The sequence below is a fragment of the Cupressus sempervirens genome, chromosome 10, assembly GCF_028749045.1.
Source record: "Cupressus sempervirens isolate cs-2001-9-10 chromosome 10, ASM2874904v1, whole genome shotgun sequence".
NCBI lineage: Eukaryota > Viridiplantae > Streptophyta > Pinopsida > Cupressales > Cupressaceae > Cupressus > Cupressus sempervirens.
In genome coordinates, this window is record NC_143127.1 from 479,979,189 (window position 1) to 480,051,277 (window position 72,089).

A 72,089-nucleotide genomic window follows, 5' to 3' on the forward strand; every position below is an offset into this window, starting at 1 on the left:
GATAATCAAATGCAAGAACTCTTAATTCAGCCTTAGGCCACAGATTTTCGCCCTTATGAGATGGTTGTGATGCCACCTCTTGCTTGCAATAATTTAGGTGATATCTCACACCCTCACAATTGCATATCAGTGGGAGTTTTCGTTCCCAAAGATAGATTGAGAATTTGCAGACCAAACGACTACAAATTGCTCCAACTGAAGAAGAAGAAGAATCCACAAAATCGCTTGCCTCTCAAATGGGAACCTTATGCCCTCTATTTAATCACTTTGTTGAGAAGTTTCTGGAAGTTTTCTGGAATCATCTTTTATGATGTACTTCAATTATTAACTTTATAAAATTAAATAAATAACTTTATAAAGTTAAAGTACAACCTTAATTTAATATTAGAACGAGTAGGCCCCACTTACTTAATTATTATTCTTCGAGAGCAAAATTGTAATTATCGAAAGAAAAAAATGACCCTCTTCCCATAATCATTTGCCTACGAGAGTCGATGATAGGCAAATCTTCGGTTAAAGTTATGTTGCTAAAAAGGGGACATGACAGTCCGCCCTTCCTGAAATTGCTTGCCCTCAAGCAATCTCAAAGCAGGATGCTGCAAAATTGTCTCATTTTCCCAAGTAGCATCTTCGACTGGTAGATCCTTCCACTTAACCAAATATTCTCTGATTACTCTTCTATGAAGCTGTTTTTCTCTGCTTTCTAAAATGAATTTCGGCACTAGGACCAATTTCCCTTCATCATCCAAGGGAGGTAATACTGCAGAAGGTATCACATTTTGTCCCAACGCCTTTTTAAGGCGTGATACATGAAACACATTATATACTTTACTGTCTGCTGGAAGCTCAAGCTCATAAGCTAATTCTCCTATTCGCCTGATGATCTTGAAAGGTCCATAATACCTAGGCTTAAGCTTTTCTGACCCACTCTTTTTGAGAGTAGATTGTCGAAATGGCTGAAGCATTAAGTAAACCATGTCACCTACCACAAAGCTCCTTTCCGTCCTTTTTTGATTTGCATATTGCTTATACTGATTTTGTGCCCGAGCTATGTTATCCCGTAGAGAGCTAATAATGTCTTTACTTTCTTGCATTAAATCCCCGGCATGTGGAACTCGAACATCACCCATTAACAAATCGATGAAACTTGGTGTATCATAGCCATATAATGCTCGAAAAGGTGTCATCTGGATAGACATGTGGAAAGTTGTGTTATAGCAATATTCACACAAATAAACCCATCTTACCCAAGCCTTCTGCTGATCAGCCACATAATTCCTCAAGTAGCCTTCCACCCATTTGTTTACTATCTCTGTCTGTCCATCAGTTTGCGGGTGATAACTGGTACTAGGTGTGAGCTCAGTGCCACATAATCGTAACACCTCTTGCCAAAAATGACTCAAGAATCTACTTTCCCTATCACTGACAATACTGCGGGGTATCCCATGTAACCTAAAAACCTCTCTGAAGAATACCTTAGCTACTTGTACTGCAGTATAAGTAGTGGTGATGGGAAAGAAATGAGCATATTTCATTAGTCTATCTACCACTACATAAATGCAATCTCGACCCTGAGCCTTGGGCAACCCGGTGATGAAATCCATGGATATGCATTCCCACTTCTAATGTGGAATGGGAAGTGGCTGTAGAAGTCCCACTGGAAAGGTGTGCTCCTGTTTATTCTGTTGACAAACAGAGCACTCACAAACATATTGCAAAAAATCCTTCTTGAGTCCCTTCCATGTAAACCTTTCTTGCACCTGTCTATAAGTTTTAAAGTATCCGAGGTGACCGGCTATAGGGGAATCGTGAAGAGCTCGCATAATAAACTGCTTCACCTTCGATCCTGGGACTAAAAATATCCAACTCATCCACAAGTGTATACCTGGTATCAACAATTGTCCTGTCAACTATTCCAAATGCCCATGAGTCTCTGGCATATTCTGCAATAATCAGATGCTTCCAGTCCTCAGAGATCTCAATCATTGAACTAAGATGTGGTCTGTGTCAAAGCATCTGCTACCACATTCTGCGTGCCCTTAACATAGGATATATCAAAGTCATAAGCCTACAACTTCCTTACCCATTTCTGCTGCCTATCATTGAGGTCCCTCTACCCAAGGAAATGTCTTAAACTTTTGTGGTCAATTTTTATGCAAAACTTGCCACCTACTAAGTACTACCTGAATTTAGCTAATGCATGCATGATAGCCAACATCTCCTTGTCGTATATGCTGAATGTTTTTTTTGGCCCACGGAGTTTTTTGCTTTCATATGCAATTGGGTGTTTATCCTGCATCAAAACAGCCCCAATACCATCTCCTGAAGCATCACACTGGAGTTCAAATGGCTTTGAGAAATCAGGCAATGCTAGTACCGGACATGAAGTCATGATCTCCTTAAATCTGTCAAAACAAGCCTGTGCCTTTACTGTCCAAACGAAAGCTCCCTTTTTAAGAAAATCTGTCATAGGAGCCGCGTGACGCGAATATCCGCAAACGAATCTGCGGTAGAAACCACATAAACCAAGGAACCCTCTTAGCTGCATCAGGTTCTCAGGAGTAGGCCACTCCATAATAGCACTAATCTTATCAGGGTCCATCCGTACCCCTTCTTTACTGATAATATGTCCCAAGTATAATAATTCGTTCATGCCTAAGTCACATTTAGACTCTTTTGCATACAAAGACTCTGCTTGCAAGGTCTTCAGTACTGTCTCTAGATGCTCCATATGCTCATGCCATGTTCGGTTGTATATCAGGATATCATTGAAGAATACCAACACAAATTTTCTCAGCTGATAATGGAAGACCTTATTCATGGTAGACTGGAAAGTAGCTGGTGCATTGGTCAACCCGAATGGCATTACTACAAATTCAAAATGCCCATAATGACATCTGAATGCAGTCTTCTCTATGTCCTGTTCTCTGACTCTAATCTGGTGGTAACCTGATCTCAAATCAATCTTACTGAAGTAACATGCCCCATGTAGTTCATCTATTAGCTCATCAATCTGTGGAATAGGGTATCTATTCTTAATGGTTTTCTTATTCAGCATCCTGTAATCTATACACATCTGTAACGAACCATCTTTCTTCTTAACCAAAACCACTGAAGAAGCAAAAGGAGACTTACTAGGTCTGATGTGTCCCATCACGAGAAGCTCCTGGATGGTTTTCTCTATTTCATCTTTGAGCCTCTTTGGATGCCTATATGGAGTGATCATGACTGGTTTAGCACCTTCTTCTAATTCGATGATGTGCTCGATCCCTCTATCAGGTGGTGTACCAGGTGGAATATCGCTGAATACCTTACTATACTTCTCTCTCAATATCTGTATGTCAGGATGATATTCTGTCTTCCGTTGTTCCTCCTGTGTAGGTATGAGAGTACACATGGCTGCCCATTCAATATCCTCATGTCTCACCAATCTTTCCAATCGTCTAAGAGAAATCGTTTGGATGTCACTACTTCGGATAGCTCTCAACACATGTTGCTTCCCATCTACTTTGAACTTGATCTCCATGTCCTTAAGTCGAAACGTGACCTCCCCCAATAAACGTAACCATGTCATACCCAAAACGATATCCAAGTCACCCATATTGACCACATGGTAATCCGCTTTGAACTCATAATTATTCAGGCGTAAAGGCATGTCTCTAACCATCCTGTTACACTTAAGAGTGTATCCATCAGCAACCTATACTCGAAGACCTTCAAATTCTTCTATCTTAATACCATGATGCTCAACCAATCGTGCATCAATGAAGTTATGTGTAGCTTCGGTATCAACCAATGTGATCACCTTCTGTCCTGCTAGGACACCACATAATCTAAAAGATCCTTCCTGCTGAATGCTAGACAAATGCCCCTGCTGTAGATGCAATTCAGGTTCCTCTTGTTGCTCTGAATTCCCTGTTTCTCCCTCATCTCTAGGCTACTGTGACCATCTTCTTTTGCTGTACTGTCAGAATCTGACCCCTCGTAATATGCCCACATAACCCTATTGGCTTTTCCTTTAGGTCTCAGAGGGCAAACATGATCCCTATCATATGGACCTTTGCAATAGAAACATAACTTCTTCCTGCGCAAATCGTTTAATGCTTCTGCATCCAGTGGTGTAGTAGATTTTTCTTTGGTTTCTATGCTCTTCCCTTTATTCTTATCAAACTTCCTATTGTCTCTGAATGAGGTAGTACTCCTGGAAGTGAACCTGCTAGAAGGTGCTGTAAGCTCCATACTTCGTGCTTTCCTCATGGCTTCCTGCAGTGTTGATGGATCAAATGCCTTAATCCATCCCTTAAGAGGTTCAAACAATCCCTCTGTAAATAAGATAACTAACCTCCTTTCGGATACATTTGGTACCATGACTGACAACCTTTGAAATTCACTAATATAAACCTCCAAATTGCCAGTCTGTCTTAACTGTGCAAGGTCGCCAAAATAAATTTCTGGATCCTTCTTATCAAAATGTTCAATCAATCTATCCACGAAATCCTGATATGATGTTACCTGATTGTGCTGCAACGTAACCATTCCATGGGACCACCAATCATGAGCTGCGCCTTCCAGATGTAAGGTGGCATACCTAATGGCATCTATTTCAGACATAGGTCTTAATGCTAGGAAAGTGTCCAACTTATGAATCCAAGCTTGTGCTGTCATCTGACCACTACCATTGAAAAATGGTAAAGTGAGTTTGCTAACAGCTCGCTGTAACTCACTATCATATCCTCCTCTAGGCCTCCTATTCTGGCGGTTGCTCCTCATATGTTCCCTTCTTTGGTTTAAATAATGATCGAATTTCAATAGTTCACGCACATGCGGGGGTAATACCTGCCATTCTGCAGTAGCAGCCCTGAGATCATCCTGGAAATCTTCCAGTACATCATCTTCTCCCATCTCCTGAGCCTCTTCCCTTAGGAAGGTGGGACGAGTAGGCCTATTTGCTATCCATGATCTGCGCCTAGGAGCACCTTGTGATCCTGCCACACTCCTATCATCGTGATCAGATGTGCCTCTTCCTTGTTCCTGAATCCTGGGCTGAACAACTCTTTCCATTATGGTAGTCAAAGCCTGTAGTGATTGAGCTATTTCTTGTTGTCCGGTAGTCATGATTCTATAAAACTCTCTGGTTTCATCATCATCGACTCTGGAAAATCTCGGTGGACTCTGTGATTGTCTTTCACCCATATCTCTGTCCTTAAATATTGTTCTCCTGCGAATATAATACTAGGAATATGGTTGCATAAAATATTTCTACCCAATCAGGATGGCAGGACTACTGCTCTGATACCACTATTATAACCCTGACAGGTTATTGCTTATTTTAACACCAAAAAAAATCTTAAAACTTCCAAGGTTTAGACGTTTCGTCAAACCCTTTGCTGACAAGCTCTGATATGAAATGACCTTCTCTAATAAAGCCACTAAAAATCAATACTGAATTGATTGTACTTTGGCATTAAAATTTCAAATGATGCTTCCAATAATTTTACCAAATGTCCAAATACAAATTGGTAGCAGTAATTCAAAAAAAAGATTTTATTGCAATTGCTTCAAAATTAACAATATCAGAACAAGCCCAATGGAACCTAGATATTGTTCGCTTTATTGGATTTTTCAGACCTGATTCCTGTTGTCGGGTTATTATGACTGCTACCTGCGGTTTATTTCTTGCCTTGCGTCAATTCTATCAACTCCTGTCGCGATTTATCACCCATAAGATATTGGTTCGATGCCAACTCCAAAGTTTTGACCTGCTACGCTGTCACTAAATGAAGCCCTTATCGTTCGCGATTTGAATACTGGTGAATACCCGAGACCAATTTCCTCCGCCCGCTACTGGATAATGATATCGCTGTAAACTTGCTAACGATTTTGCCCAAGGTCTGGACGCAGACGTCTGAATAATGGGTATGCTGCTCGCATGGAAAGAGCTTGCAGGAGGTTAAGGTGCCCTTTCCACTATCGGCCCCTTGCAGAAGAACAGTTTCTTGGCAGAGGCGGGAATGGAATCCGGAGGATAGCTGCCAGCCTATACAAAATGGCACTCTGATCTTCAATGTAGCAAATAACCCTCGCTCCTAGCCCGAGATTTACCTATTTCTGCAATGTTCCATGGATAGATAATCAAATGCAAGAACTCCTAATTCAGCCTTAGGCCACAGATTTTCGCCCTTATGAGATGGCTGTGATGCCACCTCCTGCTTGCAATAATTTAGGTGATATCTCACACCCTCACAATTGCATATCAGTGGGAGTTTTCGTTCCCAAAGATAGATTGAGAATTTGCAGACCAAACGACTACAAATTGCTCCAACTGAAGAAGAAGAAGAATCCACAAAATCGCTTGCCTCTCAAATGGGAACCTTATGCCCTCTATTTAATCACTTCGCTGAGAAGTTTCTGGAAGTTTTCTAGAATCATCTTTTATGATGTACTTCAATTATTAACTTTATAAAATTAAATAAATAACTTTATAAAGTTAAAGTACAACCTTAATTTAATATTAGAACGAGTAGGCCCCACTTACTTAATTATTATTCTTTGAGAGCAAAATTGTAATTATCGGAAGACAAAAATGACCCTCTTCCCATAATCATTTGCCTACGAGAGTTGATGATAGGCAAATCTTCGGTTAAAGTTATGTTGCTAAAAAGGGGACATGACATGACCCTTCAAAACCCTAGTCAGGTCTAATTTCGAATTTCCTTTGATAATGACCCATCCTAGCCCTTATCAAGCGGGTTTACTTGATCATTAACAAGGTGATTAATTTTAGGGTAAAATGCCACCATGACCAAAACCCTAAATGATATGTCATTAACACACAAAATCCACAAGTGTCAAGTGACACATAAAAGAACATTCCACATCATCATGACATGTCCCTAATGCATCTTTATGATTAAAATTTTCACACACAAGCAAGCTCACATTTACAAAATAAAATACATCATAATGAGGCTTTTGAATCTTCCAAAGATTTGCCTTGGCTAAATTGTGTTCACATAGGTTTGGACCTTGTTTCCCCCCAAAAATTTCCATGGTCCTACTTCCTACACACTAAACTTGAGCATCAGTAGTCCAAGGAGGTCATATAAAATACATATCATATATGCATATAAATCAAATGTTATGTAATCCATATTAACATAATTCAATTAAATTTCTTTTCCTAATCATTTCAAATAACTCTAAAATTTTAAAATATCAAAATCTACATATCACATTAAATCATAATTATCATAATCGAAATAATATTTCGCATCACATCATAATCTAATTTCTATCTTGCCATGTGTAAAGTTGCATCCATGTTTGTTTGATCATCCCATTCACAATATTAGGTTCTATTGCATAACAAAATCTATCCTTTAACACTAACATTATAATTTGGCATTTCAAGCATTTCTACAAATTCAATTTCTATTAAAGCAATTGAAATAATTTAGAGCATGAAATGGAATCATTAATTATATCAATTAGGTCCTAATGTGCAGATCATCAAAATGTAGATATTAAAATGACATAACCTTATAGTCTCAAAAGTGTATCAAAATGTTGAATTAGAAGTATCATAATGCAAATATGTAATCTATATCATGACAGTCTAAGTGAGACCTCACATCGGATGTCGGCTTAGAGCTCTATATCCATGGAGTGCAAGAAATTATGTTTCAAGTATACGAGGGCTCTCAGCTGAGCCTTAGAGATACTTTTCTTGCTAGTAAATAATGCAAGAGGGGGTTTCTTAAGACAAGATGCAAAATTGCAAGTTTCCACAAAGGGATTCCTCCAATATGCAATACAAGAAAGAACTAAAGTAATATGAAATGAAAAATGCAACTATAGTAACCAAGATGAGAGTATTACAAATCCAACTATTTAAGCTATGTGATCTAGATTATTGCAAAAGAGAGCTAAGCTACATGCAACTACACTAGAATGTCATGGATGATAGAAAGTAGACAAGAAGTAGAAGTTCTCCACAAAGCTCTTCAAAGATTCAAATGAGAAACCTGCAGCATAACAATACTCAAGAGTGTGGATCCTTTGATAAGGGGAGAGCTCTTTCTTTTAAAGACATAAGGATGGTGGAGATCAAGATCAAATGATGGATGATCAAGGGTGAAGTTTGAAAATGGGCTCAATCCATGTGCACACACAAGTCAACCAATAAATAAAGAGTTGACTTTGCATGTGAGACAAAAAGAGTCTTTTCCTTTAATTTTCAAAATAGAAATAATACTTTATGTGTGCACATTAAGTGGGTTAGAAGAATGGGGTATTTTATTTAATTAAAAGAGGACATGTTCTTTTAATCAAATAATGAACTTAGGATAGAATAGTCAAAACTATAGGTTATAATCAATTAAATAGATTTTTAGCAATTTGGCCTAAGAAAATGATTATTTAATTTAGCCAAAATGCTAAGAAGGGGGCTAATAGTCTAAACAACCATTTTTAGGTGATTACATGATGTAATCCCAATCTCGTCTAAGAATAATAAAAAAATTGACTCAAGACAGATGTTTCAGAATGCCATAATTCTTTATTAAAACTTCTGCAACTCTACTCTGCCACTACAATGAAAACCAACCCCTACTTAATACAATTCTGAAATTACCATATTTGGCAATTTTTTGGAAAAAACCAAAAATTTTCATTTTTAGTAATTTTAAAAACTCATCCTAAGAATCCCAATTTTTCTCAAGAAAAGCCCCCAACTAAGGCAAGATGAATTGCCAACTAATCAACGAAATCAAAGATATGATTTCAGATTTGTTACAAAAACAAGTTTCTAAAAAAATTGGAAAAAACACAAAAAGCCAATTTCAGAGGTCAAGATGAGATTTTAGGTTCCCGGAAAAATGCCAAAATGGCCACCTATTGAGCTGAGCTCATTGGCAATCCAAATAACTCCTTCTAGTGCAAGTACTTGTAAAATTTTAGCCAAAAACCACATCCAAGTCAAAACTTATGACCCTCAGAAGTAAATCTCAACCAAAACCCACATCTGAGTCAACAACCTTGACCCCTAGATGCCCCTACATCATTACATAACTATGCTCCTTGTATAATCTATTATTTCTTATTACAATGTCTTCATGAAAACTTCTCTAATCTGAAAAAGTGTCAAATATCATAACAAAACTTAATCTGTGAATACCCTTGTCTCATCTAGTATGATAATTGGTTATGGATTAGCCCATCAAGCTCAAAAGTAAGGACAATAGGTCCAAGGGAATCTTCATCACATCTAAATAGGCAATGTATTTCCTTGTTCATTGGTTGTGGTTAGCTTCAAGGAATTCCTTAAGTGGTCAATACCTTGAAACAAGAGAAAATGACATAAGAAAGAATAATTTTAGGAAGATTTTGTGGGCTTCCATCTGATTATTTGGGTACAGAGAGTTCTCTCAATTTTGCTAGCAAGTCAAATTATAGGTAAGAATGAGGGTTTTGAATCCTCATACATATATAAATGTAATCAAGATGAATCTTTTCTTTTGAATCTTCTTCAAACAACTAGCCCAACCATAATACGTATTCTTGAAGAAACCCATAAATCTATTCACAAAATAAGGGCCCATATGCTTGACTAACATTAACCTATTATTCTGACCTGTATTCATAAAATGTGAAATTTTTGTGGGCCTCAACTTCATCATCCTTTCATAATCAATCTTGAACTAGTCCCTGCCAATTTTAGTTATGGCCTAAGCACTTAAACCAAAATATTCTTTTATGTATGCCCTAGTGATGACTAGCAAGAGTATTCTATCTGGTTTTCTAACTTTCCTAGTTATTAGTTCACTATGCTCAGCTAAAATATTGATATGTTCAATATCTATAAACACATTTGGAATAATGATCTTGGCTAGGTCTAGTTTCCAAGGGTTATTCATAGGTTCCTTCTCATCTTTATTTATATAGAAGTACCAAACTAAAGAACTAAAATAAATTAGAAGACTTGCATCCTTAAACCCATTATACTCATTAGGAAAGATGGATATAGTTGCAGTAGTAGAGGAATCAAGGAACAATTCTAAGAGTATTTTCTAAATAGTATTTTTAAAATAGTTTTTTTCTATGTTTTCTACCTTATCCTTTCTAGCAGTCACTTCTTTCTTAATATTGATTTCTTTCTAAGGTGATATTTGAAAAGAAGCTCAAATATTTTTGAAATTCTGAAATACAACCACATAGATCTCTTGCTCATTCTCCAAACTCTTCCTCATCTCGAGATGGTGCTTCACATAGAATGATTTCTTTTCTTTAATAACTTGTTGTCTTTATTTATGATTTAACTCACATTCATGACTATAGGCATTTTGCACAATTGACAACTTTTGTACTTTGCTCATTTGTCATGTCAAACATTCTTTCAATTAATGTCTTGTACTTTGGGGTAGTTGAAACAACTTATTTCACCTTTTAAGATATACATAGGTTATTTTTGCATTTTTACTAGGTAATCTGGCTATACCTTGCAAAACAACAAAAATTACCACTTTACAATGCATACTTAGTAGTATTCTGAGACAACATGAATTTGCCACTTCAGGGTCACCTTATGTTAGTACATGCAATTTCACCAAAAAATGGTATTTATCAAGCCTACCATCTTAGCACATCCAAAATAATGACAATCACCATTTTGCAAGGTACTCTCTTTTTCTTCTCTAAAGTAACATTTTTTTCTATTTCATGGGTACCTTTGGTCTCTTCTTTCGAAATTGAAAAAACATGTTTTCTAGGGTATTTTTCCAAGTAGAAACTCAAAGTTCATGGTGCATTTTAGATGGAAATTTATAGGGTTTACTAGAACCTCTGGGGATTATATTGTCATTTTGATCCCTAGAGTTCCTTTTATGGTCATCATGTTTTTGGTTATGTTCATACCTCTTTTCAGTTGGTTTTTATAGTATATTAGTGTTTGTTGTTATCAGTGTAGGCATTTTGCTCTTGGTGATAAACTTAGGTTTAGGAGATGAATTGTCAAAGATTTTGTCTATATATTTTTATTAGAATAATGGGTTAACCTTTCTTATAGTTTCTATAGATTGTTCATTTTACATAAGGTCATTTAACTGGTGATGGAGACCATAATAACTCCTCACTGGATGAAGAAAAGGCCAAAATCTAGGTAGGACTTACCATTTCTAGATCTCTTAGCGGGTATTTTATACTGCTTCTATTCTCAATAGGCATTAAGATGTATGACAACAATAGTATGATAAGGTTAGATCAAGGTCACATTTGAGTTTCTCTTAGTTTAGATTATGATGATAATTAGCAGGGTGAAGCACAACAAGGTATGAGTCATCAAAGTAATAGCTAAATAGTGTAGATGGTAACTCTTGTAGAAACAAGTGTGAAAACATAGTAGTTATTAGTAGATGGATCAAAGATGTGAGACTAGTTTTCACACAAATCAAGATTTTGACCAAGTTATAGTTGATAGTTTCAATTTTCAATATGATTGTTCAAGATTTTAGATAGCACAAATAGTACCCATAAAGCCATTAGATCAGACATAGGATAAAATTGGATAAATTTCACTCTCTATTTTGTAATTTGTCCATAAGCTTGTGCAAGTATGTGCTAGACTCGATGATAAAGTGCTAGCCTCATATGATAGAATGCAAGACCATATGACATAATACATATATCATATGATAGATTGTAGATTTTGACAGATTTTAGGAAATTAAATGTTTTTTCTTCTCATATGATAGTTAAGGGGTCCTTAGGTGACAACTAGGGGGTTACCAGATGATAATCTAGAGACAATAGGTCCTGAATTCCTGACTCATACACGTTTTCTCAGTAGACCAAATGATGATTTAGTATATATTTTAGTTTTCTAAGTTTTCTTGGCAAATTTTCACATTGTCAATTTGAAAAATAGGTTTTCAAATATTTTGGATAGAGGTTCAACAATAGATTGTGACAAAATAGTAATTTCAAGCAATTCCAACAAGAGACAAAGCAATCTCAAGGAATGAAAAATATGGAGAAGTTTGACTCGAGGATTAAAATAATGTAATGTGGATTGAAATAATATGTTAGCAATCTTTGTATATATTCTTCATCAAACATCCTACAAACATGTGTTAAGCTACTCAAAAATCAAGTCACAATAAAGAACCAAGCTACGGTTAGTGTTAGTAATAATCCAAAATTCAAAATAGAAATCCTAGAAGATGCTCTATCTATGAAATAACAAAATAGAACTAATGCTAAATCTCGTATGACAAATCAATGTTACCATATGACAATTTAGTAACCCGTACGCTTGAGAATTAGACCATGTACAATAAACCAAAAAATGTCAATTACTTGTACAACTCAAGATCAATAATAGAATGACAAATAAGAGTTTGTAAATACTCATATGACAAAATATTAAAGGCTAGAAAATGAACTGGGAGAATGTACAAAAAATTAATAAAAAATCTGAAATTAAATGCAAAAGAGACCAGACTTTGATTTTTTGAGCCCCATGATGGGTGCTAGAAATGTATGTAAGAAATGTGGCATGTGTAACTACAATACAACATTTTATTAAGTCATTAGATTCATGGAATATGTAAAATCATGATAAACCAAACTTTTGCCTTCTATTCAATCTAAGTATAAATTGCTTCCAAAATTTTAAGTTACCAGTAACTATAGATGCTATTCAAATCAAGGATTTAATATGAATATAATTTAATCTATTTTTATGTATTTGTATATGCAACAATAAGATTATAATCTAGATGAACAATAATGATGCAAGATTAATATAAATGGACTAAATAAAACAATAATCTTCAAAAGTGATGCACAATGTCTCTAATTTTTTTTAGCATAACTTTACTCTTCAATTGCACATAAGAAATAAGGGTTTGGAGACCAAGATTTATAGGTCAAAAGGTTGAGTAAAGTTGAGTTCAAACAATGCACCTCCTATTGAGAGGTGGAAGCATAGTTCACTTTCTTGATTTTAGAATGATTTTAGAGAGTTAACTTATCCATCTAATTTGGAAATCTTAGTTAACAACTTCTCTTTTTAAGAATTGGTGCATGATTCACTTAATTTGATTTTCTAATTTATGCATAGTTAATTGTTTTATTTATCTTTTTTACATCTTTTTTAAGATTTAAACTCAACTTTTCATTCAATCTCTATTTTTGTCAATTTTAGAAGATAATTTCGTATTTATCTCATTTAATTAAATTTTCTCAATTTATGAATATTTAATTCAATAATTGATATTTTTAGAGATTTAATTCAATTTAATTCCCTTTTCATGTGCAATTGACAAATGAGTTTAATTTAATTATTAAGCGAGGAAAATTAAATTAATGGACTTAGGAAGATTTAATTATCAATTAATTTTGATATTTACGAATTTATTGATTTTCTATGATTATTGCAAATATGACAATTTATGCAATTTGATACTCAAATCAGATGATTGGTAGGTATTGATTGCCTTTTGGTTAGGACTTTCATGATTTTGATTGATGATTAAGATCAGGGGCACATGGTTTAGAAGACCATTTTTAGGTGATTACATCACTAGGAAACATACAATAAACCAAAGAAGAACTAATCTAAAGCAATATCATCGAGTACATAAAACAACATGGTATTGGAGTGATTGACAACAACATATAAGAAAATGCCATATATTTTTTGGTGTAGATGGCATTGATAGAATATAATGAAGAAGTGGTGTTTACCATAAAATTGTCAAGTTCTCAATTCTTAGAATTTACATTTTTCATGAAGAATTTTATGTAGAGTTACTTCTTAGTGTACAATGATTCATACTTAACTATTGTTGGGTGTTATGATAAAATTGTATGTTGCAAAAGGCTTGAAGATGTTTATATACGCATTTGGGTAGAATCCCAAAGACAAGCTATGAAAGTGTTGGGAACAATAATCATCAAGCTTTAGTATTTGGAGCACCTAGGCTATATGACTAAGTGTGACATTCCAACTATATGTCTTCCTCTACCATCAAAGTTTTCTTATAGAGAATAAATAAGTTTGAGATATGAATGAAGTGAAAATTTATTATTGTGAATGAATTAAAACTATTGCGGGCCAATACGTATAATAACACATGTGATTCGATTGTGACAAAGTAATCAAGAAAGATGGCTAAAGCCAAAAATTAGCATTACATTTTTATTTACCATAAGCACTCAGATTGGATATGTAAATTGAAGAAAAATGATAATAACAAAGAGGTGATTATCTCTCATTGGACTCGATAGTGACTAGAAACTCTATTAATAATGGAATAAGTGGTAATTTTACATTGTGGGAGAGAATAATAAACAATTTTCTATTCTCATTTGAACCATCTTTAGAGGAAGATGTTAGTGAAGAAGCACTATTAGAGTTCCAATTTAAACCATCCTTAGAGGGGAGATGATTCAAAAGATCAAACAATCCATGAGTATGTTTACTTCATAAATAAAGTCTTTTAGAAACCTTCATAATGACAAATGAGAGCATAGATGACATACTCAAATTGCTTTACAAACACTTCAATGGAGGTATTTTCTGATTTGATGCATATGGACCTTTATTGGAGAAACTAGTATCAAGGATGTTGATGTGCAAGGATGTTCTTCTAGAAAGAGAAGAATGGTGCATTAGGAATGTTTTTGAGGCATCTTTGTGGATGATAACATCTAAGGTTATGAAATAAATTCAAGCCAAGGGGATCTTCCAGTGAGAGGGAGAAGATTGCAATTAGATTTTGTTCAAATATCAAGTTGGCATAGAACTATTTTCTCTAGTAGTTGGTCTTATGATAGTAACTCCAAAGTGATATTTTATTTAGCACCTTCAACTACATATGAATCATGATGGATAATAAGAGACTCTTGAAGTGAGATATCTTTGATGATTGAGATTTATGAGTATCCTTCTATATCAAGAGGGAGATTGACATTTCATTATAGGCAACCTTAGACAAAGATGTTAGGAGGTTGATGCATATACTTAAGAGAAGCACATTATCTTAATATCTAAAGTTGTCAAGCCTGAGCATAAATCCATAGATTAGTACATTCACTCATGTTACTATGAATCAAGGTATGTTTTTGAATAGGGGGAGTAGATAGAGGATATGCTACAGTTGACTTTTAAGGATCTTGGTCATAATGATTCAAAGGGAGTAGACCATGTTGGGATGAATTCTCTAGTGACCAAGAAACTATAGCAATCAAAGGACTATGATTTATGAGACAAAGTTCCATACGTATAAACAAAAAGAGCTTTATGTGAATGCCTAAACTTTAAATGAATACATAGAATGTTATTCATTAAGAGAAAATTATCACTAAAGATCTAACAACCAATATTTTCTCCAAATCCTTCAGCTAAAGTGAAGTTTGCACATTGTTGTGGATAAGCTCGGAGTTATGGATCAAAGCCCTTACTTAGAAGAAACTAAGCATGAGAAAAGATAGATTAAGCACAAATGCTTTGATGGTCCTTAAAATCACTAAAAGATGAGAGCTAAAAGGTCTTAAATAATGGATGCTTCCATTTTAAGATGATATATAACCAAATAACTAATGTGATCCTTAGGGTCACAAAACTATTCCTCATCTGATGGAAAATGATAATATTCCTTCAAGAAATTTGACCTTTTTTTTCTAATATATCAAATCCAACTGAGTAACCCACAAATTTGAAAACATCAAGCAAAAATGTCCCCTTATTTCCCATCCCATCGATTCCCTCTCAAGTAAGAGCATCTTCCACTTGAACTCTAAAAATGAAAGTTTCTTAGGTACAAATTAGGGCAATTTTTGAGGGGTTTGTGGGCATCCATAGACTCTAATGGTATTATTTGGGCCTCTATGAAACCAATAAGAAAAATTATGTGTATGTCCCTTTATAGATTAAAATTCAATGGTCTTAATACTTTTCTTATTGATAGTGGAGGACACTCATAATATACCCTAAGCCTCTCAGAATTGGAGGAACAAAATAATCTCAATAATCACACTTTTTAGTATTTTTGTCCCAAATAACATGTCAATTTTGCACTAGAACTATACTCCTTGTATCATCTATTATTGCTTATTACAAAATCTTTGTGAAAACTTCCCTAATTTGAAAAAGTATCAAATATCATAACAAAACTTAATTTGTGAATACCCTTGTCTCATCTAGTATGATAATTGGTTATGGATTAGCCTATCAAGCTCAAAAGTAAGGACAATAGGTCTAAGGGAATCTTCACCACATCTAAATAGGAAATATGTTTCCTTGTTCATTGGTTGTGGTTAGCTTCAAGAAATTCCTAAAGTGATCAGTACCTTGAAACAAGAGAAAATGACATAACAAAGAATAATTCTTGAAATATTTTGTGGGCTTCCATCTGGTTATTTGGGTACAGAGTGTTCTCTCAATTTTTCTAGCAAGTCAAATTCTAGGTAAGAATGAGGGTTTTGAAAGCTCATACACATATACATGTAATCAAGATGAATCTTTTCTTTTTAACCTTCTCCAAACAACTGAGCCCAACCATAATAGGTATTCTTGAAGAAACCCATTAAATCTATCTACAAAATGAGGGCCCATATGCTCAACTAAAGTTAACCTATTATTCTAACCTGTATTCATAAAATATAAAATTTCTATGAGCCTAAACTTAATCATCCTTTCATAATCAGTCTTGAACTAGTCCTGTTAGTTTTGGTTAGGGCATGAGCACTTAAACCAAAACATTCTTCTATGCATGACCTAGTGATGACTAGTAGGGGCATTCTATCTAGTTTTCTAACTTTCCTTGTTGTTGGCTAAAATGTTGATGAGTTCAATATCTAGAAACACATTTGGAACAATGATCTTGGCTAGGTCTAGTTTCCAAGGGTTATTCATAGGTTCATTCTCATCTTTATTTGCATAGAAGTACCAAAATGAAGACCTACCATAAATTGGAAGACTTGCATCCTTACATCCATTATATTCATCAAAAAAGATGGACATAGTTCTAGTAGTAGAGGAGTTAGGGAACAATTCTAAGAGTATTTTATGAATAGTTTTTTTCTATGTTTTCTCCCTTATCCTTTTTAATAGACACTTCTTTCTTAATATTGATTTCTTTCTAAGGTGACATTTGAAAAGAAGCTCAAATTCAAATAGAAGATCTAACTTATGATTTTTGAAATATCCAGATGCAACCACGTAGATATCCTACTTGTTTTCCAAACTCTTCCTCATCTAGAAATGGTACTTCACATAGAATGATATCTTTCCTTTAATAACTTGTCATCTATATTTATCATTTAACATTTCACACAAGAGATAGCTTCTCTACTTTCCTCATTCGTCAATTGAAACATTCTTGCAATTAATGTCTTATACTTTGGGGTACTTGAAATGAGTTATTTCACCTTTTAAGATATCCATAAGTTATTTTCACATTTCACTAAGTAGTCTAGCTATTCCTTCTGAAATAACAAAAATTGCCACTTTGCAATCCATACTCAGTAGTATTCCTGAGACAACATGAATTACCACTTCACGATGACCTTATGTTGTACATACAATTTCACTATAAATTGCTATTTCACAAGCCTACCATCTTAGCCCATCCAAAATAACAACAATCACCATTTTGCGAGGTACTCTCTTTGTCTTCTTTGAAATAACTTTTTTTTCTATTTCACATGTACCTCTAGTCCCTTCTTCCGAAATCGAAAAAACATGTTTTCTAGGGTGTTTTCCCAAGGAGAAACTCCAAATTCATGGTGCATTTTTATATGGGAATTTTTAGGGTCTACTAGAACCTCTGGGGATCATCTTTTCATTTTGATTCCTATAGTTTCTTTGATGGTCCTCATGTTCTTGGTTATTTCATATATATTTTTAGTTGGTTTTTGTATTGGTATATTAGTGTAGGTATTTTGCTCCTAGTGATAAACTCAGGTTTAGGAGATGAACTGTCAAAGATTTTATCCATAGATTTTTCTTGGAATAATGGATTAACCTTTCTTATAGTTTCTATAGAGTGTTCATTTTACATAAGGACATTTAACTAGTGATGGAGATCATGATAACTCATCACTAAATGAAGAAAATGAAAAAATCTTGGTAGGACACTTACCATTTCTAGATCTCTTAGTAGGTAGTTTTCTACTAGTTCTAATCTTAATAGGCATTAAGATATATGACAACAATAGTATGATGAGGCTAGATCAAGTTCACATTTGATTTTTTCTTAGTCTAGATTATGATGATAATTAGTAGGGTGAAGCACAACAAGGTAAAAGTCATCAAAGTAATAGCTAAATAGCCTAGATGGTGACTCTTGCAAAAATAAGTGTGACAACATAGTAGATCATAATAGATGGATTAAAGATGCGAGACTAGTTTTCACACAAATCAAGATTTTGACTAGGTTGTAGTTGATAGTCTTAGTTTTAGTGACGATTGTGCAAGATGTTTGATATCACAAATTGTACCCATAAAACCATTAGATCAGAGATAGGATCAAATTGGATAAATTTCACTCTTAATTTTGCAACTTTTCTATAGTCTTGTATGAATAAGTGCTAGACTAGAAGACAAAATTCTAGTCTCAGATGATAGAATGCAATACCATATGACATAATGCAAATCTCATATGATAGATTGTAGATTTTGACAACTTTTAGAAAATAAAATGGTTTTTTCCTAGTATGACAGTTAAGGGGTCCTTAGATGACAACTAAGGGGTTAACAAACAATAATCCAGAGACATTAGGTCTTAAATTCCTTACTCATATAGGTATTCTCAGTAGACTAGGTGATGATTCAATAGAATTTTTAGTTTTCTTAGTTTTCTTGGAAAATTTTGACAGCGTCAGTTTGTAAATTAGATTTTCAAATATTTTGGATAGAGGTTCAACAATAGATTGTGACAAAATAGTAATTGCAAGCAATTCCAACAAGAGACAAAGCAATCTCAAGGAATGAAAAATATGGAGAAGTCTGACTCAAGGATTGAAATAACATAATGTGTATTTTCAAGCACATATCTACATCAGTGAAGACATTTCAAGCACATATCTACCTAAGGGAAATTCGACATAGTCTCAAAACCTTTGCTCACGCTAAGTATATCATGAATTCTAACATGTTGGGGGATGAGCGAATGTCACATTCAAAGAAACCACATGCACATTTGCATACCATGGAGTATAGATGGTTGCAAAAAAATCTTTGTAGAACCCAAGTAGTCTACTGGATCCTTCCTGCATGTAGTTCATGAGACTTTCATAGGTGTTATGTGTAGCTTCTATCTAAAGTTCTTAATCAGTATTATGTTCCTAATTATTTCTTATGGTCCCATTAGTAGGATGCATGCCTTTTACAACTCCACCAACACTCAAATATAAGGTGGTCTTGTAAATGAAGATTAAGAGTACTAGCCCCCACATAGATACCGATGTATTTTTTTGTAGTGCACCAAAGTTCCCTACAAGCACAAGAATGAAGATGGTCCCATGACTGAGATTATAGCCTGAAGGCCCCACACATTCACTAGAGTAAATAGAAATAAAGAAATACGTCATCTGAGGCTTTCATTTCAAAGGGTGCATCTTTTTTTTATAGTGGATCAGATTGACTAGGTTGGTTTGTTTCCAACTGGGTCATTCTTGTGAGATTTGTTTCTAAGTGATAGGCTTGCTAATAGAGACTCACAAGACTAGAAAAGCTTTTAGGGATCTCAATTACTAATTGGACAAAGAAAACCAAGAATATACTTTTTTATCCTTAAAATTTTCCCAAACATGCCAAATAAATGTAGTGGACATGTAAGTTTTCCCTTATTTCACACAATCAATGCTTATGAGTTTTTGATTGGACCAAGAAGGCCAAAAACATAATCTAAACCAAGTATCATCAACAAGTTTTAAAAGGTCCTATAAATGAAATAATGAACAAAGATATAATTTTTTCTTGTAATATTAGAGGCAACTTGTAAACAATATGTTAGTAATCTTAGTATATAGTCTTCCTCAAACGTCCTACAAATATGTGTTAAGCTACTGAAAAACCAAGACACGACAGAGAACCAAACTAGGGTCAATGTTAATAATAATCCAAAATTCAAAATAGAAATCCTAGAAAATGCTCTTTGTCTATGAAATAACAAAATAGAACTAATGAAAAATCTCGTATGACAAATCATTGTTCCCACACGATAATTTAAATACCCATACGATTGAGAATTAGACCTTGTACGACAAACCAAAAAATGTCAATTACTCATACAAATCAAGATCAATAATAGGATGAAAAATCAGAGACTATGAATACTTATATGACAAATTACCAAAGACTAGACGATGAACTAGGAGAATGTATGAAAAATTAATAAAAATTCCAAAATTAAATGCAAAAGAGGCCAAACTTTGATTTTTTGAGCCCCATGATGGGTGCGAGAAATGTGTGTGTGAAATATGGCATGTGTAGCTATAATATAACACTTTAGTAAGTCAATAGCTTCATGGTTAGTGAAATCAAATGATCAGATAAAATATATAAAACCATGATAAACCAACCTATTACCTTCTATTCAATCTGAGTATGAATTGCTCTCATATTCTTAAGCTACTAGTGACCATAGATGCTATTCAAATGAAGGATTTAATATGAATGCAATTTAATATGTTTTTATTTGTTTTTATATGCAATAATAAGACTATAATCTAGATGAACAATAATGATGCAAGATTAATCTAAATAGACTCAATAAAACAATAATCTTGAAAAGTGATGCACAATGTCTCTAGAGAAAATTTAGCATGATAAATTTACTCTTTAGTTACACATAAGAAATAAGGGTTTGGAGACCAAGATTTATAGGTCCAAAGGTTGAGTTAAAGCCAAGTTCAAACTATGCACCTCCTATTTATCACATACTTTGAGAGGTGGAAGCACAATTCACTTTCTTGATTTTAGAATGATTTTAAAATATAAGAGAGTTAACTTATCCACCTAATTTAGAAAGCTTAGTTAACAAATTTTATTTTTAAAGAATTGGTGCATAATTCACTTAATTTGCTTTTCTAATTTATGCATAATTAACTATTTTATTTATCTTTGATTTATCTCTTTTTTAGATATAAACTCAACTTTTCACTCAATCTCTATTTTTATCCTATTTTTGTTAATTTTAGAAGATAATTGCATGTTTATCTCATTTAATTGGATTTTCTCAATTTATGACTATTTAATTCAAAAATTGATATTTAAAAAGATATAATTCAATTTAATCCTTTTTCATTTGTAATTGGAAAATGGTTTAATTTAATTAATGTGTTGGGACATTTAATTAAACTAATTAACTTAAGAAGATTTAATTATCAATTAATGATGATATTTATTAATTTATTACTTTTCGATGATTATTGTAAATATGATTATTTATGCAATTTGATACTCAAATGAGATGATTGTTAGAAAATAATTGCCTTTTGGTTAGGACTTTCATGACTTTTGATTAATGATTAAGATTAGGGGCACCTGGTTTAGAAGACCATTTTAGGTGATTACATCATTAGGCAACATATAATAAACCAAAGAAGAACTAATTTGAAGCAATACAATCAAGCACATAAAACAACATGCTATCGAAGTGATTGAAAACAACATATACGAAGAGGCCATATATTTTTTGGTGCAGATGATATTGATAGAATATATTGAAGAAGTGGTGTTTACCATAAAATTATCAAGTTCTCAATTCTAAGAGTTTTCCTTTTTCGTGAAGAGTTTTGTGTTGAGTTACTTCTTAGTGTACAATGATTCATACTTAACAATTGCTAGGTGTTATGGTAAAATTGTATGTGGCAAAAGACTTGAAGATGTTTATATACACATTTGGGTAGAATTCCAAAGACACACTATGAAAGTGTTGGGAATATTAATCGTGAAGCTTTAATATTTGGAGCACCTAGCTTATACACCTAAGTGCGACATTCCAACTATATGTCTTCCTCTACAATTGGAGTTTTTGTATAGAAAATAAATAAGGTTGATATATGAATGAATTAAAACTAATGTGGGCCAATATGTAGAATAACACATGTGATTCGATTGTGAAAAAGTAATCAAGAAAGATGGCTAAAGCCAAAAATTAGCATGACATTTTTATTCACCATAAGCACTCAAACTGGATATGTAGATTGAAGATAAATGATAATAACAAAAAGGTGATTGTCTCTCATTGGACTTGATAGTGACTAGAAACTCTATTAACAATGGAATAAGTGGGAATTTTACATTGTGGGGGAGAATAATAACCAATGTTTTATTCTCATTTGAACTATCTTTAGAGGGAGATGTTAGAGAAGAGACACTATTAGAGTTACAAATGGAACCATCTTTAAAGGGGAGATGATTCAAAAGATAAAACAATTTGTGAGTATGTTTACTTCAAAAATAAAGTCTTTTATAAACCTTCATAATGACAAATGAGAGCACAGATGACATACTCAAATTGTTTGCCAGACACTTATATGGAGGTATTTTCTGATTTGATGCATATGGGCCTTTACTAGAGCAACTGGTATCAAGGATGTTCTTCTAGAAAGAGAAGAATGGTACACTAGGAATGTTTCTAAGGCATTTTTGTGGGTGATAACATCTAAGATTATGAAATAAAGTGAAGCCAAGGGGATCTTCCAATGAGAGGGAGAAGACTATGATGTGATTTTGTTCAAATATCAAGATGGCATATAACTATTTTCTGTAGTAGTTGGCCTTATGATAGTAACTCCAAAGTGGTATTGTATTTAGCACCTTCAACTACATATGAATCGTGATGGATAATAAGAGACTCTTGAAGTGAGATATTTTTGATGATTGAGATTTATGAGTATCCTTCTATATCAAGAGAGAGCTTGACATTTCATTAGAGGCAACCTTGGACGAAGAGGTTAGGAGGTTGATGCATATACTTAAGAGAAACACATTATCTTATTATTTGGAGTTGCCAAGCCTGAGGATAAATCCATAATTTAGTACATTCATTCACGTTACTATGAATCGAGGTATGCTTCTAAACAAGGGGAGTAGATAGATGATATGCTATGGTTGACTCTTGAGGACATTGGTCATAATGATTCAGAGGGAGTAGACCATGTTGGGATGGATTCTCTCATGACTAGAAAACTATAGCAATCAAAGGACTATGATTTATAAGATAGAGTTCCATTTGTGTAAACAAAAAGGCCTTTATGTGAATGCCCAAACTATGGATGAATACATAGAATGTTATTTATTAAGAGTACATTATCACTAAAGATCTAACAACCAATATTTCCTTCAAATCCTTCACTGAAAATGAAGTTTGCACATTATTGTAGACAAGCTCGGAGTTATGGATGAAAGCTCTTGCTCAGAAGAAACTAAGTAGGAGAAGAGATAGATTGAGCACAAATGCTTGCATGGTCCTTAAAATAGTTAAAAGGTCTTAAATAATGGATGCTTCCACTTTAAGATGATATATAATCAAATAATTAATGCGATCCTTAGGGTCACAAAATTGTTCCTCGTTTGATGGAAAATGATAATTTTCCTACAAGAAATTTAAGATTTTTTCTAATATATAAAATCCAATTGAGTAACCCACAAATTTGAAAACATTGGGAAAAACTATCTCCTTATCTCCCATCCTATCAGTTCCCTCTCAAGTAAGAGCATCTTCCACGTGAACTCTAAAAATAAAAGTTTCTTAGGTACAAATAAGGGCAATTTTTGAGGGGTTTGTATGCATCCATAGACTCTAATGATATTATTTGGGCCTTTATGAAACCAATAAGAAAAATTATGTGTATGTCCCTTTATAGATTAAAATTCAATGGTCTTAATAGTTTTCTTATTGATAGTAGAGGACACTCACAATATACCCTAAGCCTCTTTGAATTGGAGGAACACAATAATCTCAATAATCAAACTTTTTAGTATTTTTGTCCCAAATAACATGTCAATTTTGCACTAGAACTATGCTCCTTGTATCATATATTATTGCTTATTACAAGATCTTTGTGAAAACTTCCCTGATTTGAAAAAGTATCAAATATCATAACAAAACTTAATTTGTGAATACCCTTGTCTCATCTAGTATGATAATTGGTCATGGATTAGCCTATCAAGCTCAAAAGTAAGGACAATAGGTCTAAGCGAATCTTCTCTTTTGAGTCTTCTCCAAATAATTGACACTAATCATTGTATGTGTATTGAGAAAATCACAAGGAATCTCTTAGCCACAATAGTTCTCTTTCTCTAATTGTCATGGTTCTCTTCTTCTCTCCTCTTTGTATGTGATGAGCCACCTCATCTTCCTTAAATATTTCTACAAGTCTTGCATACTCAATTTTTAAATATTCCCTAATGATTCCAATGATAGTTTTTTTATTGAACATGAAATAGTCAATGATAATAAACCTAGTCATAAATAATATAGGTAATCCATTTATAGCCCTAACTATCCTAGTTTCACGAGAATAATGATCTGCTAATGCTTGGAAAAATTTTGTATGTGTGAAGACATTAGGAACAATGCATTTTTACAAGCCTAGTTTTGATGGGTTACTCACAAGGAATTTCTTACCTTTGTTATTATAGAAGAACAAAAAAAATCTTCTAGTTATGGGAATTTTAGCATCTCTACAAACACCAAATTTATTAGCGAGAACATTCTTGCACCTATGTCCTCAAAATATTCTTTTGATACAATTTGGTTCCCTAACTTTCTAATTTTAGCTTTTTTCTATTTCCTTTTTCTTATGCATCTTTAAGAAACCAAGAATTAGCATAGAATTGGGTATTTACATGTGATTTTTAGTTGCAGAATTCAGTTTCTCTTTGTCGGAGGGCTCTTATTGTCATTCCTTCAGTTTCAAATGAAAACAATTAAACATATTTCTCATATAAATGTCACACTCACCACATTTAATTTCTTCATGTCAAATTATGACCCTCCTTGTTTCTCAATATTTAATCTCAACTAGCAATAACAATCTCTTTATTATCATTTTTGCTAATTCCTAATGAAAGATCTTAACATTCCTCCATATCCCGTGATTTAGTGCATTATCACTATTTCACAACTATCCCATATGACAAATCTTAACATTCCTCCATATCCTGTGATTTAGTGCATTATCACTATTTCACAACTATCGCATAGGCTATCTTCAGCCTTGTGGACGTTACAAATAATTTATTTCTTTCTTTTGACACATTTCATTACAAGCTCACATTTATTATCCTTACATGTAATTTAAACATGTAAGGATGTGAGACCTCACTCAACCGTGACATGCAACCATACCAACTTGTTAAACCCACTTTGATGTGATGAAGAAAACCCATCAAGTGTGTCCATAAGTCTTTAGAGTTCCATGTGTAACATCCTCCCTTCCTCGTGGGCCAAAATTGGGTCCCACATAATAAGGTATGAGGTTGCAACAAGGGACTACCATAGCATCTTATTCTTCCTTGCAAGCTCACGATCTTTACAAATTTAGACTTTGAGGTTGTAGGTCCAATTGATGGAATTTTGTTTTTACTTGCAATTATTGACACATAGCCCACTGTCTCTTCCTCGAGGGCTAAAGGTCTTAACTATCTAATCAAGTCACATGTATCACCACTCACAAACTACCATGTAGCCTCATAATCACTAGTTTTCATATATCCTAACTAATGTGAGTACATGACACAACAATCTCACATATATTTTTCTAAAAGAACTTAACCTCCATAAGGGTGAGATAAACATCTTTAAAGCATGTGCAAAAGATAGGGGAAAACAATAAAATGTTAGGCTAGGATATTAAATCAAAAGATATTCCAATCACAAACACACCAAGGTAATCACATATGACGGGTTGACAAATGAAAACTTTAAAATTATACCCAATTATGGGCCCAATCATTAGATAGGGATCTATTTAGGTATCAAAGTGGGTACCAATTTCAGTGCAAATGTTGACATTACATAGCACCTAAGTTTGCGATGAACTCTTATGCTAGGTGCAAGTTACACTAAACTTAGCATTGACTTGAGAAATAGTGCTTGAATTTCAAACAAATGGAGGAGAAATACATTAAAACAATGAATGGAATAAAAAAATGGAGCAAAACAAGAAGTTAACTTAGGGTCTTGTTTTAGTGCATCCATTGCTAAAAAGGCCTTAAATAGAGGAACGCTATGAGTCGTGTTGTCATCCAAATTAAAATTGACTTCACTTAAGATGATGACATGTTATATGAGTTATCATGTCAAATCTAAAAATATTTTCTTATGTGTTTTGTGTAATAAACTCCAGCTTACATCTCCTATGATCTGATGTGTTTTTCTAGACATCTTTTGTTCGATGACAAATGTAGTCATCACCACCTCATTATTGATTATTGATTTTTAATCATTGCCACACTTTCCATCTCCTCATTCCAAATTAAAATCACTATTGGCCACCTATTTGTATTACCAAGTACTTAGTCATGAAAAAAAATCCTACTTATACACGAGTAATCTCAAGAATTGGCCATCTATCGCCTTTCGTGTGTTGGCACACTTGAGACAATATTGCATTTACCCAAAGTATTATTTCTTCTCTTGCTTCCTCACAAGTGTTATCAAGCTAGACACAACTTGGAGAAAGTCACCATAGATGGTTTGCTCACATGAGTTCACCATTTACACTTGAGGCAATCCCTCCCACCTCCCCATTCGCTTCTCAATAGGCATACGCAATCTTGAATTCTTCAAATATACTTATGTGCTTCTGAATTGGTTTCAACCATATTTCAAAATTTCAATTTGGGGTGCCTTATGACATTTATCATTATCAAGGAGTCCCCTTCCAAACTACGATGTCTCCCTTTCCAATTATGCTCCCAATTTTAGTCCTAATAGAGCCACATAATTTTTTACAAGATTGTGGTAGCAATCCCAAATACAATGACCTCTTAGTCAACATGTTGCCTCTGTGAGCTCTTCCTAAGATTCAAACATCACCCAGTCTTGGATTCCTCTTCGTAGTGCCATCAAAATCTATCTTGATCCAACCCTCTTCAAGAAGAGTTTAGATGGCACTTGCTCTTAGACTACAAAAAAAGATCATCCCTTTGAACCTCATGAATGAAGGATTTGTGCATATGTGTTTATGTATAGTAGTTCAAGTATAAATATATTTTTTGATAATTATAGTATAACTATCAAAAAATATGATAAATACTTTATCTTCATTAATTTTTTTCTTGAAAATTCTAATTTTCTAAATTATTTTTAACTAAAATAAACTTTTTGTTGGTGTGCTTTTGTTGATGTATACTAGATTTATATTATAGTCTAATAAATACACACACACACACACACACACACATATATATATTTATATATATGTGTGTGTGTGTGTGTGTGTGTGTATTTATTAGACTATAATATAAATCTAGTATACATCAACAAAAGCACACCAACAAAAAGTTTATATTTGTGATATTGTTATCAGATTCAATTGTGTAGTTTTTGAGTCAAACTAACTGAACCATGATTCGAACCAGTTCGTGAGAACCCATCTTTCATAAGAATGAACTAAACATTCAAACACCCATTCCATCTAAATGTTGCTTAAAGAAATGAAATACTTAAACTCTCTTGAAGATCACTTATTCCAATACACACACACACACACATATATATATATATATATGTGTGTGTGTGTGTGTGTGTGTGTGTATTTATTAGACTATAATATAAATCTAGTATACATCAACAAAAGCACACCAACAAAAAGTTTATATTTGTGATATTGTTATCAGATTCAATTGTGTAGTTTTTGAGTCAAACTAACTGAACCATGATTCGAACCAGTTCGTGAGAACCCATCTTTCATAAGAATGAACTAAACATTCAAACACCCATTCCATCTAAATGTTGCTTAAAGAAATGAAATACTTAAACTCTCTTGAAGATCACTTATTCCAATACTACTCCAATTAAAAAACTTAACTATAAAGTTTCCTTTAAAATTAAATCAACTTTAAAAAAACTTATATTTATTTTATTAACACTAACAAACTATAACCCCACTTTACACATTTAAATTTTTAACATCTTTATTTTATTTGCTTATAATATAATTATTGTAGACATTCAAAAATCAATACACTTTTATATTGCACATTAATATACCCAAACCCATACCCAACCACTGCCCTAAAGAAACCTACAAAACTAAACTATATTATATAATTAAAAAAGCTAGACACGAACAAAAACAAATAAAATACTTGGAAAAAAATTCCCATACATTACACGGTTGTTGATGCAATAAAACGTGTAACGTTCGCCACACGCGTTTTTGAGGAATTTCCTTGTTCTGGAAGGCGTCTATCTATATAATCTTGACTTCATAAACGTTAACGAACTCCCAAAACGCCTGGAAAAATCCGCCCTTTTTTTTTTCCATAAACCGGTTTGGATTGCAGATCTGACAGAGAGAAGGATTCAGGACGAGAGAAATCAGAAGAGCACAGCACAGAGAATTAAGATTGGATGGAGAAATTCAACGCCTTCGGCGAGAAGCTCCTGGTTGGGGGAGCGGAGGTGGGGAGAAAGATGAGCGCAGGCATGAGCAGCATGAGCGGCAAGATGAAGGAGCTCTTGCAGGTTGCGACACCCGCGGACAAGATTGTGGAGGAAGCCACAAACATGCAGCTTCAGGAGCCCGATTGGGCTGCTAATCTCAGGATCTGTGATATGGTCAACGCCTCCAAGCTCACCGGCCAGGATGTGGCCCGGGCTATCAAGAAACGTTTCGCTGTCAAGAATCCCATGGTTCAGTACCTTGCCCTAATTCTCCTCGAGACCTGTGCCATGAACTGTGACAAGATGTTCTCTGAAATTGCTTCCGAGAAGGTGCTTGATGACATGGTCAAGCTCATTGATGATCCGCATACTATTACCAGCAATCGGAACAAGGTCTTGCAATTGATTCAGGCCTGGGGGGAGTCTGATAACGAGCTTCGTTATTTGCCAGTCTTTGAGGAGACTTACAAGGTTCTCAATTTATGCAACCCTTCCTTTTAAATTATTATTTTTGCCTTAGGTTCTCAATTGGGGTTTAATAGTCTTAAACATCTTGAACGTTATCTCAATTTCGTTTTTTGTTATAAAAATTCATGCCAGCTGAATATCTATATCGGGCCTGAATGGGTGTTAAGATTGTCTGAGATCCCATTTGTGGGCAAGGGTTTTGAACTCACGGCCTGGCTCATGAGTAAACAGAGCCTTGCCAATCCGGCTACGCTGGAGTATTTTTTCAGGCAACAAGATGTTAGTTGATGTTGCCAAGCGTAGGTTGTCTTGATTTGAATATTGAAACTGTGCTTCCAATACACATGCCCATGTTCTTAGCCGTTCAAGTTGATCACGATTGGCGGGCCAAATCTCTGTCAGGTTATATATTTTGCCAGTCTTAGGCAGCTGATCCCTCTGACACAAGGACTGCACTTATTTGCATGGGGACTCATGCCATCCATAAGGAAATCCCGGTAGACATAGCCTATAGGGCCTGCCCAACCCATTAATCTCAGTTGTGCTTGTAGTGACCACAACTGGAAAGCTAAAAGATCATTTTTTTAATCTGATTGTCATAAAATGGTGTTCTCTAATTTATGTGCACAGCCTCGAGAACACCCCTTCATTTGGGGACAAGTCAGAGCTTACGTTATCACCGATCATGCTCTCTTATATGGTATGTTTAATTCTTGAATCTACCAACCAAATGGAGAACACATGCATTGCTGTAGATTAGACTTTAAGTTCTCAAATTCCTTTACTCCAATGACACTGCCTTCTTGGTCATAGAAGCTTTGACTTCCTGTGTCATTAACTTTGTTGGCAAAATAGTCAATGCTCCCCTCGGGATTTGTGACAAGGGTCTAATGCCTCTAGATTCTGTAAGTCTAGTAGTTGTATTGGGCATTGATAGGTCAATCTTTTGTTGCAACAGCAACCACACTTGTAACAAATGGTATCAGAGCTTGATCACAGGTTTGAATCCCCCTGCTGATGAAAGATTATTGGCAAAATGGTCAGTGCTCACCTCGGGATTTATGACAAGGGACGAATTGCCTTTTGTGGATTCTGTAAGTCTAATGATTGTATCGAGTATTGACATGCAACCACACTTGTAACAAATTTGTGGATCTCATCTTTGTCATTAATTGACTTTTCAGAGGTTGATCAGCAGCTTTCTTCACCGTCTTCCTCATGATAGCCTCTAGGGATGATTTCTAACATGTAAAGTATCTTTTAATGTCAATTTTGTGGACCAGAGCAAAGTCTCTAATAATTTAGGAAACATATTTTGAAATAATTGGTTATTTTATTAGTTCAGTCTGTCAAATGAAATGCTGGGTTTAGTATTCATTTGTTGATGGAAATTTTTTTCCTTGACTTTGTTGTGAGTAAATGGGGAGTCTTGAACATAATTGGGAGTGACTTAGTTCAAATCCAGGATTTTGAAGTCAAAAGGTAAGGGGCATCCTATATAGACAGAGGATGATCGGTTTGGAAAATGTTAGTACTTATTATACAACCATTCTCAAAAGTTTCTATTTTCTGCCAAATATATGTCACACAACTCCTTTTAGGGTAACGATAAAAATTTTTGTACAATCAGACGTGTATATATCTACATTTACTTAGCCATGTGACAATGAGTGATACATTTTTTCACATTATTGAATTTCTATAGAATACAATGAAGAATAGGTTTGCAATTTCTACTAAATGAGAATGTCTTTATATTTACAGTACTAGTAACAGTACAGTTTTGTACATTGCAGAGCTTGAAATCTAGAGGGTTAAGATTTCCTGGGCGAGACAGTGAGACTTTGCCTCCAACATTCGCTGGCGGTTTCTCTGATATTGGCACTCAGTCATTCACAGGTCATGATGGACATTCTGCCACTGGACTTGATCAACAGCAGGGATACAATGATGCTTTTATTCCTCAGGGCGGAACCTTAACAGATGAGCAAAAAAAAGAGGTGCTTGATGTAGCAAGAAACAGCATTGAACTTCTATCAACTGTTTTGAGTAGCTCTCCTCAACAAGAGGCACTTAAGGTAACTATTGTTTAGTTGAATGGTGCACTTTATGCCTGGCTGTAACTATTTTATATTAGTCTAAAATCTATATCCCAATGCAAATGTTTGTGTTTTGCACGGTTGCGAAGAGTATTGTTTGGTTTTTTTGCTTTCAGCAAGGGACATTTGCTTGCCAGATAGCCATGCTTATGGCAGGTGCTGCATCTAATCTGGATGTACTCATGAATTATTGGTTAATTTGATTTACTAAATGTTTGGCTTAAAGGTAACACTCTTTGGAGTGGCTGATCCAGATCAAGTTCAATGTAGAATCATGTATGGTCTGCCGCATCTCTGTCCAAACTTACTTGAGAAGAGTAAATATAATTTCCTATTGAATCTTACAATACTAGAAGCATGCATTCAGTTCTAGCTCATGTGGACGGACTGGGAACAGAAAGAAATTAAATGAAAATGAAGAATAAAACCATAAAAGATTAAATACTATTCCAATTCCAACACACATCCAAAACTAGAGTGAGAAACCAAATGCAGAGAGATCAATTGTGTAGTTCTTGCTAAAGATGGTCAATTATGTAGATCAAGTTGGTTGAGTAATTGGGAGATAGAGTTGTAGGAAAAACAAAATTATAATATTTTCTTTTTGGTTTTACAGATATAGTTATGAAATGGGCGGTGGAGATTAATTTTTTTTTATTGGTTCAGGTGGCTGAGTGTAAATCAAGATTTAATAAAAATTAATTTTTATCAAGGAATGTGGAAAGGGGAAAGGGAACTAGGTTAGTAGGACTTCGGAAAATGAATTAGGCCTCGGGAAATTGGGCAAATAATAATAATAAATAATGATAGTTTATTTACTTAATATACAAACAGGTATAGTATAAGTGATGTTAAAGCGGGGTATATTTTCCAGGTGTTTAAATTTCATTGCTCTTTGAGATGGCATTGCAACTGAGCAAAGAAATGCCATTTCAAAGAAGAATTAAACACACTGGATTTGGGAGAGATTGATCAACAACGGAGGTAATATGCTTCCTCGACAGGGTTAGATGGGTTTGAAGAACAGGGTAGTGGAACCATGATTTGAAATATGATGATGTTATAGCAAGATATTGCAGGGACTTTTGCAAATGGAAACAAATGATAATACACACAAGCAAGCCTGTACAAATGATGCATAGACAAATAAAGATGTTGCCCCTCGACGATCTGAAAACTTATAGATTGATTGATGATGATAACCATTGTTAACTATAATTTCAATGTAAGGGATTTCTTAGATTGAGGGTAAGAGGAAATTTAGGATGCTATGCCATCAGTTTGTGTCACCTGCTATTGTAGGTTTGTACAATACAGCTTGAAGACAAAAACCTTAATTTAATCAACCTTGGTGTTACAATTGTTGCATCTACAAGGTTTTTCTATAAGTGTTCATGTAAGAGAGAATTAAACTCCAAATGACATTCATTTTACTGATATTGTCTGTCAATGCAGTTGATATCACAGGAATAACGAGAAGTCCTCTGACCTGATTGATGAGTGCAATCTATTTGTAATATTTTTATATTGATAATTGTTTACAAATATTCTGTCCATATGAAACCAATACAAGCTCTTGTGAACTCAACGATGGGACTAATGATATCTCCTTTTGATAAACCACACTAGAAACTGCCTATTGAAAGCCAGCAGTTGCAACTTAGAAATCTGATTATTTAGAAACCCCCTCCATAGTAGTAGCCGACTATGGAAGACCAAATAGTCCCCACTCAGAATTCAATACTAGATGTCCCTCTAAGATTTGAACTTGGGGTCTCTACAATGAGGACTCAGTGCTTTAATCAATTAAGCTTAACCCCTTGGACCAATCTATTTGTAATCACAAATAAAGTATATGATAATTTTTAGATACCTATAAGTTGGATTTGAAAGGGATGTTGAATCCTAAGCAAAATATAAGACAATTCAGAGAACAGATTTTTTAACATCCGATTAGATCAGGCATGGCTAGTTAAGATAACCTAGTTAGCTGTTTACATTTAAAAATAAGATCTCTACATTGAGTTTGGTTATCCCATTTAAGGATTCACGAACCAGGAGATGCTTTTTCAAGTAAAACTTCTAAAATAGATTTTCCCAGGGTTTTTTGGTAGATTTGTATGGTTCAGACGTCATTTTGCAATAATTGTTTCCCTTTTCTTAGATTCAAGTCTTATGTCATGAATCCAATCGGTTCAACCCTGCTGCTACTGTATTTTTTAAATATTTTATTTTTATTTTTATTTTTTGTGTCATCTTTCAGAAATAGACAGACAGAGTGAGGTTTTTGGTTTTGGAATTCAGTTAGAGTTGTCCAAACAATAACAGGTGGAGATTCAAAAACAATAATTGAATACTTGAAAAGATCAATTGAGTTAAGGCTTATTTCCAACATACCCGGTGTCCAAAGCTTAATTTTATTGCAATACATCAAAGTACCAGTAATTATAAATCTGCTTTAATTCCAGCAAGCAACAAATGTTCAGATCTACTCTTATTTAAACACCAGGATGCCCAAACAGGGGTAGATAATGGAAAGGAATAAGCAATTGTGTGTTGGGAAAAGAAACCTACAACTGTTGTAGGAAAAACAACATTAATTGAATTAGAAACCTCAACAAAAATTCAGCCGGTACAAACCCAGATCTGCAATAAAATAGTTCCAATTTGACCTCTGAAATGAAGCCAAACCACCTGCAACAATTTGTTTGGTCTTTCACAAACACAAAGACACTATAATCTTGCAGAGTGTGTGTTCCCAGGAAGACTCCAAAACCCTAGTCGCCATAGCAAGGATGAAAGATGAGAGCAAAATATTAAATGTGCAAAAAATCCCCTTTCCAACAGCAAAAATTGCCCATACAGGGCTGGCATCCAACCTAATTAGGGTTGGAAAGACCTTTTTCAACCTAAATTCCCTTTTCCACTTAGGCGCCCAACTCAGGAGAAAATAATTTTTTAAATTATAAAAACCAAAATGACTCAATAAGCCATTTAATTTTAATTTGTTAAACAGACTATAGTTGCTCGCAAGAACTTAGGAGAACATTATTTTTTAAATTATAAAAACCAAAATGACTCAATAAGCCATTTAATTTTAATTTGTTAAAACAACTTGGAAACTGAATCTGGTAGAAGCTCGGGTCTCAGTGAGTCCACTCGGTTAATCCAAGGCCAAGTTAAAAAATTTCATTTGGTCCCAAAAAATTAGGAAACAAATTTGCCTGTCACTGAACACAAGGTCTCACTCTCACTCTCCCTGGATAGAGTGGGGACATCACATCTTACATAGGGTCCTGTGCAGCTGCCTGGCTAATAATTTTATGCAGGGTCTCCTCAAACATTTTATGAGTTTTTTTGGAGCAAATTGTTTTTATGGTTTATTTTCTCCGCTTAATTTAAGTAAATGCCACATTTTGATCATTTGTTATGTTTGAAATTTGAACCAACTAGTTCGGGTTTGAGTACATGGATTCGATACTCGGGTTTGCCAAATTCATTTTTGGGTTGGGTTTGTCTGTACAAAAACTAATTAAAAATCATAACTATATACATATTTGCAGCCTAAAATCATGACTCGAAGTTTAGAATACTACAACAAGTGAACATAACAAAAATTAAATATACCACTCAAATTTGTTAAAATCTGTTTTAGTGAACATTAAAAAAAATTAAATATACCACTCAAATTTGGTAAAATCTAATGTTACGATAAATATCCATTCATTGTTCATTAGTATAATGGACTTTGTTTACAATTACAAGGGACCAACAATATTCCTTAATTCGTAAAATCTGGTAATTACTTAAAATAAGCAGGAAAAAAAACCATGGAACCGTTGGCTCTCAAGAAACTCTTAAAATGTTTGAGCAGTCCTTGCTTAAAATTATTAGCTAGACAACTGCACTGACCGACCTATGTAAGAGAAACTATGAAAAGGGGAACAATTATTACAAAACTAAAAAGTGCTTATTAGAGTTAAATATCTGTTTTTTTGCTTATCTCTTTCTTAGATTTATTTCTATTTCTAATGATCACTCCTCTCTTACATTTCCATATTCTCTCTGTTCAATATGGAAACTTTCTCATTCTCTCTTCAGAATGTTACTATTTTTCTCCTTGCTTGTTATAAAAACATTCTTGTGTATACTTGTATATGTATCTCTGCTTAATAACACATTAATTATTTTACCATAATATGCTATCAGAGCTATTTTTTTCGAAAAATAATAATATCATTTTTGAAATTCTCTGAGTCATTTTTTGATATAGGTTTTGATTATGTTTAATTTCTTTGTGAAATTTAAAACTCAAGATTTTCAACATACTTCTCCTGGGCGTGCTAAACAAATTGTTTGCAATGATATTTTCTAAAATCTGTCTGGTTTCTGTGTATATATTATTTTTTCTTTGGGCAACTTTTCTCCTGCAACTCGTGCGTCATTTGCCTTTACCTGCTCGTGCAACCATCTTCCTCTGAAAAACATCTTGCTTTTTGGCATTTTTGGGCTTGCATTTGATGTTTTTTGTGAGCTTGTTTTTCTGAAAATTCGTGGCCTTTTTGTTTGGGCATTTTCGACTTGTCTTTTTCTGCACATCTTTTACAAAGGGCAGTATCTAGGGTGTTTTAAAACCTCTATTTCTGATTTTCATCCAGCATTTTTGTTCTCCATTTTTAGAGTCAAACCTGCAGTTTCTTGGTTTTTCCAAAAATGGCTACGGTTTCTTTTGAAACTCTTCAAGTGCTTCGTTGTTTTGAAAAACTTTGTAGATTCTTGGTGAGTTTTTGGCAGGGTAACGTGACTCGCGGCGAGTCACGTGAGTCAGCGAGCTGTGCTAACCTCGCCGAGTCATAAAGACTCGTGACCCGCGAGCGGCGAGTCACGAGGAGTGACTCGCGAGTCACCAAGTGACTCGCGTGACCCGGCCTCCTTGACTCGGCCACGATAGGCTTGAAATCGGGCCTTTAAAAGATAATTTTTTACATGTTTTTTTAATGTTTTTTTTTACATTTCAGAGACAAAGGGTATCAGGAAAGGAAGAGGAATTGCTGTAATCGATTCACAAAGCAAGTCTACAGGAAAGAGGAAGTGGAAGAGCAAAAAAAAAAAAAAAAGACGACGACAAATTGAAACAGTTCGGAATGAGTAATGTATGATGCCAAAAGGAAGGGTAGACATAAGCAGTTGCCAAAAAGAGTGTGGAATTGGAAGAAAATGACAGAAATAGTGTGTTCCATGCAGTTTTGTGTGAGTTTCAGAGTGCTAATTTTAGGACCTCGTGGGGGCGCTGCCCCTCGACTCCGTCGGGGGCGTTGCCCCCTGGACCCCTAGTCGTTGCGGATATCAGTCGTGGGAGTTTGACCAGTTGAGAAGAATTGGAGCTGCTGAAGGCATGGAGTGTCTGTGTACTAGAGACGCTGAGAGTAGGTGTTGCTTGTGAGGCTGTCTTGGTGGATGCGTAGAGAGCTCGGGAGGAGCTGATCATCCAGTTGGAGGCAGTGCAACGACACTTGGCTCAGGGTACCGAAGAGTTGGAAACAGAGAAAGCAGCACGGGTGGCTATCAAGGTCAGCTAAGGAGATAATATTGTGTTAGCAGAGGCTACAGATGCAACGTGGTTTGGAGACCAGTTTGGTGCAGGCATGGGATGAATGTGAAAGTGATGAGACAGAAACAGATCTATCTTGTTATAGTTAGTCAATTAATATATTTTGTTGTTAATTTGTCTCAGATATCGTGTAATTGTCGTCCGGAGACGACCTTTCTTTTGTGGGGGAATGATGTTGTCGGTAAAATGTATAGTGTGGCCAATGGGTAGATTAGTATCCGAACGGGCACGTGACGCTTGAGTCACCCCTTCGGAAAGATATATGTACATGTCCGAGATGGACTTTGGAATCATCAGTTAGAATTGATAGATCCTTGTAGTCATTGGAATCAGAAGGTAATCTGCAAGTGCATACATGAATAAAGTACCTGTTCTGAATTGAATCGTGTTATACATGTGTTAACTTCTTACCCTATGCGGTAAACAACTCATATAACCCTAAAAGGGCTCCCATAACAGTCTATAGTGATGTGTTGGATTTCATAATGCATAAATGATAATACATATACATTTTGATGGTTTGCATGGATTTATCTTAGTTTGACTTTAATTACTAGTAATATAGTATCTACTTTTAGCAATTTACCTTTGTAAGTTTGTAACTTTGTAGTATTGTACATATGTAATCGATGTTTGACTTTTAAGTTTTAAGTTTTTAACTTTAAGTATGTGGCATGTGCATTATGATCAAATTATCTTCTATTTAATGATGTTATTGTGTCTTTACGCTTTATTCAATAATGGGTGCATGGAATGTTCTTTAAATCCTAAAAAATCTCAAAATTTTGAGATTTTTTCACTTTGCCAAGTCACCGCCGAGTCACCGCCGAGCCAGGTCACGAGTCAGAGCCGAGTCACGAGTCAAGTTACCCTTGCCGAGTCCGAGCTGAGTCCGAGTCTCGTTACACTGGTTTTTGGAGATCTCATCTGGGCTGGTCTCCATTATTTTTGTGTGAATCATTTTCTGTGCCTTGATTTTAGAGCCAGCAGATTCAGAATATAATTTCAGATTCTTTTAGGATTGTTCGAGCTCTCTTCTAGGTGTCCTTTCATTTTCTCTGGGTCTTTTGTCAATCTTCCTTGAAGTTCGTGTATTTGTCCTTTTTAGATATTCACATGTTTTGAGTGAAAAAACGTGACATGACATCTCTCATCAATCTTCTCTTGGAAGGCAGCTAATGATTCAATGGAAAGAACCACGACACCTGGAAGTGGAGAATTATGACAATTTTTGAGTACCGTTGCCTTGAGATGCTTGTTTTGGGTACTGGTACTCGTCCTAGTACTCGTCCTACCACAATCAATGCTACCACAAACCATTATTGCAGAACATATAGAGCGGGTTCCCCTGCAATTTTTTTGTTTTGAAGTTAGATTGACCTTTAATGGAGGGTTTTAGAGTCAAATATCTCTATTTTTGTTTCCATAATCTCTCTCTAATTCCAACAGTCACTTATCTTTTATGTTTCCATATTCTTTTCTCTGTTCAATATGGAAACTTTCTCTTTCTTTTTCCAGAATGTTTCTATTTCTCTGTCCTTGCTCATTATAGAAACATTCTTATGTACACTTGGATATATTGATCATTTATGATCTTTGTTTAATAACACATTCATTATTTTACCATAATAGTCCTCACATGAGCCATACAGAGTGAATCCACCCAAAAGTTCTGCAAAAATCAAGTCCATTATATTTTGTATTTAATACTTAGTCAAATTAAAATAATAGAAGGCTTTTAGACAATGTCCCCAAGAATATGCCTAGCATAAAGTTTATTCCAAACCTTAATCAATCACTGGAAATCGAGAAGGAAAAACTCTGAACAAAGTGATCCTCATTCTTTGTTGTTTTATACATGGACCCCTTTCCTTGATTGGTGGTTTGTGATTTAGGACACAACAGACTTGGTTGAAAGGTCAAACCGTCAATTCAATCCATGAAAAAATAGGAATAAAGTGCCATATAATCTACCATTCACTAATAATGATCTTGGGATGTGTGGATGGGCAATCTTACTGCAAGGAGATTGCAATCTTACTGTAGAAGAGGAAGCAAAAACTGCAATACCTGTCAAATTGCAGGGAACCCCTCATCCAGACTGATCCTCAACACAAACTGGGTTCAAACCTGACTTGGGCCTGGGAACCCCTCATCCAGACTGATCCACAACACAAACTGGGTTCAAACCTGACTTGGGCCCGAAGGGAATGAACTGGAAGCATAGATTTTGAAGATAAAATCTGAAAGTAAATGAGAAAAGGGAGGGAAAACAAAATATGCAGCCGGGTAGTTAGTCAGTGGCTGCACATCTTAAGCTTGGACTTTCAAATCCTATATTCAGCTGCTCCACTAGTGTAGGAAGCGATTCCAAGTATGCATTGTGTTAGTTAAAAACTAGCAAGGGGCCACCTGCGCCTTAATCAGTTTTGTACGCAGTCATATTTGACGGTGCTATTAATTTTGAGTTTTAAAGCCTTTTTTGTTTGAGTTGGGTATAGCTCAAGTCAGTTAGTTCTTACGAAGTTTAGTTTTGGACCTTTTCTTAAGTAAATTGGGGGGCAGTTGTCATTAAACTCTGTGAGCTCATGGAGATTACTAAGTTGGTTTTTGAAAAACACTATTTTTGTCTATTATGCTATATTTGCTATGTTGCAGGGTTTGTACCCACAGGCCTTGTACCCGGTGCGGGCACACACCCGATTCGGGTGCGTATGTGGGCACATGCTGGGTGCACACAGGAAGCTTGCCCAACGCTGTGGATCTGCCAGGGTGCGCACATGATGCTTACCCAGTGCTGTGTACGTGCCAGGGTGTGCACCCAGCGTGGACCTGCGTGCACGTGTGGGCCTACTTTATAAATGTGGGCCCAAGTGAAAAAACACATTTTTTTTTGTACAAATAACACTGAGCAGAACTATAACTTCAACACAGTAGTCAGTATTCACATACTAAAATGTTCATTAAAAACACATTCTTCAAAAAATACAGATTATTCTTTCAACTTAATAGAATAGCAAGGAGAGCTCCACAAATGTGTCCAATCATAGCATACATGGACATCCACCACAAAAATGTGTCAATTCAACCGTCGTCTGGTAACCATTCATGACAAACACATTGATAACCATGGCCAATCTCGAAGCTTAAATATCACCTGGACAGACAAGCTTTGAAACACATCATAATTCTTGAAGTGACTAGAGCATGCCAAGGGAAAACCTAATAAACTCTGTTTACTCAGAATAATAAATGCAATGCCTAAAAAAGCTGATAGATGGTCATTGGTAATTAATGATTTATAATTAGCAATGCAAGAATTGCATTAAGCCACCTTCAATTGTTTTCGCATCAGAGGACTGAGTCAATATGAAAAATATGGAAAAAAAAACATTTTGAAGAATAATTTTTAACTACTGTTTGGTATTTAATATATATCTTTGACATTTGACATTGATCAATGATCAAGTATCATACTATGAATGATTTAGCTTTACAGTTCTGTATATTTCTCTTTTTTTGTGTACATGTATATCTATCTATCTGTATATGTGTACACATGTACCCACACACACCCAAGTCCCCAAAACAAACTTTCACTCACCCATGTGCCAGGTTCGTGTACCCACACCCTCCGCTGCATGCGAATCGGTAACTTAGTGGACTTGCTTTCATCTTTGAAACTTTACAATTAGTCCAGTATTTGTAGCCTGGAGGCAATGCCAACTAACAAATACATTTGGTGCAGGATGACCTTACATCTACATTGGTAGAGCAATGCAGACAATCACAGTTCACTGTACAGAGATTAGTGGAGAGTGCTGGTGACTCTGAATCCTTCCTTTACGAGGCATTGAATGTCAATGATGAAATCCAGCACGTCCTTTCCAAGTATGAAGAAATGATAAAAGCTTCAAAACCAGAGCCTGCCCATGTTTCTGAACCTGCATCTATACCTGTTGTTGTGGAAGAGGAAGATTTGCCTGGAGCTGCCCATGAAGAAGCTCTCATTAGGAACCACACTCCCAAGTCGTCCTCAAACAGTCAACCTAGATTTGTTGAGGATGATGCAATGGCGGATCTAGATGATATGATATTTGGTAGGAAGAGTGGAAAATCTGGTGGGCATGATTCTCGTAAAGATGAAGACAGTCTTATTTAGGTTTCTTTCATATTTTTTTGCACAGCACTATTTTCATCTCATGTATATTCAGATTTTGAGCTTCGATGTATGAAGAATGGGGGTATCTTATTGTAAATGATTGCATAACTTTCAATAATCTTTGATTCATACATTCTGGTTATTGTTGATTTATGTAGGTAATACTAATTATTGAAGGACACCCTTTATTCTGTCCAATACAGTCTCTCGCTTGTTCATGACTTCTTGTTGCCTTATATGCGATCAAGGAACTTAGTCATCTGTATTGTGGGGAAACTCAACTAATATTACTTATTAGCATTTCGAATTCTTGCTAGTGATGCTTGAAATAATACATCAATCATACAATTCATTTTGTTTGTTGGGGAGACTTTACTAGGTCACATTTTTTCCGACATTTCATAATCTCAGAAACTGCATTCTATTGCAAACCTAAATTAAACTTTTTACCAAATTAAAAATCAATTTTTTTTTTCAGGAAAATCAAGATCTTGCATACACATTTCTCCTAGTATAAATAGATTGGAATCTCACACGAAATTTAGATTTTTTTCTGTCTTTTGCCAAGGAGTGCCACTTGGGATATTGATTACAGAACTGCGTCTCCAACCTAGATTACATTGGAGGAGTGTCAAACGCTTCTTCAAATTTTGGTGAAATGTTTGGCGAAATTGCATATTGAAAGATAAGGGCTCAATTGTCCAAGTTCTTTATATGGTTTTATAGTATGTGGTGTAATCTAACAGTGGGAGATTTATAGCACTGAGAATATTATTTATTCGTCTCAAGATGCAAGGAATCAAATTTCTTTTTATTAGTAGTTGTTTTCCTCTATGTTAAGGATTGACAAATATACGGGTTTGATAAATCTTCAGCTAAAGATGTAGTCTGGCAGATATAATCTTGGGATCAGATCAGTTTCATTAAAGATGTCATTTGGGCAGATATTTTATGGGATGAGATTAGCTCATTAAAATCTGCTTGCAATTCTTAATTGCTCCATGAATTTAAATAGTTTTTGTTTTAATCTTTCTTTGAAATGTCTTATCACCATTATACCGTGCGGTCAAACAATTTTGTAAGAATATAGTGGTTATTTCTAGGATGATGGCGATGATAATCAATGCAAGCTTGAGGTAAAATATAACACATGTTTTTGAATAATGATATTGCTATCAGGATTTAACTGTGTAGTTTTTGAGTCAAATTCATTGATTCATGATTTGGCACATGTTTTTGAAATTTCAATCAAATGCAATGTGTGAAGCTTCATTGTGGTATGTTGGTCAAATTAGATCTTTACTATTCTTGCTCGATTGTGGATCAATGGGGAGGATAATCAATACAAACCGGAGGTAAAATCTAGTACATGTTTGTTAAATTCTGATTAAATGCAATGTATGAAGCTTCATTGTTGTATGTAAGTTGAAATAGTTTGAACTTCATTAAATGCACTGTCTTGAAGCTTCATTGTCAATGGGCCCTTGGTCGATTAGTGAAGTTGAATGGCTCACAAACAATCCACCAGCGATCAAGTCTTGTTGAGTCCAAGGCTCTGACACCATAAGGGATGAAGCTGTCGTGGGTAATTTGAACTTTGACTATGTGGATGCCCCTCAATTCTTGGCTTTAAGCTCGAGAGTTTTTAGGCACAACTGGGTTTCTAAAACATTTCAGTGGTGGCCTTCATTGGTGGGTAGCTCGCAGGCCTTGTGCCTCGTTGAGTTGCTTCACAGGTTTGAACCCTCCATAAAAAAATAGTTCTATACTATTTACACTCTTTAACAGATCAATCCCTTAATGTTTGAATGTGGTGGTCCTTTGGTAAAACCTGTTCAAGTTGAAGGTAAAGATAAGTGTTGTTTTCTTGTTTTTGTTGAGTAACAGAATATGGATTTGTTTCATTCTTAGGCATTAGTTGTTTGGGTCTACATTGTTAGGTTTGGTTGACCATTCATGTGAATTCGAGCCCTCAAAGAAATGCACGCTTTTGTTTAATGCTGAAACATTTTAATCAGGTCAGGGGATTTGGATGCAAGTAAAATCTAGATCAAAACAAAAAAGCACCAGTTCCCCAAAATTTGAGTGTCTACCAAATCAAAGTCCTAAATTATGTGTTTCTTTATGGACTAGGAAAAGCTCATATTCCCGTGTTAACCTATTAGTTGCATGCATGTCTTAACAATTTATATTGATGAAACTCTGAACATGTGTTGTTTCGAGTTTGACTACTCGTGAAACATGGGTCAATGAGTTTGATTCAAAATCACACAGTTAAATCCTGATAGCAATATCACAACTTGTTTAGAAATTAAATAATTAATTGATGAAGATATGTTGCAATTGTCAAAGAATATTTGATGTAATAATATTATCATATGGTAAATATATATTAAAGAAAGATTTATTAACATATTATTAATATTTATATAAAAACCTCTTGTCAACCAGCTCCTTGATTTCTAACCTCTCGTGTGTATAAATTTTGACCCCATATCTTATCCTTGTTGATTGTAAGTCTTGAAATTTGTGTATAGATGTTTGCACTATTGGAAGTTTCTAAGGTAGAAGCATTCACCTTTCATTGTTGTGTAAATTCAATAGGCTGGTCTAGGATTTGAAAGACAAAACTAAAACTACATCATTTCTAAACTTTTGGTGAAAGAAAATGATATAACTGTTGTAAGAAGACGATAAAGCATTGAGATTTTATAATGATCTTGTGTGGTCAATACAATAGAAGTGGTCATGACTTGCTCAAGGGTTTGGTGCACCACTTTATCAAGGAGGATGATGGACACCGATTCTAGAATCAATAGAGAACATCGCTAGAATCCCTCTTCTAATGTTATTTAGTAGTGGCACCCAATTAGTTTACATTAGCACAAGTTGTCATTTTCTAAAGTTTAAACATGAAATATTTTAAAAATATTTTTGTGTTCTGAAATCTAATTTTCTATTGGTTCGAGAACACTTTTTCTATGGGTAATTTTCTTTTTTAATTGTGAAAAATAGACAAAAAAATTCAGAGAGATAAAATAGGTAATTTTCCTTTATTAAAGCTTCTTTTTTGGAAGCTTCTTCTGGTGTCATTTCTTTCGTAGCCAATCTGACATTAATCACATCTTTTCTAAGAGAAATTAAAGAAACCCTCAATGGTTTTTGACATGGTTGCAGCTTCACATTGCCAAAGCAAAGATTTTTGATAGATGTGCTCTTGCCTATTAGCAATGATTGGGCAACTATAGTTTTCCTTGTTTAAATTCAGTACGTGCCTCACATTTACACTCTCATTCTTCTTATTCATTTGGTTATGTATATCTTTAAATAGGTGATTCTTGCTTTTCCATTTTCCACAATCATTATAGATCTTAGGGTTTACGATAAAGTTCTACACGATTCATTGTATTTTTCCACCTTCTTGATCATCCTCTAGAAACTTCTCTAGAATTTATCTATTAGGTCTTTAGCTAATCCTCATCTTGAATTTGATGATCTAACTCATCAATCTTATCCTCAAAATGGTTTACATCTCCCAATAAATCAACTGATTCAGATAGGAATTATGATTTCCTCGGATTCATTCTCAACACTGTTACTCAACAATGATCACTAATTTTTGACACTCGGTCATCACTGAAGTACTCAGTCACTATAAAAATTCTGGCTCAATATAAACTATCTTTCTTGTTCGATAGTGATGCTTGGTCAACACTAGATTCACTCGACACTTACTGTGGCTTGGTTGATACTAGCTTCACTCGACATTCCATAACCTTTTACTCTATTGCACGACTTAGCTTAACTTTCTTGATATAAACAATCACTATGTCTCATCAAAGTCTAACTAATCAAATGTCCATTGTAGCTTCCTTTTCATAACTCAACCTTTCCTCTAGGTGCGCTATTGTTATGAGCAATTTCTTAAATCCTCTTCATTAATAAAATAGATATGACATTTAGATTAGGTAGAAATATGTCTTACCAATATATTTGACATCAATTACAAAAAACCAATTGTTCCAATTGTAAGTTTCCAACAGCTAAAGTGAGAAACACCTACCTAGAAGGTAGATGACTTTTGACTATAACAAAAATATGATGGGAAAAGGCTCATGACCCTAAATTGGAAGCGTCTCTTTTGTGACACAAAAAAAAGACAACTTTTACTCCTCCAAAGACTACTTACCAAGAAATGCTATCATCCTAAGCCCCAATATCATGGGAAACGAGAAACTTCCCTACTACTGGGGAATAAAAAAAAACTTCAAGTGGGACTAATAAGGTCCAACTGAAAGATAGGTGTAAAGCATAAGGGAGGAATACACCAAAAAGAAAGTTGTTGACCCATCAAGAGTTGGAAATGTAGCAGGACTATCTTGTTAGGGTCTCAACAAATATAAGTAAAAAATAATATTAAGATAATGCAAAAATAAAAGAAGGCATAAATACAATAATACAAAGATTTAATGTTGTTGACCCATTATTGGCTATATCCACCAGAGAAACAATCATCTATTTATTTATTATATAACAAAGAGAAAATTATAATCTGATGATTTTTCATGCCACAACCACTTATTTATCAAGCCTTTTTGAGGTGGCTTACAAATTTAGTTAGCAAATAAACCCCCAACCCTAAAAATATTCCCTTGGGGGTTGTGCCCCATAGTGACCCTAAACCCCCACTTCTAGGGGACTAGCCCCCCAAACCCTTGCTTAGAGCCTATCTTCACCCCAAACCCTGACAAGAATACAAGATGAGTGTATAGTTCTTGTTTGATCATTCACCACAAATCAAAATATATGTAGTGATGGTTTTAGAAAAAAATAAAGAGGGACTCCTAGTGGGGGCGGGGGGAGGGGCGGGCATAAGGCACCTCAAGGATACAAAATAGTGTTGAGGAATGAAATGACCTCTTAGGTGGTAGGAACTTCATCTGTCAAGTGATCATCATTAGTGTTCTTGCACCAAGTGACCAAACCTTTTTGAAGTAGAAGAGAGTAAACCACAACCAAATAAAAAGTAGTGAAGTGACAACATCATTAAAAAGGGAAGTTCTCATAATCTAGTAATTATGAACAAGGTTGATCCCCATCCATTAGGGCTACTAATCCATAAAGGAGTTTGGAGATGTTGATATCCACCATGATATCAGAAAAAGTGGATTGCATTGTATGAAAAGTATAGTTATCAACCTTTAGGAATGGGCCAAATAATATGTCTACAATTTCAAAATAAGAATCCTCCCAAAATAGAAGGAAAATGTTTAAGAGTCTAATAAAAAATTGGTTTAGAAAGCAGGCTAAAGGAAGGAGACCAAAGCTTGGAAAAGAAAACACGATCTCCCCAAGCCCAATGTTGATTAAGCACCAAATTTTATCCTCAAAAGATGAAAATGAGGAAATGAAGGAGCCTTTAGCATAGGGGTAGTGCTCAATCATTTCTACTAAATGAATTTCTAGGTAGCCAAGACCTAGTTGTGTAAATCAAGTAGAGAAGATAAAAGGTTGGAGAAACTTAAATACTATACATTTGCACTAGTAAAGCTCCTTATATACTAGATCACAAGGGAAGGTTTGGTACATGAGAGAGGTTGGGTCATATGATGGGAGTGAACATGACCACTCTTGATAGATTAGGAGAATATTTTTGAGCCAAAATAAGATCGTCTAATAGGAGAAAGAACCTCCATAGAAGAGTTGGCATTGGTAGCTCTTTGTAGATGAACACAACCCATATTTCTTTCCATTTGGCTACTTTTTAACATTGTAAATAGCCAAAAGACAAGACAAGGGTAAAAAATAATTAAAAAAGATTCACAAGACAACTAGAAGATGATGTCATCAAAGATGTGAACATGCTCATAATATAATTTGTCGAGGTTGTAATTGTGTATGAGAGAATTATATTTGCTGTTGTGACACAACACTTCAATAAATCGTTACATGTTAGGTTAGCGAATCAGATAATCAAATGAATAAAGCATGATTAACCAAAACAAATTGATTTATTTCCTCCTATCTAATACAAGTATGAATTTCTCTCAAAATTTTAAGCTATCAATGACTAGACTATACTATAATGAAGGATTTAATATGGATGCAAATTAATCTATTTTTTTTGTATTTTCTATGCAATAAGAATAAAATTGATCTAGATGAATAAATGATAAACTAATAATCAAAACATGACAAATAATCTATGTGATATACATAATCTAGCCAAATGAACTCAACAAGCAATTCTTCAAAAGTGATGCACAATATCTCTAGAGCATATTCAACATAATAAATATACTCTTAAATTGCACATAAGGAACAAGGGAAGGAGCCTTGATTTTATAGAAAATCCAGGGAAACCAATTTTTGAGATCAATTGAGATAAATGCGAAGGATTCATCCAAAGATGAATTTAAGCTGAGTTTTAAGGCATGCACCTCCAATTGAGTAATTGTGTTAAGAGGTGGAAGTACAATTAACCTATCACTTTTTGAGTGATTTTAGAAGACAGGGGAATTAACAGATTGATCTAATATGTAAATCTCATTTAAAAACTGTAGGAAATGTAAGAGGAGTAACTGAGAGGGGAGGGGTGAATTAGTTACCACAAAAGCAAATCCAAGTCCCTTAGATGTCAACACAAACTTTTACTTCTTAAACCAAATACTTGCACTGCTCGATTAGAAATGGACATTCTCTGTAACTCTATTAACAAAGCAATCTTAAGATATTATGTGTATTAACCTTTAGTAATTTAGTTGCAAAACCATAAATCATAAAGAAAATAACATGAACACATGAGACACCAGGATTTAACATGGAAACCTAATTTGAGAAAAATGACCAATGCAACTAGTTACAAATTTTCACTCTTTTGAAGTGAGCCATGTTAGGAGCCAACCTTGTTAAATGTTACAAAACACACGGTTAAGTGTGAACCTATTAGAGGATTTGAATCACCCTATTAAGAGTGCCCTTGTTAGAGGTCTTTAGACACTTCAATCAAGAAATGGTACCTTGTTAGAGGATTTACAAAATGACTGTTAAGTCAACTTTGTTAAGAGATTTTTTCACTACTACAATTGTCAGAGAGTAACAATGATTGACTTGATTGATGAAGCAACTGACTTTGCAGATTCAAATCACTATTCTGGTTTATCCTCTTGATACTTCTTGATTAGAATATTCTTTGCAGCTCCTTGGATGTTATGTCTTCAATAAGATATCCTTCTTATTTCACATCTTTTTCATCCTTCTTATTCTATAGTTCAATCCACAATTGATGTTTCATATATATGAAACCCAATGTCAAGTCAGCTTGAATACCCTTTCAAATAGACATTTAACATCCACTGAGTTGGCTTGTATTAACCATTTAATTAACAAAAGTATTCTGCTAACAACCGACTAACACTAAAATGAGTCACTCGATTAATATTGAATTCCTTTGGTAACTGACCTGTCTCGGTTAATACTAACACCCTTCATTGACAGAACTAACTTGGTTTACACTAAATTTCTTTGATGACCAACTAAACTTTTTTCCTTCTGAATTCAACTCAGCTGATACAAGAATCTCCTTTGGTGCTGGATAGAGCTCAGTTAACACTAGTTGTGCTTAGTTAGAGTGTGATTTGTGTAACATCAATGACAATATACAATTGAATAATTGTTTTCACCAATCTCCTTCTTTGGCATTGATGGAAACACAACATGTCATTATGCAAAGAAAATATAGAGCAATATAATCATTCATAAGATTTTATAAAATCCTTAGTTTGATTTTGATTCTTTATCCATGAGAACCTCCTTTGAGATTCTCCTTATGACATCTTATCTTTAGACTCTATCTAGATCAACTCTCCCTCTTGCTCTTGTACAAATCTCTTCTTCATATTCTTTTCTATGACAATGACATTACACTAATATAATCTCTCCCTCTTTGACATTAAATGCCAAAGACTATATTTAATGAATTTTCAATGTACTCGATGTACTGATTCATATGCAACATGCTCTGAAAATCTTGCATCAACTTGATAAATCTTCAATATAGCTTAGTTGATGCATCACTGATATGTACTCTAGTGAGCATCAAATAGGGGAATCACCCCTAGCTTACCTCTTAGATGCAAAAATGCATCCTTAGGTAATGGATTAGTGAATATGTTAGCTATCTGCTCCTTGGTGTTCACATATTCCAATCTTACCTCTTTGTATGGAACCAATTACCTTAGGAAATGATATTTGATTGCAATGTGTTTTGTCCAAGAAAAATTGCTCCTCCACTAGTACTTTTTTTGTCATTAATGCTTCCTGCCCAATCTACATTAGTGAAGGCTCATAATTCAAGATTTCCTCCTTTCTTGTGCCATAACCCATAATCCTCAGTTCCTTTAAGATATCTCAGAATTCTTTTGACTCCCGTCGCGTGATTTTCTTTAGGATAACAAGTATCTTGCAACTATGCCATCTGCCAATATAATATCAGGTCTTGTGTGAACCACATATTGAAGTTTCCCAATCATTAATCTATAAGAAGTTTGATTTATCTCCTTTAAATCATCATCCTTTGAGAGCTTATGTACAATAAACATGGAAGTACCAACTGGTTTGGAATCTTCTATTCTAAATACTTTCAATGTTTCCCCATAATCATTACCTTCTTTTTGAGCATAACCTTTGTAGACAAGTCTTGCCTTGTTTCTTGTTACTTCACCTTTCTCATTCAATTTATTTATGCATATCCATTTTGTACCAATTACAATTTTATCCTTGGGTCTAGGAATAAGAGACTAGGTTTTATTCTTTTCTATTTGCTCAATCTCTTCATTCATTGCTTCTATCCAATTTTCATCTTCTAAAGCATCTCTTACAGATCTAGGTTTAACTTCACTAACTAAACATGTACCTTTTAGTTGTTCCTTGTTAATATGCCTTCCGACTCTCCTCAAATTATTTGATTAGGTGCATGATGCATCTTAACATATTTTGTAAGCCTTGGATCTTTCCTTCTTTGCTCAGAACTTGGTTCTTCAAGATCTTCCTCCCTTTTCTTAGGTTCCTCTAGTAGATCTAGTTGTAGCTCAACTTGCACTACCTGGGGTTGCAATTTGGGTTGCACCAACTGCGACTCAGGCTGAATTGTCAGTGTGTTGCTAGATGTACTTGGTTGCTAATTGGCTTCAACCTTTTGAGGTAAGGTTTCAGGATCTTCATAGTATACAAACCTTTCATAGTCCTCAGACTCTTTGCTGCTATGTTCTTCACTTCTTTCAGCAAACTCATCAATTTTCACATCTACACTTTCTATGACTTTGTGAGTAGAAAGATTTAGACATTTGTATGCCTTTCTTTTATTTGAGTACCCTAATAATATTATTTCATCACTCTTTGCATCAAGATTTCCTTTTATTACATCTCTTAAGATATAGCATTTGCTTCCAAATACTGTAAGATAAAAAATATTAGGCTTATATCCATACCATAATTCATAAGGTGCTTTGTTTGTACCTTTCTTCAATTGAACTCACTTCAGTGTGTGAACTGCTATGCTAATTGCTTCTCTCTAGTACTTTGGTGTACTTTTTCTTCTTCTTCTAATAATAATGTTCTTGCACATTCTATGATGGATCTTTTCCTTCTCTCTACTATTCCATTCTGTAATGGAGTTCTAGGTGTTGATACTTGTCTTTTGATTCCTCTTTCATCGTACAACTCATTGAATTCATTTGAGATGAATTCTTGTCCTTTGTTTGATCTCAGGCATTTTAGATTTTTCTCTGTTTCTTCCTCCACTCTAGCCAAGCACCATTTGAACGTTTGAAAAGCATTAGACTTATATTTAAAAAAAACAATAGTAATCATTCTAGAGTAATCATCAAAAAATAAAATGAATTATATATCTCCACAATAGCTTTCTACACCAATTGGCCAACAAAGATATGTGTGAGCTAGTTCCAAAACATCTTCAGAGTTATAAGACTTTCTTTTGAAACTTCTTTACTCAATTTGCCAATTTGACATTGTTTGCACAATCCTATCTCAGGTTTCTTTAGGTAAGGTATGCCTCTTACTCTTTTATTCTTGCTTATGTTGACTAGGTTATCAAAGTTAACATGACACACTCTTTTGTGCCATAGCCAACTTTCTTCAACTTGAGCTAATAAACAAGAACTTTCATTGAGATCTAGATTAAAAAAATTACCTTTAGTTTGATTTCCAATTCCAACCAGTTTTCCTTTTCCATCCAATAGTTTGGCTTTTCCATTCACGAATTCAACTTTGTATCCTATATTGTTCAACAGTAGATTATGTCTTAATCCTTCAACCCAATAGGCACTTTGAGATTTGATTTCATTAGTTAATGCAATGATACCTTTTCCTTTTACATAACATGGTTCATTGTTCCCAAATCTAACACTTCTACCATCATAATGTTCTAAATGTTCAAATTTTGTTTTATCACCACTTATGTGGTGAGAACAACCACTATATATGATCCATGTATAATTTTTGTTAACATGAGAGACAAGTGCACTATTTTTTTTTCCCCTCATCATCAAAGTCATCTTTGACAACAATATAAACTACTTCATCTTCATCATCATCACTATTAGAATCTTTTGTAGTGTAACATGATTTCTTACCTTTGCCTTTGAAGTCCTTGAAGCTTTTGAAATCTTTCTTGCCTTTGAATTCGCTAAACTTCCTTTCTTCTTTATCTTTCTCATGTGGACATTTAGTTGCAATGTGTCCAACTTCCTCACATGAGGAATAAATAAATGGAATCTTTCCTCTGAATTTTCTTTTTCCCTTTGCTGCCCTTTTTCCTAAGAGAGCCTCAATAACTTCTAGGTCCCAATTTGAATCGTCTTCATCTTTGCTAAAAACTTGTTTTCTTTTTGAGTTCCCTCCTTTTCTACTAAGGGTTAGTTTATCTTTGAATGCACATTCAATATTTTTAGAAGGAGCATAATTACCAAAATTGTCGAACTCAAAAGAACTCAATCTTTCCACAAGAGTATCTAGAGTTAGATCATGTGAAGGATTGCATCTCATCTCTTGAATAGTTAAAAATCTGATTGCATAAATAGGAAGACGAGTTCTTAGTACCTTGCTGATTATTGTTTCATCATCAATTGTTCCACCTGAGGTTCTGATTACACTAACACTTTCTCTGACCCTTTCACTGTACTGGATGATGTTCTCACCTTCTTTCATTTTCAATTGATCAAATTTTCCTCTTAATCTTTCTTCCTTAGTTCTTCGCACATTTTCTTCACCTCCAAAGACTTTCTTCAATTTTTCCCACATGTCAAATGTAGTAGGACAATCCTCGACTTCATCAAACTTAGAATAGTTTAAAGAAGATGCAATATCAATCATCATAATGTTGTGCTCCTTTGCTTCTTTGATTTTCTCCATAGTCATAGGCTTGGGTGGTGCCACATATTTTTCACCAAATATAATACACCATCATCACTAATGCTTGATATATGAAGCTTCATCAACTCTTGCCATGATGAGAAGTTTTCTTTATTAAGTTTTAGGAATCTCCCTTTTGTAAGACATCATGATCTTTGGCTTAGTTCTTTTCCCTTCAAGCACTAATGCTCTGATACCAAGTGTTGGAAATGTAAGAGGAGTAATTGAGATGGGAGGAGAAAATTAGTTACCATAAAAATAAATCCAAGTCCCTTAGATGTCAACACAAACTTTTACTTCTTAAACCAAATATTTGCATTGCTTGGTTAGAACTGGATATTCTTTGTAACTTGGTTAACAAAGAAATCTTAAGATATTATGTGTATTAACATTTAGTAACTTAGTTGCATAGCTATAAACCATAAAGAAAATAAAATGAACACATGAGACACTAGGATTTAACATGGAAACCCAATTTGGAAAAAACCACCAATGCAACTAGTTACAATTTTTCACTCTTCTGAAGTGAGCCCTATTAGGGGCCAACCCTATTAAAGGTTAAAAAAAATAGTTAAGTGTCACTCTATTAGAGGATTTGAATCACCCTATTAGGAGTGACCTTATTAGAGGTCTTTAGACACTTTAGTCAAGAAATGCTACCTTGTTAGAGGATTTACAAAATGATTGTTAAGTCAAATTTGTTAAGAGATTTCTTCACTGCTAAAATTGTTAGAGAGTAAAATTATTGAACTAATTGATGAAGCAATTGAGTTTGTAGATTCAAATCACTATTCTAGTTTATCCTCTTGATTCTTCTTGATAAAAAAATCCTTAGTAGGTCCTTGGATGTTCTGCCTTCAATCAATTATCCTTCTTATTTCACATCTTTCTCATAATTCTTATTCCACAATTCAATCCACAACTTGACCTTTCATATATATGAAACCCAATGTCAAGTTGGCTTGAATACCCTTTCAAATAAAAATTTAACATCCACTGAGTCAGCTTGTATTGACCATTTAATTACCAAAAGTATTTTGTCGATAGTCGCCTAACACTAAAATGACTCACTCGATTAATACTAAATTCCTTTAGTAATTGACCTGACTTAGTTAATACTAACACCCTTCATTGACTGACCTAACTTAGTTTACACTGACTTGCTTCGATGACCAATTGAACTTGGTTCCTTTCTGGATTTAGCTTGACTGACACTGGAATCTCCTTTGGTGCTCAACTGAGCTTAGTTAACACTAGCTATGCTCGGTTAGAGTGTGACATTTATGTAGCATCAATGAAAATATACAATATAATAATTGTTTTCAACAAAAAATTCATCCTTTTTTAGAATTTGTGCATTCTTCAATTAACTTTCTTTTTAAATTTATGCATAGTTGAGTTATTTGATTTTTGTTTAAAATTCTTTATTTACACAAACTCAACTTTTCACTCAAACTTGGATTTATCCTTATTTTATCAATTTTATAAATAATTGAATATTTATCTCATTTGATTAGATTTTCTTAAATTTTGAATTTTGAATTCAATTATTGATATTGTAAGAGATTTAATTCAATTCAATCAATTTAATTCTATTTTCATGTATACATGTCAAGTGGGTTCAATTTAATTAATATGCTAGGACATTACTTTAAATTAATTAATTTAAAATAATTTAATTGTTAATTAATGAAATATAAAGTGACTAAAACAAGGGGGTTGACCCTTACAAACAAAATGTTGGCAACCAACACATTACTAGCAAAAACCAATAGGAGACATCACTATAGTAGAGAACTACCCTAACAACCAAGAAACAACTAGGTAGCAGAGAATTAACCAAACTAAATTAACAATTATACTAACCATACTATGATTGTTCAAAGTATAATCCATTGTCATAAACAAACCAACCCACCCCAAAAACAACACACTACCATTTACATCTATTAGAGTAAAACCAATTCTAGTATCCAAACCTATAATACTTAACATACTATTAAAGTTCATAATATAAAATTGTTGGCAAACAAGCCAACCCAAGTCTAAGTCACAGTTGTAAACTAGCAAACTAGATAGCAACCGAAAGTAAAAAACAACTAGGGACATAAAATCCCACTTTTATTTTTTTACCCTTTTCCTTTCCTTTCCCAACCAAGAGCACCCTAGCCTAGTCCTCAACAAGAAACTTATAGAGGAGCTTGTTATCCTCCATGTCTAGCCCCTTTTCGTCCTTCTCCTATGCTAGCAATTGGAGGGTGGTAGCAACAACATGAGTAACCTTTAGTGCAAATTTAGAGGAGTAAAACCCTTCCTCTAAGGATTTGACCCTTTTTTCTAGTTGTACTTTCTTTTCATCCTATTCCTCCTATTCCTTGTTTTCTTTTTCGTCATTTTTATACACCTCCTTAGTCTTTGTCAAGGGCTGGTTTCATCCTGCAAAACCTGAGGGTTAATAAAAATATTTATTTTTCCTTTACTGGGGAGGAAATGGTAATGGTAGAGGTGTCCACTTTGCTACTGTCCTCACAAAAGGTTATAGGCTGTAGGGTAAAGCTAGCCGACACATGTTTAGTCTTAGTGGTAATGGTATTACCGACAGACGCCTAGGTAGTACCAACAGACACTTGGGTATTATCAACAGATTTTTCACATTTTTTTTATAATGATAAAAAATGATGTAGGATTGATGGAATCTAATTTTGGATAATTTGCATAGTTTTTGGGAAGACATTTAGTATTAATATGAGGTCGTGTTGGCCAAGTTTGACCATGTTGGATTGAAATTAAGATAATCAAGAATTGATTCAGAGATGATTTGGTAACATTCTTGGTTTGATTTCACATTATTGGAGTTGATTACAGAACCAATCAACTATATTTGACCCAAACAATTAAATCACAATCTTGAGTAACCAAATGACATCGAATTTTAATTTCAATCCCAAAAACGGGCTCAGTAAAATTAAGTAGGGGGTGATTTTCATGCAAATCATAGCCCTTTTAAAAATTAGGTCAAAACCTTATAAAGGGCTAAAAGGTTGATTTTCAATTCATTTGAAACTTTCAGCTTTTGAAGAGCCCTCAAGGAGTTAAGATGCCTATTCCATTAGAAAAACATCATTTTAAGCTTTAGAGGTTGCATAACTGACTGTGGATGTACCTAACACTATTAAGCACTCAAAGAAACCATTTTTGATATAATTTTGATCCAAAATTTATTAGTTTTTAGTAGTTTAGGGTAGAATTTTAAATTAGTTATCTAGCTAGGTATTTTGTCATCTCATACAATGAAATATCCCATATGACACTTTTGTTAGAAATGATAGTCCACCAAGGTAACTGAGAGTGGGGGGGAGGTGAATCAGTTATCCAATTATTAAAACATTTATGAACCTTAAACAATCTTATCCATTCAACCAAAGTAAATAACAACCATAACAAGATGCACATGGACAATTACACCATATATGTTAACTAGGGAAACCCTTGATCAGAGGGAAAACCTCGGTGGGAATGATGCCCACAAGATGATGTACTAATATAAATATTCCTTGTTAGAGGGTGGACCCTGTTAGGAGTCTATTATGACATTTAGTACATATGAGTCACTATTTTAGTACTTTGAATCCTTGTCAAAAGGTTTCAACCCTGTTAGGAGTTTAGAAGATAGAAGGAGCCACTGTCCAAACAACTTCTAGGGCAAGACCACTGAACTCACTGTCCAACTGATCTCTCAATGATTCCTTGTAGAATAATTGTATGTACTATACTTTAACTTCTTTCTTCTATCTTGTCAACTAGAAAAATCACTATCAGACCTTGTAGACCAGGTCATGAATCTTGGATCCAAGTATCTAACTTCGGATCACATAGTAAAACCTTGATAACAAAGCTTCCTTCACCTTCTCTCTGCTCTGCTTATCTTCACATTCTCCTCTTTGTGCTGCTTACAATCATTCACTTCCTTCCTTGCATGATAAAGGAAAATGTCCTCCCTTTATAGAAAATCCATAAAACAATTCCCTAAGTCGACTGTTACACCTTCTCAATTAATTATTATAATACCAAATTAAGAACAAGTTACACTTAGTGATAACATTAATCTTTCGCTAGCAAACATGGGAAGTGAGAGCGGTGGGAGCGAGAGCTTTCAAATTTTGAATTCCTGCAAGGGCGAGAACTCCTCAGATGGACGATCTCAGGTGCCTGGTCTAGAACACAAACAACAAGATGGAGGCAGACTAGTAGATCTTGGCACAGGGGATTGATCGAAAAGCGTGGAGGGGGGCCCAACTATCCATCCCAAGGAAGTAGCTAATATTCCTTTGGTTCCCATAGCAAACAAGCTAGGAACCACAAAATGGTCTTCGTTATTCACGGTAAAACCTTCAGGTAAGTCTTCTTTCTTGCCTGTTAAAACTATCCTAGATTCTGTGAAAGGTTCTTGCACGATTGCTATTCCAGACGAGATAGTGAATCACAACATATGGGCCATGGCTTCTACTTTGGTTGGGAGATTTTTGGGACCTAGACCAAACATTGATGACGTCAGGTTGTTCATCAAACAAAAATAGGCTCTCAAATGTTAGGTCTCAATCATGGCTATGGCGAAAGGCTTCATGTCTTTTGACTTTACATGCTTGGAAGACCTTGCCAGCATTCTATGTGAAGGGCATTGGGCCTTTGGCCGCTCTACGCTTGTGCTTGAGAAGTGGTCATCCAGAATGAGCTTGAATGATTCTTTCTTTGTTCAAGCTCCTGTGTGGGTCAGATTGCCAAAATTGTTGTTAGAATACTAGAATGAGGACGTCTTTGTGGGGATCGTGAGTACCTTCATTCGGGGAACTCCTCTCAACGGATCTGATCTCTGGCTCTAAATGACATCTAAATTACGCTTGCATATGCATTGGGGTGAGTGAAGGAATAGATATGCCTGAGTTTGTTGCTCTTCACTCTAAACTAGGGGTGCACAACCAGAAAATCATTTAAAAAACTATCCCCTTTGCATGCTTCCTTTTCCTAAAGGCTGGTCATAAGCCCTATCAGTGCCCCAATGTGGCAAAGAAGTTTCCCACAGAACCAATCATTTCTGACCTAGCCAAGAAGCAATCATCCTGCCCTTCCGGTAAGGGTAAGATGAAGTTTCTCTAGAGGCACAAAATTTTTGTGGTGTAGGGGAGGAAGGCCATCATCCAAAAGGATAAAGCCTTGAAGGATATCCCTAAGAAGGTCATTCCCAAGGAGCAGGTGAGTGCTACCCCCCTCGAGCAGGGTCCTGCCTTGGAGATGCCAGTCTCAGCCTCGATGGAGGATCCAAAGATGCAGGCAAGTCCCCACTCCCAAGCCATGGGACCAACAGAGGAGCTAGCTCCACCTTTGGATGCAACAGAGTAGCTTAGTTCCGCAGTGGAGCAAACACCACTTTTGGAAGCTGCAGAGTAGCTTAGTTTGGGGCAGGAAGCCCAAGCCCGAATGATCCCAGAAGCAAAGGAGAGCTAGGATATTCTTTCCCATAAGCTCACTGATGCTCAGACCCCTTTAGGGTTGAAGGGGGGAGAACCTACTATCCCCAAAGGGCTGGAGGCCAAGCTCCATCTTCTCATTAAAAACACGGATCCAGATCAGATCACCCAGTGGGAAGGTAGGTTAGAAAGCAGTACGACAGTAAGCCTAGATGACTGGTGCATGGTAAAGAAGAAAAAGAAGAACCAGAAGAACCATAAAAAATTCCTCCCTCCTTTATCTCCAGCGTCTACTAGAAGTAGGGTCAAAGCTGACGTTGGGATAACCCCCAAGGGAGCAGGAAGAAAGAGCTCAAATCAGCTTCTACAAGAAGAAACAAAAAGGAACTTGGCAGATGGGAGCCAGAGAACCATCAAGGATTTCTCAAGTAGTAAGAAATGAAAGTCATTTCATCGAATATAAGGGGCCTAAATGGGGCTCATAAACAAGATCTAGTCAGAAATATGATTAAAGACCATAGACCTAATTTTTTGATGATACAGGAGACTAAGATGAAAAGGGACCTGGTTAAGAGGATATCCTTCAATAAATTTTTTAGTTGTGAAGCCTCAAATTCAAAAGGTGCTTCTGGAGGAGTACTAATCCTATATAACTCTAGGGCCTTCAAGTTATCTACTCTTTTCAACACTCACAATGCTCCTCTATGTGAGCTTTCTCACATCCGTAGCAATGATTCTTGGCTTATCCTAAACTTGTACGCCCCCAACACCAAGAGGGATAGAAAAAGTTTTTGGGTCAAGCTCCTGGACATCCTTTCCAATTGCAATGTTAACAAATGGATTATCATGCGGGACTTCAACTCACCTCTCTCCGATGCTGACAAATGGGGGGGTCTCGCCCGAGATCAGGACAATAAGTGTGACCTTACTTTGTTCATTCAAAATCTTGCCTTCTTGGATATGGACCTTCAAGGGGGTAGTTCCACTTGGTCTAATAGGAGAGTTGGGGGAGATAGCGTTCAGGTTCACCTCGATAGAGCCCTCATATCTCCTAAATGGCTTCTTTCCCATTCTTGCAGATTATCCCTCCTCCTAAGGGTGGGTTCTGATCACTCCTCGATTTCTCTCTCCATTTCCCCCTTGTCTAGAAAAAGGGCCTTCCCTTTTCACTTTGAGAAAATGTGGCTTTCCCATCCAGAGCTAGAAGGAAAAATCTCTTCTTGGTGGAACTTTGAGGTTGACAGTACTGCTATGTATAGAGTAGCCCAGAATTTGAAAAATGTGAAAAGGAACATTAAATCTTGGAAGAAAAATGACTTTGGCCACATTTTCTAGGAAAAAGACAAGAAAATTGATCAGCTCAATTCTATCCAGGAAGAAATCCAGCTCTCTGGATATAACAATCACAACAGGTAGGAGGAAAAGGCAATCCTCTCAGATTTGCATAACATCATATCTAAGGAAGAGCTTTATTAGAAACAAAGATCTAGAGTCAGCTGGTTGAAAGAAGGAGATCATAACACCAAATTTTTTCACTTGACCACCCTTAAGCATCGGGCTAACAATAGGATATCTAATATCAAAAAGGGCTAGGTTCTGGTTCTAAGGAAGAAGAGATAGTGAAGGAAGTTGTTAGCTACTTCTCCTCTCTCCTCACAGTTGATTCCTACCTCTTTGCGTCTGATCAAGAGGATATCTTGGCAGCCATCCCCCCCCTGCTACAAGATCATCATAATTCCATGCTGAAAGCTATCCCCCACCCTAGAGGAAATTCACCAGGCCCTCTTTTCCCTCCCAGTGGATAAATCTTCAGGCCCAGATGGTTTCCCTACCTTCTTCTTCCAGACTTATTGGAATGTGGTTAAGAAGGATGTGGTTAAGGCAATTCAAGAATTCTTTGGGGCTAGGAATCTGCTCAAAGAACTTAATGGTACTTTTTTAGTCCTCATCCCCAAGATTTTGGGAGCTGACTCTTTGGACAAATTTAGGCCCATTAGCCTCTGTAATTCTTTCTACAAGATCATCTCCAAGGTTCTCACTTCCAAACTCCTCAGCATTCTTCCCTTGATCATCTCACCCCAGCAAACTAGCTTTGTCCCTGGCAAGAAGATCCTTGATTCCATCGTATCGGTTCATGAAGTCATCCACTCTCTTGAGGTAGGCAATAAGGAAGGTTTCCTTCTCAAACTGGACTTGTCTAAAGCTTACGACAGGGTTGACTAGAATTTCCTCTTTGCTGTCCTTCGAGCCTTTGGTCTCGATGCTCAGGTATGCAAGCTCATCTCTCAGCTAGTGTCTTCTCCCTCTTTTTCTGTTCTGGTTAATGGTCTCCCCACTCCGTTCTTGTCCCCCTCAAGGGGTTTAAGGTAGGGCGACCCCATATCTCCTATCCTTTTTGTCATCTTGGCGAAATGCCTGGGTAGAATCATCTAGAAGAAGATCCAGGATAGGAGTTTGAAAGGTCTAAGGCCTTCTTCGGGACCCTCTACTTTCACCCACCAACAATTTGTGGATGACACTATCTTGGGGGGCGAAGCCTCTGTCTGGGAGGCCAGGACTTTCAAAAGCATTTTGAACTCCTACACCAGGGGCTCAGGATAGGCTATCAATTTGGATAAGAGTTCAATTTTCTTCCTCAATACCCCTTTGGAGAGGCAGAGGAAAATTGCTCGCATCCTAGGATGTGGCATCGGGTCCCTACCAGCGACTTATCTTGGGCTACCTCTTAGAACGAAACCTCTGGATTCCTTTTGGATCAACATTATAGACAATTTCAATAGGAAACTTGCAGGTTGGAAAGGGGCCACCCTCAGTCAAGCTGGCAAATGCTCTCTGGTTAACTCTATTCTCCAGAACCTCCCTACCTATGCCCTCAGTCTTTTTAGGATTTTGGTTAAGTTTGCAGAAAGAATGGAGAGAATTCAGAGAGATTTTCTCTGGACAGGGACTGATGACCACAAGAGATACCACCTGGTTGCCTGTAACCTAGCCTGCCAACCCAAAAGCCAGGGAGGTCTTGGTATTAGAAAAATTTCTCACCTAAATCAATCCCTTTTAGCTAAACATCCTTGGCACATCTTCCAAAGAACAGGTGTTTGGAGGGATATTATGGCTAAGATATATCTAGGTAGACCATCTCTTAACTCCATATTTCAAGGGGCCGAGCTGCCGATGGGATCCCATATTTGGAATGGGATCTTGAAGGCCCTCCCCCTTGCTAAATCCAGGGCTAAATGGAAAGTTGGAATGGGAGACAAAATCCTTTTTTGGAAAGATACTTGGCTATGTCAGGAACCCCTCATTAATCACCCCATATTTTGTAGGTGGGCTGATCAGTGTATTGGCAGATACGGTTTGATGGTAAGGAACTACAGAAATGGTAATGAATGGCACAATCTAGCTGAACTTTCACAGGACCTCAAGCCTTTAATGTCTTCTCTAAATTCCATCTTCATCAACTAGAATGGCGACTCTTTAGTTTGGGGAGATTCTTCAGGGGGCCTTTACTCTGTGGCCATCGACTATCTATCCCTTGTGAGTAAAGAGGAGAAACCTATCTAGGCCAAAGCTTGGATCCCTGGACTTACGCCTAAGATAAACATTTTCTTTTGGCTCCTCCTACAAGATAAAATCCTCACCCAGGATAATTTAGCCAAGAGAGGCCAAATCTTACCTAATAGATGCTGCCTCTATAAGCAAGATCTGGAAATGGTTAATCATATGTTCATCCACTGCCGCTTCTCCTCCAGGGTGTTGTGCCATCTGACTACTAACTTGGACTTCAACTAGTGCTCTCCAGCTTGCATGCAAGATTTCTTTAGTCAGTGGAGAAGCCACCACCAAGGTTTGAATTCTCAATTATTGAGCTCCTGGATCCTCCCACACTTCTACTGGGCAATCTGGAAGGAGCGCAACAACAGGATATTCAGAGACAGAGAAGCCCTTGAGGTTATAATTGCTAAGAAAATTGAAAGCTTTATGACAGAGAACTATGCCATAACCAGAGAAGGAGACATAAAGGTTGGAGGGAATAGTAAAGCCAAGAAAGAAGACAAGATCAAAAGAAGACAGGAGGCTATTTGGTCTTTTCCTCTTGAGAACTGGCATAAAACCAATTTTGATGGGGCGGCCAAGGGGAATCCAAGTCCAGCTGGATGCGGAGGTATCATAAGAAATAGTTTGGGAGGTGGCATTGCTGCTATCTCTTCCCCTATTGGCCACCAAACCAATCATCTAGCTGAAGCTAGTGCTGCTAGGTTCACTGTTAAGTTGGCCCTAGCCTAAGGGATTGAGTAGCTGTGGGTTGAAGGTGACTCCTTAAATATAATAAATTGCATTTTAGGAGTCACTAAACCCTCCTAGACCATTGAAAGCATTATTGAGGACCTTAAATCAGACTTAAGGAAATTTAAAAACTACCATGTCAGCCACGTTTATCGTGAAGCAAACATGGTCATTGACTGGTTCGCCAACAAAGCGGTTGCTAGCAACTCAATGATGACGTGGGGAAGCAACAATGATTTTTTGGCAGTGGTGATTGAGCTAATCCGAAAGGAGAAAATCCACGACAACATAATGTCTTTTTAATGATGATAGGATTTGAAAAATTGTACTTCCAAAAGGGATTTATTTGGAGTTATGCGAAATCCCCTCCACTCCATAATCACGTGTACAAAAGACATGAGCTAAAGGATGCCAGAAGTAAACCCATAAACACAAACAAATTTATTTTTGCTCTCAGTGCCTTTTGCTATTCTAAACTCGGCAATATTGCTAGTGGTTTAGGGTTAGTTGAGCCGAAAATTGCAATGGTGGGAGAAAGGATCAGAAGAGAGCCATGGGGCGAAGTAGAGAGATGGAAAGAGAAGAGGAAGGTCTGGAGAAAGTTCCAAAAGGGAGGTATAACCAAATTCATAGAGAAGCTTCATGGATTTGATGCGGGGGTTACTAAAGCTATGTTTGATTCCTAATAAAATGGTAGGGTCAAAATTGATGGCGTATCCCACCAAATCTCTGAGGGTCTTATTGCAGAGGTGATGGGCTTTTCTCAAGATGGCTTGAACTTCTACATGGACAAGAAGATGTCTACCAACACTGTCAACGACTTTGTTAAGGATGATAAGGAGAAAAGCAAATTGGTCAAGATTGACACCTACTACGATATTGATTCCATCAAAAAGTTCTGGAGGTATGTTCTCAGGATTATCATTGAATATGTCACTCTTGACCCCAGGTTTGATAGAATCAGGACTCATCATTTTGTTCTGTTAAATCATTTTAGACACAAAGTGAAAATTTCTTTTCCTTTTTTCATTTTCACCTCCATGGCGAAGAATATAGAGGGGTTCAAGAAATGCCCTGTCAGAAATCTTGCCCTCCATGAGGGTCTCCTGCTTCTGATTTATGAGTTCTTGAAAACCCAAACTAGAGGTAAAACCATTGGGGATTTGGGAAGTGCCTCGGAGGACATTGCTAATTCTGATTTCGGGGATGATCTTGTAGTGAAATCAAAGAAAATTGACACCCCAAGAAAAGCTATCCCTGTTACCCGTGATCCCCGCATCCCTAGCAGGAAAAGCCCTAGATGTCTTCCCCCTATCCCCCCCTCTCCTCATCCTAAGGAGGTGAAAGAGGCTAGTGATGATGATGTGGAGTCTGATACAGAGTCTGAGGAGGAGGACTCAGAGATGGGGAAGGAAAGTGAGATGGAAGAAGATAAGGGGAGAGAAAATGACAAGGAGGTGGTGACCCCTATGGACCCCAAGGTTAACCCCAAGAAAAGAAAAGTGAATCAGGCCCTGCCCTAGGATCATCCCAGTGACCCTATTGATGTGGCCCACAACCCCACCCTACCCAATTTACCTCAGGAGGTTCCCATTTCACCCCTAGAGGAGATGATTAAAATCATGGTTGAAAAGGGGGGGGGGGGGGTAATCAGAAAGAACAAGAGGAGGGCCTGGAGGAACTTCTATGGGGACAAGGTCAGTTTGGGTATTGTTAGAGAACCTGGAGGACCTTGATAGAAGTACTCACTATGACGAGCTCCTTGAACTGACTCTTTTGGTTATCTCTGACAATGTGCGAGAAATTGGCTTCAACTTCTTGAATAATGCAAAGAATAGTTTGATTGACAACTTTCATTCCATCAAGTGGCTTTTTTAGGAAATTGAGGCTCTAAAGGACAGGAGCAACCAGCCCAACAACTAGGATACTGACAAGGATCAAGAAGCCAGAGGAAGCAAGGACCAGGTGGGTAGCCAGGAGAAAGACAGAGGCCAGGTCTCTAGAAACCATCAGGATGACAGACTCACCCAGCTTGAGCAGAAGGTCCAAAGGCTGGATTTTGTCCACCAAATAATCACCAAACAATTAGTAGAAACCCTTCACACCTTGAATGAGAATATTGTCAATCTGGGGGACTATCTAACTACTACTGGCCTTGAAAGGGATGTGGAGCAGAACACAGAGCAAGGATTCAATCGGGATGAATTTCAGAAAGAGGCCAATGACCAAGTGAATCAGGGGAGCTAGGAGGGCGTGGCCAGTCTGGAGGACAATGATGCTGCAGAAACCCTATAGGCCATGGACACAGACAGCGACTAGCCTGTTTGCCTAGCTTTTCTTTTCTGTCTCTAGCCTTTGTACTTTGGCTTCGGGCCTTTTTTGTCTCCAGCCTTTTGAGGCAATTTTTTGTTTGTTTAGTCTATTTATTCTTGCTCTTTTTGCTATAAAACTTTGGGTTTCAGGATCCCTGTAAAACTTGTTTTACCTAATCAAAAACATTAATCTTTCACCTTGTAACTTGAATTAATTTTTGTACATGTAACATTATGATGATCAAGCTTAGCCATGTCATCACCAGCATGTCTTCTTCACATCTTTAACTTTAGCTTCTTAGAATAACAACTCTGCTAAGAGATATAACAAGTTTACTAGAACATGCCTTTGTAATCTTTATCTCAGAACAATCTTCATTGAAACTTACATAACTTCTTCTAGACTTAATATCTTATGCTTTATAGGTTAGATACATATGCTAGATGCATAATATAATCTCCCTTTAACCTCACTACTAAAAGTACTCAACGATCTGTCTGTACCAACTTGATCTTTACCACTATTCTTCTATTAGATAACACAGAAAATTGCTATATTGACATCACTAACAAACACAATCATGAATGTAACATATCATCATGATAATAATCTAATAATATTTCTACAATACTCCCCTATAGGAATATCATCAACATTCATGCTTCCAACAATCTCCCCCTTTGGCATTGATGGAAAGATATATATAAAACATCTAGTTCCAAGAATACTAACTACAAAAGACTATTTTTATTTCTCTTCAAATCCTCTTCATCAATCATTTTCAAATCCTCTTCATCAACCATTCTCCCCATTGATATACCTTAATGTGATTTACATCAAACTATTTTTACATGCTGTACTTCTCTTTCTGTACTTCTTTCAAACTTATTTTTTGAACATGCTATACTTATTTTACTTGTTTGTCATTGTTAGGATAAACCACGGATAGAAATAAAAACTATATGCAAATATAACCAATAACAGAAAATAATAGAACACACAGAAATGAACACAAAGCACCAAGATTTAATGTGGTTCACCCAATCCCTGGGCTATGTCCACCAAACAGTAAGTCCGATCTTATTACAATCTAGTGATTACAACCTGATTACAATCCGTAATCCCTTACAGCTCAATACCGCTGCAAGAACCAATTTCGTATCACCACACATAAAAATACCCAACCCTAAGCCCTTTTTATACAAGTATTAAACCACTTTAGGGTTATAACATGTCGGCCATAATATGTCGGCTACCATGTCGGCTACTTCCCAAAATTTTTTTTCCCCCGAACCCCACTATTTATGAAGTATGTACAGTACTTTTCTAATCAGTCACCACAATCTAACAATCTCCCACTTGGGGACTGATCAGGCTCCACACTAAACAAAAATCTCCCACTTGGAGACTGATCCTGTAGCAATACAACTACCGCATGGGGCTCCCACTAGATCAAACCACCTTGGACTCTGCTGTTCTTTTATTCACATTTAGTCTATAAGACCAACTGAAGCTGAAGAGGAGTTCAGCTTCTCCCTTGTTACAACCTTTGTCAACATATCTGTTGGATTTTTATTGGTATGTATCTTCTCCAGCTTTAATTGTCCATCCTCCAAAATTGACCGAATGAAATGGTACCGCAACTGTATGTGTTTGGTCTTAGAATGCAGAGCTGAATTCTTAGCAAGATGAAAGGCACTCTGACTATTTGTGAACAAATAATTATCCTTCTGAGGATGTCCCAATTCTTCCAAGAAGAATTGAAGCCATATCATCTCTTTGGCTACCTCTATAGCAGCAACATACTCTGCCTCTGTAGTGGAGAGGGCATTAATCTTCTGTAGCCTAGAAACCCAGCTTACGGCTGCCCCACCAATAGTAAAGACATAACCTGTAGTACTCCACCTGGTATCAATATCCCCAGCCAAATCTGAGTCAACATAGCCCTGTAAATCAGTAGTAGAGCCCCCAAAGTGTAAACACTTATTGGATGTTCCTCTCAAATATCTGAGAATCCACTTGACAACATTCCAATGCTCAAATCCTGGATGACTCATATACCTGCTAACGACTCCCACTGCATGTGCAATAGCTGGCCTAGTGCATACCATAGCATACATCAAACTTCCTATAGCTGAAGCATAGGGTACCTTGGACATCTTATCCTCCTCTTCCTGTGTCTTGGGACACATCTCCTTAGTCAATTTCAAATGACCAGGTAAAGGTGTGCTGACAGCTTTAGCATTCTCCATAGAGAAACGTTGCAACACCTTCTCAACATAATCAGCTTGAGATAGCGTCAATGTTCTGTTCTTCCTATCTCTGTAAATCTTCATACCAAGGATTTGTTTTGCTGCCCCCAAATCCTTCATAGAAAATGCATGTGCTAATTGGCGTTTCAACCCCTTAATATGATACATGTTAGACCCAGCTATAAGCATATCATCAACATATAAACATAAAATAATGTAGCTATCATCATCCAACCTCTTAAAATAAACATAGTAATCTAAATGACACCTATTATATCCATGCTCATGCATAAAACTGTCAAATTTCAGATACCATTGCCGAGGTGCTTGCTTCAAGCCATATAAACTTTTCTTCAATTTGCACACTAAGTTCTCCTTACCTTTGACCTCAAAACCCTGTGGCTGAGCCATATATATTTCTTCATCCAAATCACCATGAAGAAAGGCTATTTTAACATCCATCTGCTCTAAATGCAAATCTTCAGTAGCCACGAGACTTAAAACAGTACGAATAGAAGTCATTTTAACAACAGGAGAAAATATCTCATCAAAATCAAGTCCCTTTTTCTGTGCAAATCCTTTTACAACTAACCTGGCCTTAAATCTTTTCTTACCTCCTTCCTCTTCTTTCAACCTGTAAACCCATTTATTCTGTAAAGCCTTTTTACCTGCAGGCAACTTGCACAAATCCCATGTCTTATTTTTTAGCAAAGAGTCCATTTCATCTTTCATTGCAGACTCCCACTGAATCTTAGTATCCACCTGCACAACTTCATCATAACTTTCAGGTTCACCAGCATCAGTAAGTAAAATAGAATACAAAGAGGGAGAAAACCTTTGTGGAGGTCTAATTGGCCTTGTTGACCGTCTAAAATTCACTGGTGTGTGTGGTATTTGTTTTTGCAGTTGTTGCACATCATGAGGAATGGCTGGAACATCAGCTTTTGGAGTATCATCGAGCACTACATAATCATCTTCTTTCTTCTCATGTTGCTGCAACAGATCTTTGTACAACACTTTTTCATTGAATATGACATCCCGGCTTCTTATAATTTTATGATTTTCAAAATCCCAAAGCCTATAGCCAAATTCATTAATGCCATATCCAACAAAGACACATTTCTTTGATTTAGCTTCTAGCTTGGTTCTATTTTCAGAGTCTATATGAGCAAAAGCTTCACAACCGAAGGTCTTGAGAAAAGAATAACTCACCTTCTTACCAGTCCATGCTTCCTCTGGAATACCACAACCCAAAGGAGTAGAGGGTCCTCTATTAATCAAATATACTGCAGTATTGACAGCCTCCGCCCACATGTGTAAGGGCAACCCAACATGCAACCTCATGCTCCTTGCGCGCTCCATTATAGTCCTGTTCATGCGTTCAACCACTCCATTTTCCTGTGGAGTCCTTGGAACAGTTTTTTGTCTACGAATACCATTAGTGGAACAATAATCTTCAAATTTGTGACTATAATACTCACCACCATTATCAGATCTGAGACATTTTAATTTCTTACCAGTCTCATTTTCAACCAAGCATTTCCATTTCTTAAAAGTTTGAAATACATCAGATTTCTGTCTAAGGAAATAAACCCATACTTTTCTAGTTGCATCATCAATAAATGTAACATAATAATGAGAGCCACCAAGGGAAGATACCTGAGCCAGTCCCCATACATCTGTATGCACAAGCTCTAATTTCTCATTTTTGTTTTCCTTCCCAGTCTTTAGAAAACTCACTCTCTTTTGTTTTCCATACACACAACTTTCACAAAAATCCATATTCACACAATTTAGACCTGGCAAAACTTTCCTTGAATGAAGTACTTTCATACCTTTCTCACTCATGTGCCCCAAGTCTATTGTGCCACAACGCTGTATCAAAATCTACAGCAGCTATTTGTTCTCCCTGTTCAACTGCAGTAATTGTTCCTGAATATTCATTTTTCTTTGAAACAATCAAAGTAGAAGGAACAATATGACCTGTACAAAGATATAAGGTGCCTACTTTCACACCTTTTGGTACTACAAGGGAACCTTTTGAAACCTTCCAATTTTTATCATTAAAAGTAACTACACAACCCTCATCACCGAGTTGCCCTGCTGAAATTAAATTCCAACTCAGCTTTGGAACATGTCTTACCTCATGTAGTAGCCAATGATTCCCATTCTGCAACTTAATCTTAATTTTTCCCTTTCCAACAATCTGACAGGGTTCATTATCCCCCAAATAAACAAGCCCAAAATCCCCTTGGACATAATCAATGAAATAACCTCTATGAGGTGTAGCATGAAAAGAAGCACCAGAATCTAAAACCCATGAATCATCAACACTCTCTAAAGACAGAAGCAAAGAATCCTCTTCGGATTTGTTACTTACCACATTTGCCTCTTTGTCTCCATCTGATTTATCTCCTTCATTTTTCTTTCAAGTCCAACAATCTTTCTTTTTGTGCCCTAGTTTCCCACAGTACCAGCAATCATTTGGTCCTCTCGATTGAGACCTCCTCCCCTTTGACTTTCCTCTTGATTTCCCACGATTTCCAGAGTTACTTCCTCTTTCAGTCGTTCTGCCCCTGCTTTGTGCATTTAAAGCACTTCCTGATGTAGATCCACCTGAGGATTTTCTACGAGTTTCCTCACTTAAAATAACACCGATCACATCATCATATTTTAGGGTACTAGATCCAGGAATAGAATTACTCACCGCCATTACCAAGCCATTCCAACTTTCAAGCAAAGAACACAAAATCAAGAGAGCCCTAATTTCTTCATCAAAATTGATACCCACAGAAGATAATTGACTAGTAATAGTATTAAAGTCATTTAAATGATTTGCAACAGATCCACCTTCTGCCATTTTCATATTAAATAAACGCTTCATGAGAAATACCTTATTTGAAGCGGAGGGCTTTTCATACAGTGTCGCTAGGGTTTTCATCAAATCTTCTATCATCTTTGCTTTTGTAATATTAAATGCCACCGATGGTGCCAAGCATAACCGAATGCTTCTGAGTGCCTTTCTGTCCAAAAGATCCCATTCAACCTCTGACATAGTTCCCTGATTCTTGGCTTTTCCTTCCAACGGCTTCCATAAATCCTTCTGATATAAATAGTCTTCCATTTGCATCTTCCATAACTGGAAGTTCTTCCCATTAAACCTGTCAACCCTCAACTTACCCTCATCTTCCATTGCTCCCACTCAACTGTGAGACGCCCACTTAACCGTGAGACTTTCCTGCAGAGGATAACTGAAAGACAACCTTGCTCTGATACCACTTGTTAGGATAAACCACAGATAGAAATAAAAACTACATGCAAATATAACCAATAACAGAAAATAATAGAACACACAGAAATGAACACAAAGCACCAAGATTTAACATGGTTCACCCAATCCCTGGGCTACGTCCACCAAACAGCAAGTTCGATCTTATTACAATCCAGTGATTACAACCTGATTACAATCCGTAATCCCTTACAGCTCAATACCGCCACAAGAACCAATTTCGTATCACCACACATAAAAATACCCAACCCTAAGCCCTTTTTATACAAGTATTAAATCGCTTTAGGGTTATAACATGTCGGCCATATGTCAGCCATAATATGTCGGCTACCATGTCGGCTACTTCCCAAAAAACTTTTTCGGGGTGATGCCCTGAACCCTACTATTTATGAAGTATGTACAATACTTTCCTGATCAGTCACCACAATCTAACAGTCATGGTGGAATTCTCCCCCATTGACATCAATGTCAAAGGTTTTAGCAACCATCAAACTCTACAACAACTATTTTTGACTAGCTCAAGTGTCCAAAGACATTGTTCAAAAACAACATCCAATAAAAGTCCTACATGACTTTTTCCATCACAAATACTCCCCCATACAAGAAGCATCAACATTCAATCCAAACAAATAATAGTGCTCTATTATACTGGATTGATGCACTCTTGCATCATCTACTCTTATGTAGGAAGGGGCATAACCCCTATAATACCTCACAAATACTCAAAAGTCTCTTTGGGAAGAGGCTTAGTGAAAATATCTACAATCTGCTATTTGGTGTTTACATACTCCAATCAAATTTTCTTTTCAACAACTTTCTCTCTCAACATGCAATACTTTATAGAATAGTGCTTGGTCTTAGAATAACACACTGGATTCTTAAACATATTTACTATGCTTGTGTTGTCATAATGTATGACAACAGGTTCACTGAATTCTATCCTTATATCCTTCAGCATCCGCTTCATCCAAACAACTTGATTACAATTGTTTGCTACTGCAACATATTCTTCTTCCTCTATACTTTGTGAGGTACAATCTTACTTCGTTCTTAGGCAAGAAACTAATGTTCCTCCAAGAAAAAAGGCTCCACCACTGGTGCTCTTTCTGTCATCCATAGTACCTACCCAATCAACATCAGTATAAGCATAAAGAGTGAAATCATTACATCTATCATACCACAATCTAAACTCTAGTGTTCCTTTCAGGTATGTAAATATCCTTTTAACTACTGCATAATGTGCTTCTTTGGGACCAACTTGGAATCTTGTAACAATTCCAATTGCATTTGCTATATCCAACCTCGTGTGAGTTAGATATTATGATCCTCCAATCATAGATCTATACTTCTTCTGCTTAACTATAGGTGTCTCAGCCTTTATAGATAACCTATGTGTAGTTACCATAGGTGTTCAAATGGGTTTACATGTTTCCAAACCAAATCTTTTCAGTAAATATTTCAAATAATTACTGTGAGAAATAAAGATTCCTTCTTTGTCTTGTATGATATGTAATCCTAGAAAATATTTCATTTCTCCTATCGTGCTCATTTCAAATTCCTTCTTCATTTCTTTTGCAAACTTATCACTTTCATCATCATTTCCTCTAAATACGATATCATCAAAAAATATTACCAAGATCATTAATCCATCATCAATTTCTTTCCAATAGAGATTACTATCTACCATACCTTTGCTAAATCCAAGATTTGTCAAATGCTTGTCCAACCTTGCATACCAAGTTTTGGGTGCTTGCTTCAAGCTATACAATGCTTTCTTCAATCTGCATACTATGTCTTTGTCATCTATTAAAGGACAACCTTCAGGCTGTTCTATGTATACCACTTCTTCAAGTTCTACATTCAAAAATTCTGACTTGACATCCATTTGATATAATTTGAATTTCTTATATGCTGCATATGCTAAGAATAACCTTACTAATTCTATTGTTTCCATAGGAGCATAGGCTTCATCATAGTCTATTCCTTCTTGTTGTGAGTAACCTTTACATAAAAATCTTGCCTTGTTCCTTACTACTTCACCTTGTTCATTCATCATGTTTATGAATACCCATTTAGTTCCTATCACAT

At 35.8% G+C, this 72,089-nt stretch overlaps 1 protein-coding gene across 1 annotated transcript; it reads left to right on the forward strand.

Moving 5' to 3' along the window:
- Nucleotides 1–28,465: 28,465 nt before the first annotated feature.
- On the forward strand, nucleotides 28,466–41,166 carry LOC149534770 (Target of Myb protein 1). Its single transcript, XM_089807689.1, has 3 exons — nucleotides 28,466–29,099; nucleotides 30,893–31,174; nucleotides 40,555–41,166. The coding sequence occupies exons 1-3, from the start codon at nucleotides 28,596–28,598 to the stop codon at nucleotides 40,966–40,968; spliced, it is 1,200 nt and encodes a 399-aa protein (XP_089663815.1). The 5' UTR covers nucleotides 28,466–28,595; the 3' UTR covers nucleotides 40,969–41,166.
- Nucleotides 41,167–72,089: the final 30,923 nt, after the last annotated feature.

Bases quoted from the DNA above. Each gene is read 5' to 3' on its own strand.
- LOC149534770 (XM_089807689.1), top strand. From the start codon at position 28,596: ATGGAGAAATTCAACGCCTTCGGCGAGAAGCTCCTGGTTGGGGGAGCG. The intron at 29,100-30,892 runs GTTCTCAATTTA...TGTACATTGCAG, and splicing joins TCTTTGAGGAGACTTACAAG to AGCTTGAAATCTAGAGGGTT. The intron at 31,175-40,554 runs GTAACTATTGTT...CATTTGGTGCAG, and splicing joins CTCAACAAGAGGCACTTAAG to GATGACCTTACATCTACATT.